The 72,089-nt window shown below is 38.6% G+C and overlaps 3 protein-coding genes across 3 annotated transcripts; 1 reads left to right on the forward strand and 2 right to left on the reverse strand.

Annotated features, from left to right (window-relative positions):
* Positions 1 to 2,759: 2,759 nt before the first annotated feature.
* On the reverse strand, positions 2,760 to 31,069 carry LOC139719775 (vesicular glutamate transporter 3-like). The gene is made up of 7 exons (XM_071631162.1): positions 30,979 to 31,069; positions 30,056 to 30,148; positions 27,855 to 27,985; positions 14,405 to 14,560; positions 7,579 to 7,660; positions 4,771 to 5,015; positions 2,760 to 2,984 (listed from the first exon to the last, which is right to left on the reverse strand). Exons 1-7 carry the CDS (start codon positions 31,067 to 31,069, stop codon positions 2,760 to 2,762), a joined length of 1,023 nt encoding a protein of 340 aa, XP_071487263.1.
* An 8,374-nt stretch (positions 31,070 to 39,443) lies between these two features.
* On the forward strand, positions 39,444 to 47,389 carry LOC139719398 (DENN domain-containing protein 10-like). The gene is made up of 7 exons (XM_071630819.1): positions 39,444 to 39,533; positions 40,254 to 40,450; positions 41,199 to 41,427; positions 43,046 to 43,157; positions 43,723 to 43,931; positions 44,155 to 44,249; positions 45,393 to 47,389. Exons 1-7 carry the CDS (start codon positions 39,494 to 39,496, stop codon positions 45,558 to 45,560), a joined length of 1,050 nt encoding a protein of 349 aa, XP_071486920.1. The 5' UTR covers positions 39,444 to 39,493; the 3' UTR covers positions 45,561 to 47,389.
* Positions 47,390 to 51,671: 4,282 nt separating this feature from the next.
* Positions 51,672 to 67,343, reverse strand: LOC139719407 (uncharacterized). Its single transcript, XM_071630827.1, has 8 exons — positions 67,242 to 67,343; positions 66,000 to 66,158; positions 63,577 to 65,075; positions 62,628 to 62,674; positions 61,543 to 61,786; positions 59,856 to 60,017; positions 58,039 to 58,184; positions 51,672 to 51,918 (listed from the first exon to the last, which is right to left on the reverse strand). Exons 2-8 carry the CDS (start codon positions 66,139 to 66,141, stop codon positions 51,672 to 51,674), a joined length of 2,487 nt encoding a protein of 828 aa, XP_071486928.1. The 5' UTR covers positions 66,142 to 66,158; positions 67,242 to 67,343.
* Between the last annotated feature and the right edge of the window lie 4,746 nt (positions 67,344 to 72,089).

Raw genomic sequence — 72,089 nt, forward strand, 5'->3', positions numbered from 1 at the left:
CAAGTTTCGTGAAAATGACATGGGTTTTGAATGTACAGCATAACTTTTATGAACCTTGTCCTTTTGCTCACCCCTAACAGAAAATGTCGATGAGAAGAATTTGAGAGATTTCGGTGTTTTCTGCCGCGTGAGGACGCTGCTTGCTCAAGAATGAGAGTGTAAACCCTAACTTTAAAACCTTTTCCTCGTTTTTGGTACCCTTTTCTGCAATTCTTGCAAATTTGGAGAAAATAACGTGGATTTTGAAAGAATTATGGGGATTTAAGTTTGTCATTGGGGATTTAAGTTTGTCATTGCAGATTTTGTTGCCAATCATCATGGTCTTGATCCTGTAACGCTATCATTTTGGTACAGGACGGCAGATTAGTCATATTCTTCAAAGTCCCGTAGAAGAAAAACAAGCACATGAACCTTTGGTTCTCTTTACATATTTGGGCTTCGGATGGGTCACAGTTACGGTGTGGAAAGTTTGAAGAAAATGCCATGGACTTCATTTTAACTGAGGAACGTCCTTAAATCTGCTCAATATTATGAATCCTTCATAAATTTTGCATTTTTTTGATATTCTGCAACCAATACAAACAATATTGTAATCATATGAACAACAAAAAATTAATGCTAAAATGAAAGGCAATCGTGCTAACAGTACCGAAAACATTACAATGAAATTAAAACAAAAAGTTTGATGAAAACTGTATAGTGCCAAAGCACAGAAATGAGTTACAAGGATTTGCTGGTTAAAGGATTAAAATCGCACAGACAGAATGGTGACGATGTCATCTAATTAAGCCTAACACACGAAAACTTTATGGAATTGTGTAACACACTATTTCTACGAAAATAGTGACAGAAAAAAAGACATGATTTCTTGACAGGAATATATACCAACGAGTATGAAATTTTTGAGTTGAGAACATCATTCCCCTCGGCTAATTGGCGCTTGCAGACGTTGGATGGTGTCGCTACGGCGTTGAAAACTTGTGAAGCTGAAAAAAATTGAGAACTCCATAGCCTTGTATGTTATTATGTGAACTTGCTTCTATATACCCTCGTGATTTTAGTCTTTTGACATTGTTTTTTATTCCATTCATCTGATTTTCGTTGTACATTTCAACTTAAATATGATACAAATACAAATCATATACAACAATCGAATCATATACAAAGAACAAATTGTAGTATAAAAGATAAAGATGTAACTATAACTTCAAAAGTGCAGAAAATTGAAGCAATAGTATTTCATATTCCTTTCGTTTTCACTAAAGAATGATATTCACCATTGTTAAAATTCAGTTATGTGTGATTGATGTAAGATTGTATATGGGTATAATGAACTGAAATGCACAGAACTGTCATCGTATATCAGCAGCCTCTCCAGTTCGATATCAACTTTCCTAAATGCGGTTGTTGAAGCTATTGTCAATATACTCAAGAACATTATGCAGGAAAGGTGCTACTTACTTCTCCTGGTGTTATCCAGGGAATAGCACCAGGCCCAGGATTTGGGGGTAGATTTGTCTCGGGGTTGAAACCCAGAGAATCCTGGCTTTTGATATAGGTTCATAAGTTGTTTTGTTTTCGATTAGTAAACTCCTCAAAATAAATTCTGCAATTATGTTGCAAAATAGAGCAAACGTGTTGTGTCAAACAGTATAATTCCCATTTGTTTTGTCGTTTCAGGGAAGGAATGTGCTTGAAAAGAATGCATTGTGGGATTATCATTAGATTCCACGTTTCATCCATGAATTAAAAACTGCAGTGGTTTCTGCAGATTAAAATTAAATATAACGGTTGACCAAACAGTCATCTAATGTCTAGGAAATGGGAGTTTTTGAAAGTGCTGTCATTTCAGCATTGCATATTCCAAGAACACCAAATCATAGCAAGTGAGGTGTCATTTTAAAGGTAATTAATCAGGCCGATGTCATATTTAATGAAGATAATGCGGGTATAAAAAAAAATATAATATATCAAACTTTAATTACAGAACTTATTTTGAGGAGTTCATATACATGATGCATGCTTTGCTCATTTTCTTTTTTTCCCCTTCTCTTTCAAGGTTGTCGTATCTTCAAGCTACATACTTATTTGACGACAGTCTTCTGCATTCACATTCCCAATACATGTGTCATAATTCAGTCAGATCATTTGCTTTGCTTTATCCCGAGTGGTTCCCAATTGACGTGTTCTCTTAGTCTTTTATTTAATCTGTACATGTATATCTCAGTTATGTTCGGATGTACACACTTTATGTTTCATTTTCTAGAAAACAAAAAGAAATGACTGCTTTTTATTTGTACTATATTATGTTCTATGCAGAAAATTCCCAATAAATTAATTTGAATTGAGTTTTTATCTCCCTCTGTTATATATTTTCTTAGGTAATTATCTGCAAATTCGGTAATATAAACAATATATTTTTGGAAATAGAATTAATGTAAATATTTACTTTATTTCCTTTGAATCATACACATTCTAATCTATACATTCATGTTTCCTAAGGTATTCTACTGAAAAGATTTTCTATTCATGCTTGAAATTATGTTGAAGAAATTTATTCACACAAACAAATATTGTGTGTGTCTCACGATCCCTCTCACCGCGGCTCATGTTATAAAAGAATTGCTTCATGAATGCTTTACGTATTCTTTTTCACTCTTTATGTTGGATGGAAAATAATTTGTATCAAATAAAAAAAATGCATTCTTCACTTAGATGGCATTTGCGAGATAATTGAAGTCATGTTGGAATACGCTGAATCACACCTCCCTCGAGTGAAAAGCTACAATCGTAGATTGCGCAATGGGTGCCTCTCGATCTCTGACGTCATGGTTTCTTTGCGTGACGTCATTCACGATCTCCTCCTCCGCCACGACTGCCCACTCTTGCACGTCCCCAGACCCGAAGGCGTGGAAGAACATAGCGCCAAAGATGTCTACCGCCACGATGCCATAGAACACAATGTGCCAGCCACGGGGGTCTGTCTGTGTGATGGAAGAGATTTTAAAGTGCATATACTACTTGGGTGTTACCAAACAAGAAAATAAATTTCCTAACTTTTTTTTTACCTAATTGGTAACCCCCCAGGGAGGTGGGAAACCACCTCCTTGGTACCCCCCTAGAATCTCTAAAATTGCACCACCTCCTTCCTCTCTGATATCTCTGCAGTATAATGTTGTACTTTATAAATAACTATATAAAATTTACGTGCATGGTGCCGTGTGGTGAGACATTGTTATAGGCGTACAAAGACAGTAGTATTCCATCCGGATGTAGCTTCTAGCTGCTTTCTGTTTCCTATAGGCACCTTCATCAGGATCTATACAAAGACACAACATGACGTACAGTGTGCCTATGACAGTTATACCCCCATCTCCTTAGACGGCGATTCCGCTACGATCATCAAAAATCGACAAAGCGCGGCGGATCGTCGGCCTGGAAATGCGGCAACAACGTCGCAGAGTCGTATTATCATCGTGACGCTATCGCCTACAGCGCAGATTGAGCGTGGAGAAACCGTAGTGTGATCGCCTCGGAGGCCAAAAATGGAGACGGATGGCGATCGCGCCACGATTTGTTAAATCGTCACAGATTGCGATGGTCGCCATGGTCGCCTTCCTATAGTGATATGAGGGCCTAAGCGATAACAAAAATTGACCATATCTACACAACAGGCACTATTTCTTATACAGAACAGACTAAGCCTATATAACCACTCACACGTCACGGAACGCCATGTTACCAATCATACAGGTCATCTCAACATTTATGTATAACTTTAATTTCATCCAAATGTGTGTTTGTTCTGTATATAGACTATAATAACTATATGATAGTGATGTAGATATTGCGTTCAATATCTTAATGCATTCACAATGATGGGCAAGCAAACAACGTTTGCTTCTTTTCCTTCACTCTGTTTGTCCTCTCTATCTCTCTTTAACAAGAGAGCTCACTTGTGTTTGTCTGTCTGTCTGTTCGTTTGCTGTTTGTTTGTATAAGTATGTATGTGTGTGTACTTTTCTCAAGCAACTTGCTTCCTTAGTGTTATTCAGTTATTTTGTCCACTAGGAGACTGCAGAATACAAGCTTGGCTTTTCAGCACGTCCCCTCCATTTCCTGCAACTTTAAAAGGGATCGTAAAGTTTTGGTTCAGACCTAATTCAGGTTTCTAACATTTTTTTTTGGAGATAATGAGAAATCTCTTATGACAGATGAAAGAGCATGTAATTTCATGAGGAATTCAACGTTTATTTGATTAAAATTGGTTTTGAAATGGCTGAGATATCCAAACCAGAGCTATTCTAATAAAGTGTGGGACCCACCTTTTATTACGATCGCTTTCTTTTACTCTGTTTTTGGATTATTCAGTCATTCCAAACCCAATTTTCATCAAATAAAGTTTGAATTCCTTTTAAGATTGTATGCTCTGTGCTATTTCATAAGTGGTTTTTTTTGGTATCTCGCAAAACTTTAAAAGCCCAATTCTCATCTCCACCAATACTGTACCATCCCTTTTGAATTCAATTTCATCTGCCTATGTGATTCGTATAGTATTGTTAATTTCACGTATTTTTCTTTGTTACTGTACATCGCATTGATATTGTGTTGTTTTGTGTATGTATATAAAATGTTTTGCATCGTTGGAAATGAAATAAATGAAATGAAATGAAATGAAATGAATTGAAATGAAATGAAATTTAATTAAAATAAATCAAATTAAACGTGCTGGAATTTTCTGTCAATGCTCTGTTCTTTGAACCTATGTACCTGGTCCTCCGTCAACGCTCCGACGGCAAGTGGGGCTATAAACCCGGCCGATACCGCGATGGAGTTTGCGATGCCCATGAGGGTACCCGAGAAACTCGGCGCGAGGTCGATGGCGTTGACGAACGCCGTGGAGAAGGAAACACCCATGCCGCCTGCTGCAATCGTCATCAGTATCACCGTGACATGAGGCCTGGCTGACACCCAGGTACAAACGAGAATCAGCCCTCCTGCAGTGATGACTGCGCCTGAGATGCCATTAAAGGAAACCTCTGGATAATTTTCAAATTTTTACATTTGAACAACGACAAATTATAGTTTATACTGAGTACAGAGTTTCAAGATTTATAATGATTAGGATGAAGAATAAGAATGTTTTTAAAATTTATAACAAATTGCAATGAACAAGGATGATGACAAGGCAGCCTGACCATAAGAATGCACGTGTTGGGGCTCAAGGAAGCAGAACAGAAGGAGAAGGTATATGCATAGATTATACAGAAGTGAACTTGCAAGCAAGCAGTATTGTAACTTAAATACACTGCTACTTTTCTGAAATATGTGCTCTTCCTATTTCGCCATCATCAATAATTGATCATTGTTCACTGTAATTTGTTTAAGGTCTTCCAAAGTATTGTTTCTCTGCTCAAGGACCACAATAGATAGACCAGTTCGTAATTCCACTTTGCGCATGAGAAGAAAATGGCCATCATGTACCAACCAATGCGTACATGAGCTAATTACGAACTGGCTTATTCCACAAATGTACACATGGGGCTGTCTGTACTACATGATGTGAAATTATGAAAATCGTCTGGAATGCCCCTTTAACAAGGAGTGACAGGTGGAACACGGCATCAGCGTAGAAATTATCTATAAATTTTGTGAATTCGGCGTGTTGCAGAGATGGGTACGATGGACAAATCGACTTCTTATCCAGGAGAATGAATATGACGCCAGAAAACCTTAGCACCGATCAGGCTGATTGGTTACAGTTACTATAATTTTATCTCAAGCTCCTTACAATAGCATTATGGTTTGTCGATACATAGTACAGATGAAATATTTTATCATGTACATAGCAGAACGCATATTGTAATCAGAAAAGAGCCAAAAAAATGTTGTGGAATTGGAAAAGGGAGAGTACTGTTATGGCCCGTTTACATTAACGGTTTAACGTTTACAGTAACGGCAGTGATCCGGGTTTTGTTTTGTTTGTTTGCTTGTTTGTTTTTTGTTGTTGTTGTTTTTTTTTTGCTGTTGTGAGCCAAAAGGAACTACAGTGTATGTGTGGCTCTGTTACTTCCCTGCTAATAATTTTGTTACAAAATTAATGTGCTACTGGAGATTTTGTTGCTCTTGGCTTTGACATAAGAATAAACATTTTGGATGATTTTGTACCGAATTCCTTTTTCTAACCCTCTGTGTGTCACATTAATTTCCCGTCCGTATGTATGCATTAAAAACTGGTGCACATTTGACTCATCGGCATGGAAAGGGTTAATAGAACCAGATATGATTCCTTTTTGGCGCACCATAGCAAAAACCCGGACCGTTGCCGTTACCGTGCTCTGTGTGAACGCGCCCTTTCACAGGCCTGCAACCAGAGCATATGCGGTTGTAGCTGATCATTCCCATTGCTGTCAATGTAACCATCAGTTTGACAGGTTCCTTGGAGGCTTGATTTCAAAATAGCCGCGGCACAGGTTAACAATACTCGTGTCCTTATTACATGTTATTATGTACATTGTTCTACTGATTTCATGACGTCATTAATATACCCGAACATTTCACTGTATTCTCAATTTGCTGGAGATGAAATTGAATTGAATTGAATTGAACTGAATAACTGAAACTGCACCGGTCTTACACTCGAGACACAGTAAACAGTTCCAGCATATTTTTTTCGTATTTCACTTGAGATACATTTCATCGAAATACACTAAAAAGAATACAAACCAAGCAAGATACAAAATATGTTATAAATCGGGTCATGTACAGAAAGTGTGTCAGCGTATATAATATACATAAGACAATTCTCTATAACTTGTGAAATATGATGGAACCGCAAAAGCAAAGCTTGTAAACGCAGGTTCCAAGAAAATATACCAGTGTAAATTTGATATGCATTCAATGGAGATAGGACACAAAGTAATAATGACGAAACTATATAAAAACTAAATTATCAAGGTACAAAGGAAAAAAGCAAATAAAAGAGATGAAAAAGAAAAGGAAAAAAAAAGAACCTAAGGAATAACAACAGGGTAAAAAAGTTAATATAGCATATAGATACACAAGTATATACACACACATATCTAGAATCAAATTCATAACGAGTTCAATATGTTACTACTGGTACGGATGCAGTGATTATATAATGGGAGCATAAACCAGAAGCAAACAATCATAAACTGCAGGTTGATTCATCTTACATTAAATAAGGATACTGCAGATAAAAACAGCGTTGACTTTAATTTGAACCTAGAGCATGAGATTGACTTAATACTATTTTTTTACCTATATCATGCAGTAACTACGTCCTTGAACCTGTTTTACTTGGATTTTCTATGGAAAATAACTGGGATACATGCAGTATACGTAACATAACAAACATAACGCATATTCACATATCAGCATTTAACGCATGCTACTTTATATCATTATGCAATAATTTAAAAAGAAAACTACAACAACACCAAAAACGGAAACATCGACAACACAAAACCGATAACCCGGTCTATTTCCGACCGAAGACCCAGGCACTGAGTGAATTCAATGTTTATTAAAGCATCAAAAGGCCTATCATCATACCGACATCTACCATTAGCTTCCGGGTCGCGGTTCTGCTGAGAAGTTTTCGTCCAATCAGAGAGTCGCTCACGTGGGATGATATCTGCAACATCAGCCAGTGACACAAATACGGGAGTGACGACAGAAAGCCCACCTATGTACCACACAGAGAATAGTCCGCAATGATTGATGTTAGAAATTTAGGAATCGCCCAACTTCATTTTTTCTGCGTACAGGAATAACGAATAATAGAATCAACGACAGCCCTGGGTACTATAGAGAATCCATATCATAGGAATGGGTACCTCTAACGTGAATACGCATGCAGTTTAATCACAAGGGAAGGGTTTTTTTATTTGCTCAGTTTGTTTGGTTTTTCTTTTTCAGTTGAGAGAGAGAGAGAGAGAGAGAGAGAGAGAGAGTAAAATATACCCGAATTCAAGACTTGTTAAAATAATAAAGTAATATGATACGTCACGTAATCCTGTATATTCCTCGTAATCCTCCCATCACGAGCTCGATACTCACGAGTCATACAGAGCACGAGCGTCACACAAAGAAAAAAAAAATATCAAAAGGTCCATGAGTCATACAGCCCTCGAGCTCAACACTTTATAGACAAAAATGCCCACTAGCTTGATACTAGGAAATTAAGACCCATGAGCTCGACACTGTAGGTAAATAAGGCTTATGAGACTAACACTGTGCAAAACAAGGTCCACAAACTTGATACAAATAAGGTACTAGCCAAAATAGGCTCATGAAACCGACACTGCGTACATTAAGCCCGTGATGTAACGTAGATCTCGCATGAGAATGATAAGTGTAAGTAGGAGAGGGGTTATACGCATTCCATAATATTATGGGATAAGGTCGTGTGTTACAAGATTGTCAGTGATTCGTAGGAACGATTAAGCAGACTATAAATCGACGAAGAACGTTAGATGGGTTGGCATGAAAAGAGAATGAAGTCAAATAAACAAAGCACATTTCCTGCCATGTCAATTCAATTCAATTCAATTCAATTCATTTATTTTCATTCTTCTTCTTTTTTCTTTTTCAACAAAAACACAACACAAGATAAATCAGGTTTTACATCATAAACAAAGAACATTTGTCTTAATTAATAAATGGTATCAATAAACATAGGAGCGCATACTGGCAAAAAAAAAATAATACAAAGTCATGCTTCAGTTGAAAAAAAAAGGAAGAAAGAATAGAGGTCCACTAAAAAGCAAAGCTTGTAGATTGTGAACCACTCATAAAACCTATAAATTACTTATTTACAAACACTTTTGACGAATATAATATACGACAGGACGGGACAAAACAGAAGAAACGCAACAACATGACACAACTTGCCAGAATAGATGAAAAGTATGGAAGGAAAGAAAGAAGAAAAGAGAGAATGAGAGAATACCTACACGCTGAATAAGGGAAATGGAACAGAGGATGGTAGAGAATGTGCTTCATAGAGTTGGTGCTGCATGCAGCTGAGCAAGGATTGTAATGGCTACTTCTTTACGTAATAATAAATTCAGTGTTTGAATGATTGGTGGGTGGATGATGAACTCTGAGGTTAACAAAAACTATAGCTGTTAATGGAAAAAAAAAACATGTCAGGGAGGATTTAGTAAAAAAAAGTTTCAACTTGCGCTTAAAAGAATACAAAGATGGGGAATTTTTTATTTCACAGCTCAGTGAGTTCCAAAATCTAGGACCAGTGTATATAAATGTATTCTGAGCCAATAAAGTTCTCAGGAGGGGTAAATGAAACTCATTAGATTGTCTAGTGGGATAATCATGAAAAGACTGGTTCCGTGGGAACATTGAATTAAAAATACTGGGAAGTGCATTTACATTGTAACTAAACATAAACTGACCAAGTTGAAAAAAATACAAATCTTTAATTTTCAAAATCTCATGTCTAATAAATAATGGCTCTGTATGGGAACGTGGTGGGACGCCACAAATAATACGAATAACCTTTTTTTGTAACAAAAGTAATTTATCTAGTAAGTTTTGATGGGCACTACCCCACGCTAGGAGTCCGTAATTAAGATAAGGTAAAATTAGAGAAAAATACAACGTCAACAAAGAGGACAATGGAATATGAAACTTGAGTCTATTAATAATACCAATATTGCGTGAAATTATTGTACTAATGTTAGTAATATGCGGCCTCCACGAAAGTTTATCATCCACTGTGATACCAAGGAATTTTACATGAGGAACTCGTTCTAACAAAGTGTTATCAAGAACAATACCTGTGTCTAAATCTTCTAAAGAATTACTAAAAAACATATACTTAGTTTTCTGAAGATTAAGAGATAATTTATTAGCTCTTATCCACTGAGTTACTTTTTTAAATTCGGAATTAACTATGCGTACAAGAGTATCTGGATTTTGGTGAGAAAAGAAAATATTTGAATCGTCAGCAAAAAGTATAAATGAGAGTATGTCAGATGATCTACAAAAGTCATTAATATAAATGATAAAAAGTAAAGGTCCTAATAAACTACCCTGTGGGACGCCACATTTAATGAATTCTAAACTCGAGCTGTACTTGTTCAGAGATACATATTGTTTTCGGTTTTGTAGGTAACTCCTGAACCACTCCAAGGCCTTCCCGCGTATTCCATAATGAGACAGTTTATAAAGTAATATTTCATGATTAATTGTATCGAAGGCCTTGGAGAAGTCCAGGAAGATACCAATAAGATGAGAATGATTATCAATAGTGTGCGCAGCGTGGTCAATAAACTTTAAAAGAGCATGAATGGTGCTATGTTTCTGACGGAACCCAAATTGAGAATTTGTAAAAACATTATGCAAATTCAAAAAATTAATTGTTCTTGTAAATATCAATTTTTCCAATATTTTAGATAAAGATGAAAGCAAAGAAATAGGTCTATAATTACATATATCAGAATCATCTCCTTTTTTAAATAAAGGGAAAACCTTAGCTATTTTCATAAAATCAGGAAAAACACCACTTGATAAGGATTTATTGAAAATATATGAAAGTGGGTCAGCAATTGAAGATATAATTCCCTTTAAAATAAAATTACTGATATCGTCATAACCGGCACTTCGCTTGTTATTCATTGCGGTAACAATATCTATTATTTCATATTTTGTTGTTGGAACAAAAAAAAAATAGAACTGGAATTGGATTGACCTAAAAATTCAGAAAAATGTATATTTGACTGCGGTATTTTTTCTGCCAAATTCTCTCCAATCATTGAAAAATAAGAGTTAAAAATATTGACTATATCATTAGGATCTTCAAAAACTTTATTATCATGTCTTACTTTTATAATTTCTGATTTCTTTTTTGATATATTCATAGCCTGCTTCAACACCTTCCATGTATTTTTCATATCATGTTTATATTTTTCTAACTGAATCATATAATATTTTCTCTTTTCCAACCGTATAATCTTCGGTAAAATATTTTTATACGAAGTGTATTTATATTTTAACTTCTCATTTTTTTTTCATTTTGAATTTATGATATAACCTATTTTTCCTATTTATTGAACGAAGAAGGGATTTTGTAATCCATGGTAATTTGGGGGACGTTTTATAATTAACTGACTTTTCTTTTAATCTGGGAATATATTCATCTAAATGTCTATTAATCATCCCTGAAAAATTCTCAAACGATACATTTATATCATCATTATCATAAACACTAGACCAATCAGCCCTGTCTAGGTTAGCACCAAGACTAGCCAAATTTTCTGGTGTAGCTCTACGTCTGGATGAAAAAGAATGAAACTTATTAACACAATGTTTAAGGTCAAAACATGCTATAATGGGGAAATGATCAGTAATATCAGATAAAATTATGGAAGAATTTAAAATCTGCACGGAATTAGTAAAAATATTATCAAGGAGGGTGGCGGAATGATTTGTAACACGAGTTGGCTTCGAAATTAATTGCAAAAAAGAAGCTGACAAAAACATTTCAAGAAATTCTTGAGATGTATTATCATCATTCTTAACCAAATCAATGTTAAAATCACCCATTATGAAAATATTTTTATTAATAAAATGGGGTTTTTAGGACTTGAACTTGGGGGTCTATAAACAATACCAATCATAATATTTTTACTTTGCGGAATGATTATTTCCACAAACAGGGACTCTAAAATATCATTCATGATATTGAATTCATCACAAACACCATATTCAAATTTTTGAGATAAATATAACGCAACTCCACCACCCGTCCTGTTCCCTCTGTTATTAACAATAAAATCATAACCATTTAATGCATACGGCAAATTATCATCAGATGATAACCATGTTTCAGATAAGCCTATCACTGAAATTTGATGTTTATTTTGGTTATCTAATAATATCTGTAATTCATCAAAATGTTTATTAATACTCCTTATATTCAGATGTAACATAGAAAAAGTGCATTGTGAAAAACTCTTTGTAAAATCTTTGAATTGATCAACAGTGACATACTTAGAAGGAATTGGAGCTAAGTCATGTTCAAAATCAAAAGCATTATATAAATCTTTTGAAGATGCGTTAACATTGTTGGCAATAAAATTATCAAAAAAAGCAGACGAATGTAACTGAGTACGACTTAATTCCGAAGGGAAGCATCTTAACAAATCAAAGAGTTCATCATCATCAAGGGAATCAAATGCTGCATTGAGTCGATTAGCCATAAGGAGAGTCATAAAGTATATGAAGGCATGTCAACTGACGAGTTTGTAAAGGAATGAAATATAATGGCACAAGGGAAGCACTAACAGCCCCGGGTTCACGGATAGTACAGCGAGTAGGCAAATTCACATGGAGATAGATTTCTGGCAACATAAACAAAAACATAAAATACATAAACAGCATAGGAAAAGAACATAAATTACATAAACAATATAGGTAGAAAGCGTACACACAATCAGTCAAAGTCTGTAGGAGAACTTTGACTGGACCAGTACAAAGCATGTAAACGGACGTAGAAATAGCTCCCGAATTTGAACAGATTTGCTGTTTGTAGGAAATAGTTATGAATATTGTCTAAAAAAATTATTGATTTGTAGGATGACAAAAAAAAAAAAACATCTGTAAATTCATTCTGTATATCTCACCCTCGCTCCCGATTCCACCCCCTCCCGGTGTTCAACGCACTGATTGCATGTGTACAAAAACTACAGTTTAATTTGTAATGATTGACAAGATGGGAAAAATAGTGGAATTAAACGCACTCGCGTGTAAAAGGAGCAAAAAATAATGAAACAAACAGAGTGTTTTGATGAGGAGGGTGAAGAAGGCGAAGGTGGGACAGACAAGTATTTCATAGGCATGTGTTGAAAAAATCAGCAAGAAAAATGCTAAGGCTGTTTAAGCACACATACAATTCAGTTTTTACTGGGTGGTTAAATTTTCGTGCAACCAAGGCAGGCTAACGACCGTCAAGTTACACCCGGCATTGACTTACAGAATAAGAGAGAAAACAAATGCGTCATGTTACATGACAGGCAGAAAAATGAGGAAAAAAATGTGAAAACAGTCCACGTGCACTGTTACAAAACAAGGAGGAGTATAACATACACAGGGATATACACGGGGGTATACAGGACTGGTCGGATCAGAATGTAGATTGAAATTGTAGCTAATCTGAAGGACTGGTAAGTAGCTGAGGTGACTGCCCTCGATTGGACATTGGACATTGTGAAAAAGAATACCACTGAAAACATTATGAGTATAACGACAAGTTGAATTCAAATTGGGATACACATGTACCTATATATCATTAAATATGTCCATTGACCATTTTGCGCAAGTCAACCAAGTTTACTATCACTACAACAACTTAGAAAATGATGATCTTCTCGCAATTCCTTCGCAGGGATGCCAAGTTCAAAAAAATTTGATGAGTGAGATTTTCATGACTCGGCATCTCGGCGAGCAAATGTGCGCGCGAGCGAGGGTGTGGGAGGGGTTTCCCCCCTGTGGCCTCCTACGGTAGGGAGCTTTTTCAATTTTTAGCTCTTGATGGTGCGATCAGGTGCATACTTAGGTGACTATTTTTTACTTATTTTGAACGACAAAAGGAAAATATACCTTCAATTGCAACTATCACTTTAATCTTTTGAGCTACGCTCCTTATTATAGGCCCAAGTTGCAGACTTTGCCCGATGCGTGAGAAAAATGGGTGCCATGCGTGAGATCGTGAGACAGACCCTAAATGCTTGAGTCTCACTCAGAATGCGTGAGACTTGGTAGCTCTGCCTTCGAGAATGATTATATGAATTATCAGGACTCCTGAATTACACATTTGAACATGATTAATGAATACGAGTCTAAGAAGGTCCAATCCCACAAGGATAACTTTCAAATATACGGTTGCTCTCTCTCTCTCTCGCCCTGCCTTCAGACAGAAGTTGACTGCCTCAACGTGATTTGCTGATTACAGCCTACTCGTGTTACTATGCGGTAATGATGCAATTCTTAGCCTTGTTATAGGTATTATCTGCATATCACAGTCGGACACTTGAAAAGGGGATAAATCCCCATTATATCAATTCATTCATCAATTATATGCTTACAAAGGATACTCACTGAATTGTGACTATGTGAAATCTATAATGGCGTTTTATGATGCATTGGCATAAAAGGTCCATCATCCTGATTTTTTTTTTTGTCGGAAAAGAGCAAGGTTCAGCTGAATTATAGTTTCACCCACCATCTCTTTCTATCTTTATCTTTTTATTCATTTTTTAATTTTAATTTTTAATTTTTGATTTTAAGGTAGCGAGGAATAGGCTAAAGTTTTGGATGCACCCGTCATAGTTGTAGAACACGCTGTGGGTATACTTACAGCCATGATGTCGAAACCAATGACGTGTTTCAGGTAGAGAGGCAGATTGGTATTGAGTCCCAAGTACACCACACCTGTGGCTGTGAACATGCAGACGAGCAACGCTACGACCGGAAGTGACGTCAACATCGAGCCGAAAGGAGGTCGGACACGATTCTGTCGACAGTGGCAGAGGGGAGATAAATGGCATTAGATTGTATGTTCAAAATTTAGGATATCACAGTATTGGTATATTTTGTTTCCGTATTAAACATAATGAACAAAACATAGACCTATTAATACCCATACATATAGCAAAATTACGGGAAGATTCCTTGATGATACTGAGTGAAATACGGATGGATGTCCATACTTAAAGATGACGACACGACAAAGATGCAGAGCTATACCAAGTCTCACGATCTCACGCATAACACCCATTTTTCTCACGCATTAGGAGCATAGCTTAAAGGATTAAAGTGAGAGTTGCAACTGAAGGCATATTTCCCTTTTGTCTTTCAAAATAAGTAAAAAATAATCATAGTACGGTCTGCTATGTCGAAATATTGGACTCCGTGAGATTTTCGTGCCAAAATTGATTTTTTTTAAGCTAACTTTGTCAATTTGGGGGTGCTGAATCCAAAAAACTTTGGTTCCATTTTTTTTCGACCACGTCTTCAGCCGCCATTTTGGATTTCAAAATGGCCGCCATAGCAAACTGTATTTTGACCCAGTTCTCATAATGTGAGCATCATAGAAGGTTCAAATTTGATGCAAAAAGCACGTTTATGATGTCAGACATTCTGATACACCATTTCCTGACATTATTCATTGTTTTAATACAATTTGAGGGCTGCCATCTTGAAATTCAAAATGGCCGCCATAGCTAAATGTATTTTTACCTGTGTCTCAGGTTGTAAGCATCATGGAAAGTATAAATTTGGGGCAAAAAGCATGCCTATGATTTATGATGTCAGACATGCTAATATATACTTCTTTGTTTTAAATGATGGATCATTTTGGTTGGCGGCCATCTTGAAATTCAAAATGGCCACCATAGCAAATGTAATTGGGCCTATATCTCATATCATATGCATTGTGTATAGGTTCTAATTTGGGGAAAAGAGCATGCATATGCTATCAGACTTTCTGAAACATCTTCTTCTGAAATAATGGTCAATTTTGATATTATAGGTGGCCATCTTGAAATTAAAAATGGCCACCATACCAGAATGTATATTTTGACCCATAGTTCATGTTGTAACCAATATAGAAAGTTCACATTTTTTGGCATAAACCGGGCTCATGATGTTGAACATTCAGATGAACTTTGATTCCCTCCCTAAAATTGCAGATCATTTTTGAGGCTGCCATTTTATCATTCAAAATGACTGCTTTTCAGCTAATGGCAAGCAACTTTTAGTCATATCAATCTTTATGATGGTGTACATTGAACATTCTTTTACAAGCACACACACACACACTTACACACACACACACATGATTATATATATTCTGTAATAATGGATTACTCGCATTGGCTGCCACTTTTGAAATTCAAGATAAATTTCGACCCATATTAGGTGCTGTGAGATCTTTACCCTGCAAAGTCAAGCATGCTGGAGCACTTTCACGTAGGACCTATGTGTAAGTCAATCACTTCAGTAAATAGTATCATTATTGCGTAAGCGGGACTAATTCCTGTAGGTACACTGCCATGTTGAAATGCAAAATGGCTGCCATGGGAAACATTCCTTTAAGAGCTTGCATTTGGGTAAAACTTGTGAATGGAAAAAAGTGCCTCAATAACTGTGTCTGAGTGACTAAATGCCACCATTTAGACGATATGGTTGTAGCGTTTAAATAAACAATATTAGCTGCATGAGTACTAAAAATTCATGGGATATTTACTTAGTTTATGTCTTCTAGGCTCATTCCCTGCATGTGCTTTTGAAGTCACAGCACTTGTATAGGGCTGTACAATGGGAAGAATTGGTTCTAAATTTTTCCAGAAACAATGGCTTTTGCATTTCGTGCCACATGAACATGATAATGAATTCTATGGCTACCGTTGGTGTATGAAGCTCAAAGCGTTTAATTGCACAGTTTATGCATATCCGCTGAAAATAACTACAATGTACGATATTATATTCCCCTGTAAGTAGAGGCACAAATTAGGTTGTGAAAGTTTACGAGGTTTGTTCTCTGGATGTGTTGTATCAAGACACTACGAGAGCAAAGCGGGAGATAGTCCAGGTTGAAATCATCCACGCCCAACTTCTGGTAGGCATGGACTGTGTCATTGCACATTCTGCATGATTCAAGGCTTAGAGAATTCTTGATCCATCTGCTCTTTGAGACATCCTCAAATTTTCAACTTCAGCCTGCACCATGAAAGGCATGACCAAGCAGACCTTTGTTCGCAACAATTTGCAGAACATAATCTCTCAACAATGTCAGTTGTACTTTTATCTCCTTTTCTAGTGATGGAGCAGACAACATGCGATGCAGTATTAAAAGTAAAGCAAAGATCTATTCAGGAGAATGAAAATGTCAGTGTCTATACGTAATAATCATCAATATCTCTGAAATTCCCTGTTGCTCTTGAAGTAGCATCTAATACATGCATTCCTCGTTGTGATGGGTGACAGCTCCCATGGCATCTTTGATGAACCCTTTGTTTCTTTTTTTTCCGTGATGTGGTATCTGTGTCAGATGGAATTGACTGATCAATATTTCAACTTTCAGGCTGATTATTTGGCTCAGTTTTGTGGGTTTCTAAGGCATGGGTATGAAAAATGAACCTTAGTTAGTGAGAATGAGGAGAAGGTCATAAAATTGTGATATGAAGAGTGATTGTGGAATTACTTAGAACAGTAGAGCTTATAACTTCCGATAATTGTATCGTCCAGCAATGACTGGATAATGACAGGTCTATCAGACTGTTGTACCGGTAGTAGTGTTATAAGAAGGTATTGGTCCTCTTAAGCTTAATGACTTTTGATCCAATCTTAAATGGTGTATTTCAATTGCAAGAGCTGATTGTCTGGCCTTTCTCATATTAGCCAAGATAGATTTTTTTTTAATTCTTTAAGATAAAAATTCTTAGTACAGAACATGAAAACTTCCCTTATCATCTCTTTCTAGAATATCCTCCTTGAATGTTTCCGATACCTGATTGCCAAACACCATATTCATCAGTTTCAATGCAGTGACAGTTTTTGAGATTACCCTCGTGTGATGGTGTTATAAATCATTGAGGAATTTTGCTGCATCCAAAGTGCCACAGATCTGAGCTATTATTGCTCCTTTGTAGTTTTAGAATCATTGGCGGTACAGCAGTAAGTATCTTGGAAGTCTTGATAATTGAGGATGACCCACACAGGGCAATCAGGAAAAAACCTAGTCATTGACATTCCTTATTCATTCTATGTTATTCCAGAAATACATCCAGCAATTATGAGCTTCCTGATGAGTTGTTTCATTTTGTGGTCAACAAACAAGCTTGTGAATGGGATACCTGGGGCCCGTTGCATAAAACTCCAACCGGATTTTTTTCTGGTTGAAATCACAAAATTCCGGTAGGAAGCTCCCAACCAGAGTTTTTATGCAACGGATTTTACATTCTTAGATTAGCAACCTTAGAAAATTCAGGTTGGGCAAATCCCAACCTGAATTTTCTAAGGTTGCTGAAAAAGTTTTATGCAACGGGACCCTGGTAGGGTGACCATGGCATTTCTTGCCATTGCGAGACTTTTCCTTGTTTGTCTTCATTCTCTCGAGGCAGAATCAAGCTTTTAAAGATCACCTTTAATCGTATCAATGTTTGCTTTTGTACAGATATTTAATAACTGGGATTGAATATAACTATCAACGAGGTTCCAAGACACCAAATAATGTATTGCCTGAGAGGCAAAAACAAATCACGTGTGTATTAAGCGCATAGCTGTAGCACACAGTACGCAAACCATATACCCGCCTGGCTATTATGGGACGTCAACACGGTCGTGGGATGTAACGCTTACACGCTTGCCCACACTTATGGGAAGTGGTATGGGACCCCTCCCCTCCCCCCCCCCCCCCCCCCCCCCCCCCCCCAATATGCAGTTTTTGCCCCTCAGGATGGCTTGATGACGTCATTGGAACCTCATCCTTACAGTCTGAATTTATGGTGGCCATTTTGAATTAAGAGCTGGCTGTCGTTCTGCGTGACCTGAAAATGAATTCGGTCTAACTAGGACAATTTTGGCAAATTCATCAAAGGCGCTTACCACAGTATTATATGTTTTTAAATGGCCATCATCTTGAATTTCAAGATGGTGGCCTATCTAATGATCCACAATAGGAAACAGCTGTACTGGAACGTTGGACACCACAAGCATGTACATTACTGAAAATTTGATGCTCCTACAATAATTGCAATATGAGATATGGGTAAAAACGCTATGGCGGCCATTTTGAATTTCAAATTGGCAGCTTACGAATTTTATCAAAACAATCCACAATATCAGAAAATGATATATCAGCGTGTCTGACATCACAACCATGCATTTTGCACCAGATTTGAAGCTTCTATAATGCTCATTGTATGAGATATGGTTTAACATATTGTTTGCTAAGGCGGCCATTTTGAAATTCAAGATGACAGCCTACATATTGTATCAAAACAACTCACAATATCAGAAAAAGATATACCAGAGTGTCTGACATCACAACCATGCACTTTGCCCCAAATTTGAAGCTTCTACAATGCTCACTTAATGAGATATGGATAAAAATACAGTTTGCTATGGCGGCCATTTTGAAATTCAAAATGGCGGCTGAAGACGTGGTCGGAAAAAATGGAACCGAAGTTTTTTGGATTCAGCGCCCCCAAATTGACAAAGCTAGCCAAAAAAAAAAAATCAATTTTTGCACAAAAATCTCACGGGATTACATAGTAGCCTCTATACTATCACTTTTTTAAGTATGCACCAACTTGCACCATTAAGAGCTAAAAATTGAAAAAGCTCCCTACCGTGGGAGGGCGGACACCCCCTCCCACACCCTCCCCTCGCTCACGCACATATGTGCGCGCGCTGAGATGCTGAGTCATGAAAATCTCACTCATAAATATTTTTTGAACTTGGCATCTATAGGGCTTTTTACACTTGTAAATTTTTGCTTAGCCCCGGACCAACGGTGGGGCTAAGGGGGGGGGGGGGGGGGGGGGGGCTTAGCCCCACCGTTGGTACGGGACTATCCTTAGCCCACTTTCTGTTTACACTCGTTTTTGCCAAAGTGGGCTAGCCCCACCGATAGTACGGTACTATCTGGCCCTGCAAAATAGCAGGGGTTAGCACCGCAATTGCGGTGCCAAGCAAGTGAGTGTAAACAGAACGAAAAAATCATCCTGGGCTAAGCGACGGAGACGAAGTCCGACCCTCACTGACCAATCAGAAACGAGGTAATCAAGTGCTGCCAGTGCGTGCGTGTGCGTGTACAGTACACAGCGTAATTATGAACATCATGTGGTTTGGAAAGTCCGGGGCTAAGAAATACGAGTGTAAAAAGGTCAGTTTTCTCCTTAGCCCCGGACAAGAGATAGTACGGGACTAATTGGCGAGTGTAAAAAGCTGAAAAAATTGGTACGGGACTAACGATAGTCCTGGGTCAGAGAAAGTCCGGGGTTAAGAAACGCAAGTGTAAAAAGCCCTTATGAAGATGCTTTCCATAGGCTCCACTTTGCGAAATACAAATACCCCACTATACACAATAAAAGTATGTGCAGAGACATCACCTGCGTACAGAAATGGTATTTAGGAACAAACTCACTAAATACAAGCTAAGACAAGAGAATATTATTGCAATCATAGAAATACATGGTATTACATTAAGAATCAACGAGTTCTTACAGATTCAAATTTTGTAATTGTTGGATACATAAGCCGAATTAAGGATTATATTTCCATAATCATTATGTAAAACTATTGCATTAGAAATCAATGTCAAATTATCTTCATTTCCATAGTGACGCAGTCGGGATATTAAGTATTTTATTAGCTTACTAACCTAGAGGTTATTATATTCAACAAAGTTTATTCCATTATAGACAGAGAGAGGGGTTCGCCAAAACCAGCTCAAAAGTTATCCAAGCATAGCTCACCGCACGACAATAATCAATACTATCGTATATACTAGACGTAATACTAACGGCATATTATCCGAGAACTGAGAAGAAATCAGGTCTCTAAAATTATCCCTTTCAAAAACTGGAATTGATGGAAACCATGGGTATGTGCAAATTCACTATCCAACCTGCATTTAACAACAAAGTAAGCATGATCATCCAGTGTCTGCAATTGGACCGCCTATAGGCCCTACATGCAGGGAAGGGGGGGGGGGGAGGGTGTGGGCATTGGGCTCTTTCAGTTTTGAAATTCAATTGTGTATGGACAGATCTACATACAGGTAAGGGGGTGGTGGACATTGGGCTCTCTGTTTTTAAATTAAATTGGGTATGGACAGATCTACAGATTAACTGATGTGAATCTCTTATTGAAATAATCCAAAATCAAAAACAAAAGAGTATTATCCTAGGTGTGATTAATAGACCAACCAGTAATCCCATCGATCACCTTTTTTTTGAATAAAAATTTAATGGTAACTTGTCTAAATCACATTTTATGAGAAATATATAAGCGTTTATGCAACATAACAGTGACGATAAGTCCGACGTATTGAAGCTGTATACATCACTGTGCCCGTCCTTCTCTAGCCATCACGCGGTAATTGGGAGCAAGGGCGTACCGAGGGGGGGGGGGGGGGGGGGGGGGTGTTTTGGGTGTTCAAACACCCCCCTTTGCCAAAAGGGGAGTGTTTAAGGTGTTCAAACACCCCCCTTGGGCAAAAGGGAGGTGTTTGAGCTATTCAACACCCCTCTTCAGCAATGCTTAGATGTTGACAAATGAAACAAAAGCTGTCTTTACTGCTTTTATTTCCGTTTTGAATTCCGCCTTTCCTTTCTTTTGCGTTCATTTTTTTCTCTCTCTCTCTCTTCCTTGTTTTAATGTTTGTGTGGATGATGATACATTATGGAGTTACATAATATCATACGCACTAAAGAACTCGTGTACAGTACGTGTTAACACTACGTTACTGCACCGCGCGCGAAGCTGAGCGCAAACAGAAAACCAAATCAAACAAGATAAAAACAAAACATGAATTCCATGTTTTGTAACGCTGAAATATAAAAATTTTCGTCTCGCTCGCTGCGCCCGCTCGCCAAAATTTATCAAAAAAAAAAAATAAGAAGAACAAAACGTAATGATGACGTGGAAATATAAAAATTTCGGCTCACTCACTTGTAGTAATTCAGAGTATTTTTCCAAGTCCTTAGTTTGTTGGCATAAATCGTTATCTATGAAGCCGTCACTATATATCTTGATTAGAATTGTAAGATTTAATAACCAAAAATTGACAAGAATTCCATGTTTTGTAAGGTGAAATACAAAAATTGTCGGCTCGCTCGCTGCGCTCGCTCGCCAAAATTTATCAAAATTTATCAGATTTTATATCACCCTCAAAAAACCTTTTAAGTGCTCGAAAAAGCATATCAAGTGGACTTTTTTTAAGTCCATATACCGGGATGGGATTGGGGTTGAACACTGTTGGTATTAATCGTTATCTATAAGACCGTCACTATATCTTGATTAGAATTGTCATTCGAAGATTTGATAACCCAAAATGACAAGAATTCCATGTTTTGTAAGCTGAAATACAAAAATTTTCGGCTCGCTCGCTGCACTCGCTCGCCAAAATTCTTCAATATCTATTACATTTAAAACACCCTCAAAAGACCCCTTCTATAAGTGCTTGAAAAAGCACATCATGTGGACTTTTTTTAAGTCCCTACCGGGATGGGGTTGGACACTGTTGGTACAAATCGTTATCTATAAGGCCGTCACTATGATTAGAATTGTAATTCGAAGATTTAATAACCAAAAATGACAAGAATTCCATGTTATGTATAAAGCTGAAATATAAAGATTTTCGGCTCGCTTGCTGCGCTCGCTCGCCAAAATATATCAAAATTTAGGGTTGCCTATTTATACATTTAAATCACCCTCAAAAGACCCCTCTTAAGTGCTTCAAAAAGCATATCATGAGGACTTTTTTAAAGTCCTTACTGGGATGGGGTTGGGGTTGAACACTTTCTCAGAAATTATGGGCGCAATTTTCGCGCTTGCCACGGGCGCCGTTTTCCCTAGATACGCCACTGACTACCAAGTACAGTCAGTATAGTAGCCTACTGGAAGCAGCAAGCTCTGGAAGCTCTGGGAGTAGCAAGTTACTTGCTACTCAATGTGATTAGTAATAGCACATGGACTTGGTAATCTTTAGTAATAGTAGATATGAATTTTTTCAATGACTGAAAGTTAAAACTGAAAGATAACTGAATGTGAGTCTACAAATTGTGGTTGGATGACTAAATATTGCGCCTAAAATTCATTAGATATCTAGGTCTAGGAACAGTGGCGTAACTACGGGGGCATGGGGGGGGGGGGGGGCAAGTGCCCCCCCCCCCCCCATCCGCTGATTTTAAAAAAAAAGGAAAAAAGAAAGAAAAAAACCTACGAAAATGGCAATTCAAGGGTTAGTAAACTGCTTTTGAAATCGACATGAAACGGTGATCAAGAAAAAAATATATATTTTTTTAGATTTCTTTTAACCATATAATCAAAGAGGTATAAGATTGTTCAAAAAGCCCGGATACGACAAAAGATTGTGATTCAGCGTGATTCCTGGTTGGCATTTTGAATACAAGCAGGATGTGCGCAGTGTACTCAGAATATCGGAATGGCAAAAAGAGTCGCTGCAATGTTGCGCAATGTTTGATAGGTTCTACACATTTGCTATCAAAGCTTGATCATTGATTTTGCAGTGTTGCTTTACATACTAGTCTATATTAAAATGCCTTGCATTGCCAATAATAAGACTTGACCTTGGCTATTTCCTAACTTTTCCATCTATATGAAACACACACACTCACAAACACAAACACATTAGGGGATGCTCTATATAAAGTGCAGAATTTGGACATCCTTCTCCCGCTTGGTTACTTCGACGCCCCCTCGCTGGTCATACCTCCCCCAATCATGAACATAAACCGACACCCTTGACTACCAGTGGCGGATCCAGGGGGCGCAGCGGGCACCCCCTCCCTCCAATGCGAAAAAAATATACATGTAGCTACAAACGACAGTTTTTGGATGGTAAAATGTCGAAATTTTCAAGCTCGCTCGCTTCGCTCGCTCGCATTTTACCGTTATATGCCATTCTCTTGATGTTACTGCCAGTAATTGCCAGCAGTTGCGCCCGGTGCGCCCCCCCCCCCCGAATTTGCAAAGCGAAAAAATATAGCTACAAACGGCAGTTTTGGGACTGTAAAATGTTAAAATTTTCAAGCTCGCTCGCTTCGCTCGCTTGCATTTAATCGTTATGCAATTCTCCTGATGTTGCTGTCAGTAATTACCTGCAGTTGCGCCCGGTGCGCCCCCTCCCCTTAATTTCTAAAGCGAAAGAATATAGCTGCCAACGGTAGTTTGGGGACTTAAAATGTCAAAATTTTCAAGCTCGCTCGCTTCGCTCGCTTGCATTTAATCGTTATGCAATTGTCCTGATGTTGCTGTCAGTAATTGCCAGCAGTTGCGCCCGGTGCGCCCCCTCCCCTTAATTTCCAAAGCGAAAAATATAGCTACAAACGGCAGTTTTGGGACTGTAAAATGTCAAAATTTTCAAGCTCGCTCGCTTCGCTCGCTTGCATTTAATCGTTATGCAATTCTCCTGATGTTGCTGTCAGTAATTACCAGCAGTTGCGCCCGGTGCGCCCCCTCCCCTTAATTTCTACAGCGAAAGAATATAGCTGCCAACGGTAGTTTGGGGACTTAAAATGTCACAATTTTCAGGCTCGCTCGCTTCGCTCGCTCGCATTTAATCGTTATGCCATTCTCCTGATGTTACTGCCAGCAACTGCCAGCTGTTGCACCCGGTGCAACCCCCTTAATTTCCAAAGCAAATATATATATATATATATATATATATATATATTACGGCAGTTTGGGGACTTAAAATGTAAAATGTCAAAATTTTCAAGCTCGCTCGCTTCTCTCGCTCGCATTTAATCGTTATGCAATTCTCCTGATGTTGCTGTCAGTAATTGCCAGCAGTTGCGCCCGGTGCGCCCCCTCCCCTTAATTTCTTAAGGCGAAAAAATATAGCTACAAACGGCAGTTTTTGGACTGTAAAATGTCAAAATTTTCAAGCTCGCTCGCTTCGCTCGCTCGCATTTGATCGTTTGGCAATTCTCCTGATGTTGCTGTCAGTAATTACCAGCAGTTGTGCCCGGTGCGCCCACTCCCCTTAATTTCTAAAGCGAAAAAATATAGCTGCCAACGGTAGTTTGGGGACTTAAAATATCAAAATTTTCAGCCTCGCTCGCTTCGCTCGCTCGCATTTAATCGTATGCACGACTGCCAGCAACTGCCAGCAGTTGCACCCGGTGCAACCCCCTTGATTTCCAAAGCATATATATATATATATATATATATATATACATATATTACGGCAGTTTGGGGACTTAAAATGTCAAAATTTTCAAGCTCGCTCGCTTCGATCGCTCGCATTTAATCGTTGTGGCAATTCTCCTGATGTTGCTGTCAGTAATTACCAGCAGTTGCGCCCGGTGCGCCCCCTCCCCTTAATTTCTAAAGCGAAAAAATATAGCTACAAACGGCAGTTTGGGGACTGTAAAATGTCAAAATTTTCAAGCTCGCTCGCATTTTATCGTTATGCAATTCTCCTGATGTTGCTGTCAGTAATCACCAGCAGTTGCGCCCGGTGCGCCCCCTCCCCTTAATTTCTAAGGCGAAAAAATATAGCTACAAACGGCAGTTTGGGGACTGTAAAATGTCAAAATTTTCAAGCTCGCTCGCATTTTATCGTTATGCAATTCTCCTGATGTTGCTGTCAGTAATTGCCAGCAGTTGCGCCCGGTGCGCCCCCTCCCCTTAATTTCTAAGGCGAAAAAATATAGCTACAAACGGCAGTTTTGGGACTGTAAAATGTCGAAATTTTCAAGCTCGCTCGCTTCGCTCGCTCGCATTTAATCGTTATGCAATTCTCCTGATGTTGCTGTCAGTAATTACCAGCAGTTGCGCCCGGTGCGCCCCCTCCCCTTAATTTCTATAGCGAAAAAATATAGCTGCCAACGGCATTTTAGGGACTTAAAACGTCAAAATTTTCAAGCTCGCTCGCTTCGCTCACTCGCATTTAATCGTTATGCCATTCTCCTGATGTTGCTGTCAGTAATTACCAGCAGTTGCGCCCGGTGCGCCCACTCCCCTTAATTTCTAAAGCGAAAAAATATAGCTGCCAACGGTAGTTTGGGGACTTAGAATATCAAAATTTTCAGCCTCGCTCGCTTCGCTCGCTAGCATTTAATCGTTATGCCATTCTCCTGATGTTACTGCCAGCAACTGCCAGCAGTTGCACCCGGTGCAACCCCCTTGATTTCCAAAGCATATATATATATATATATATATATATATATACATATATTACGGCAGTTTGGGGACTTAAAATGTCAAAATTTTCAAGCTCGCTCGCTTCGATCGCTCGCATTTAATCGTTGTGGCAATTCTCCTGATGTTGCTGTCAGTAATTACCAGCAGTTGCGCCCGGTGCGCCCCCTCCCCTTAATTTCTAAAGCGAAAAAATATAGCTACAGACGGCAGTTTGGGGACTGTAAAATGTCAAAATTTTCAAGCTCGCTCGCATTTTATCGTTATGCAATTCTCCTGATGTTGCTGTCAGTAATCACCAGCAGTTGCGCCCGGTGCGCCCCCTCCCCTTAATTTCTAAGGCGAAAAAATATAGCTACAAACGGCAGTTTGGGGACTGTAAAATGTCAAAATTTTCAAGCTCGCTCGCATTTAATCGTTATGCAATTCTCCTGATGTTGCTGTCAGTAATTGCCAGCAGTTGCGCCCGGTGCGCCCCCTCCCCTTAATTTCTAAGGCGAAAAAATATAGCTACAAACGGCAGTTTTGGGACTGTAAAATGTCGAAATTTTCAAGCTCGCTCGCTTCGCTCGCTCGCATTTAATCGTTATGCAATTCTCCTGATGTTGCTGTCAGTAATTACCAGCAGTTGCGCTCGGTGCGCCCCCTCCCCTTAATTTCTAAAGCGAAAAAATATAGCTGCCAACGGCAGTTTGGGGACTTAAAACGTCAAAATTTTCAAGCTCGCTCGCTTCGCTCACTCGCATTTAATCGTTATGCCATTCTCCTGATGGTACTGCCAGCAACTGCCAGCAGTTGCACCCGGTGCAACCCCCTTAATTTCCAAAGCAAATATATATATATATATATATATATATATATATTATTATACAGCTGTATATAGCTACAAACGGCAGTTTGGGGACTGTAAAATGTCAAAATTTTCAAGCTCGCTCGCTCCGCTCGCTCGCATTTAATTGTACAGTTATGCAATTCTGATGTTGCTTCCATGAGGTGCGCCCCCACCCAATGTCTTGACCCACGGTACGCCACTGAACACCCCCCTCTAAAAAATCCTGGGTACGCCTATGATTGGGAGAGTGCATGACAGTCGATTGTGGGCCTATCACTTCTAAATTTTACAGTTTACTGACTTCGACAGTTTAATACGTGCTCAAAGTTTTTAGTGGGAATTTCCCATCACCTCAAACAGAATTTAAGCATATAACAATTGTCATTGTAGATAGGGCAGATAGTTGTACACCCAATGTTGACCTTCCACTCTCATAACCTACCAGCAAACAATTTTGTTTAATTCTTTAATAGCAATTGACCAGGAAATTAAATCTTATTGTATCCGTTAGAATCATCATAAGTTGTCTATGAAGGCGAGTGTCCTATAAGAAGAAGACATTTCTATTTAAAGGAAACCACAATCCAAAGAGCTATGTGGATTGAGTGAACACATGCAGCAACATTTAATTTAGTAGAAGTTTATGACGTCTTCGGCGGACGATATAAAGAACATAAAAGAAAAAATCGACGAAACTTAATTTTTCGTGAAAATTACGCATTCCATCAACTTGTTACTGACATAATGACATAATAATATCATTACCCCTGCTTTCTGAGAGAGGTTAGTCATGACCAGTGCTCTTTTAATGAGCTGAGAAAAGTGAAAGTATGTTGATTTTTTTTTCAATTTTCTGTATTATGATTGTTGTCCACACATGTCACAAACTGAAGTAGTCTCTTTATCCAGTCATTACAACATTAAAACTTTAAAAATTCATATCATATTTAACTTTTGCATCGATTGTCCGATTTTCCTCAAACGTTCACTGATGTGTTCTACTAATTTGGCTGCTTTCACTCAATCCACGTTGCTCTTTGGGTTTTGGTTTTCTTTGTTGTGCGTTGCCTTCAATTACCGATACACCCATCACTGTGAATCTGTTCTTTTCAATGTAGTTCCGTTCTTCGCCCGATATACAAGGGTGTAAGCTGGGATCCTCATAAACTAGAACAATCCAGGACACCGCCCATACAAGACCAATCGAACCTGTCAAAGAAAAGAGGAGAATATCATCTAATTATATACTATAATATAATATCACATGGATCCCCATTTCGAACATTCGAAATAACAACTTATCCTTCGGATTTCCGGATTCACGAACATCTAAACGGAATCTGTGTATTTTGGAACAACGATTGAACGAACCTTAGTTCATTTTCGGATTAAGGAACCTTCTGCAAAACGAACAATCACTTCAATTCAATTCAATTCAATTCAATTCAATTCAATTCAATTCAATTCAATTCAATTCAATTCATTTATTTCATCTTTTTTTTTTACCAACAAAACATAACACAGAGTAAATCAGAAATCATATCACAGGCATATACACTATAGACTTTGCCAAAGATAAATGAAAGTTAACATCATCCCTTGAAAACATACCATGGATATAAAATGAGATGGGCCAACCATGATATCTGCAGATCACTCCGGATAATGACTGACCGATTGCATTTCCAAACCCAAGCGCTGAAACAATGAAAAACAAAACAAACAAGGAATGTGATGACTGTAATAATATGATAGAAATTAAAGTTATCAGTTGATTGCCTACAATTATCTGCATGCTTCACTTTAGATATTGTTGGTTTCATCAACATTAGAATTATATTCAGTATCAACGACATGAATGGTAGGTCCTATCATTGTCTATATATTACTGTCATTACGAATACTAGTTTCATTTCAATAATTCGAAAAACTTGTAGCTTTTAGCACTTGTTAAACTAACATCTTGACTAATGAACGAGAAGAAAAAAATATGAAGTTACAAGGAAAATCATGCACAAAGTTCAAGTGAATTGTTCAACCTGCAGTGATGAATGACATCAACCTTGTTCGCTCCTGGGTTGGAGACCATTTATTCACCATGGTAGCAATGCATGGGATGAAAACACCCTGTAAGCAAAACAAATGATAATTGTGTATACGTCATTCAATATGGCCTGTGAGAAAAACAACAACAAAGAAATCTTCGTGGATATTATACATTGTGCTCTAGCAGAGGGTTTATGGGCTTTTCTCTCTCTCTTTTTCCCTTTGCAAAGCAATTAAAAGTTGAAAACGTGAAATATGGAAGTTTGAATTGAATTTCTCTTCGCAGATACGTCATTATGGAGCCTTAGATTTTTGCAACGCGGACGTGCAGAGAAAGAAAAAGAAACCGTTCTGCTCATGCGCGAATTTCTCATCATTAAAAATCGAGTCTGAGTTTTCACGGTCGCTTCCAATGTTTTTGCGTCCGCTCAAAACACCCCAGAGCTATCAGATGAATGATCCTATATGGGGCGCCAGATTACCGCTAGTGATTAAAAGCTACAGTACTTTGCAAAACATGACGCGGGGAGAGGAGAGAACGGCCAACGCAATCGTCATCTACGTCTGCGTTGTAAGTCTAAAGCTCCCTATTCAGCCAACATACTTTACTTTACTTAACTTTTCCGGAATGATGGTGTATAGGTTAGAGCCTGTTCATCGATCAGAATTGTATCCTTGGTTGCTCTAGATTGAAATACATACCCTGCAAGTACTCTCATTCAAATAAGCAACGTACTAATTTTAGAAAATATGAATAAAATTCAAAATATTTTCACTTTCCTCGCATAATAAAAGAGCACATGACTTGCCTCTTCCTGAAGGCAAGGGGAGTAATTCTTGATATTATATGCCATGCAGTTACAAGTTGAGGATGTGTTGTTGTTTTTTTTCAAATCATGTAATTTTGTGGAATTCACTTTATACTTATTTTTCTTATATCGTTCTACACATGTTACATCAATATACTGTATAGTTTTCTCATCCAGCATTGACTGCACAGAAACTTTATAACCTTTGAATGGATTGTCCAAATTTCCCCCAAACTTGCACGGATGTGTTCCACTTATATTGCAGCTTTATCTCAATCCATACATTTATAGATAAAATGAGAGTGAACTTGTTTGTTTAACGGTTTTTTTTTTTTTTAAATTTACACCTCTTTGACAGAACGCCGGATTACCTCCCCGAGTCCAGAACAGCATCGCGTAAGGAAGAAAAGGGCGACCCCATTACGTGCCGCAATGGGACCCAGGAGGTTGAAAATGCCGGAGAGGGAGACCCCGCAGGCGATCAACCACTTCCCGCCAAGTCTGTCGGCCAGGTAACCTGCAGGGATTTGTATAGTTGTAAACCCTATCCAGAAGGCGGCAATCAACAGTTCCTGGGTTTTTGAATTCCAACCGAACTCCATGAAAAAAAAAAGAGATATTGGAAAAATACAATGTAAGAAAAGACAAATAAAGGGTTGAACGTTTTGTGAGCTTTCATTTTCTTCTCTCTTATACTTGTTAGTCTTTATATAGATAATTACACATGTGCAGGGGCTGGATACATTATTTCTAACCAGCACTGACAATGCTCCCTCTCCACTCCCTGTAGGCGCGCACCTGCTGATCAGCCAATATAAACTTTCTCAGCCTACCGGGTAACCCATTTATACTCCTTATGGGTGGATATAGCAATATAAGATATTGCTGAAGGGCAAACGTGTCAGGCTTCGCACGGGCTCGAACCCACGAACCACACAGCGCTCATGAATGTCATTCAACTCAGCCACGACATCTCCATAATAGTGCATTAATAAAAGAAGTGTTATTCAGGCACAGGATCGATTTATCAAAAATTGATATTTCTCGAGATGTACTATTTGGACATAATGGTAGCATGCCTTGAAGCGAGAAAATTTTCCCTCTCTTTATTGATATCGCATTTTACAAGAATACTGTATAGGTGTTCCTTTTTTTTTGGGGGGGGGGAGGGCATTGCGAAGTTTTTTTGGGGGTCAATATTCCTCTTTTTTGTATTGTAATTATGGCTATATTCATAATATTGCACAATCCTTGTGATTTATTTTATATATAGACAACGTTTGAGAAGATTAGAGACAAATATCTAGAGGAAGAAACATACCTCGGTTTCAGTGGTCGTTAAGTTACCGTTGTCATGTGCCGTTGCTTCGGAAGAATTTGGCGTAGCGTGACTGGCTTTTGCCATGATCGTCATGGCAACACTGATGTTAATCCTCATCATGGAACACACAGTAACACCGAGGAAACTTACGAAGGCAAAGAACCAACGCATTGAAAGGCCTGCACAGATAGACGACACAATACTTACATTCAACATATTATTATGCGCCTTCATTTTCAGCTTTAGTTACTGTAGGGAATCTTGAGCACGAAAACGAGTGTATAGGCCCTATTAAAGTCGTGCGGGATTGGCATACGGCGGTTTCAAAACGTTTAATCGTAATAATGTCAGCATTAGAAAACTATTTAGTAAAGTTTTCTTATTCAGTTCTGGAGGATTGACAGTATGAGGGTAATTCCTCACAGTCTCATTTTGTAAATAAGGAGGACGGGTTAGTAATGCTGAAAAAAAAGAAAGAAAAGTAAATGCATTTTAGTATTATTAAGGATGTGTACCGTATATACGGTAACCAATACGGTTGGATTTCATTCTCTTTTTCTGTGATATCAGACAATATGAATGTATACGAATATAATCCTAATTATCATAACGTTACATCTTACGTCTCAAGAGTTTTGGCATGGTCTTCCCCGTTGATATTTAACCTTTAAAATCCTCCTTTCTTCTACCTATCTCTACGCAAGCCATCCCTCCCCTATAATATTTCCGACTAATGCATTATGTAATACGAGGGCTGCATGAAAATCAAGCTATACGCCTAAGCTGTAGCCCTTCTGTATTATTTATACTATCGCTGATACGTTAAAAAGGCAACGATGAAAACAACTTTGTTAACAACTATGTTTATGTATATGCATGACACCAACAATATATAAATGTATAATATACATGTACTATGTGTCTGCATGTACCATGTATCTGCATGCACAATGATAACGCAGGAACCAATAATTCAAATCAAATCAAAATCAAATCAAGCACATTTGCCGTAGATTTACAAACGAGCAATCATGTGGCACGTACAATAATATTCAAGTGACTTTCGAATAGACAGACGTGACTGTCTTTGGTCAAACTAATGTTTTTTTGTTTCATAAACCACTACCCAATAACAAATGCATTTCGTCAAACTCCGCCAGCGTACTTGTTCAATGTCTTGAAACTTGAAAGTCTATGAGCTACTGAATGCTGAACTACTAAGAGCTGGCGTGGGGTTGGAGAGTTATAGCTCTGCATGCGATTTGAGGCATTTGCTAAAATGCACAGGTTATCATGGGAATTTTTCCCCTTTGAGAACGACTACGACGCTCATAGGAAATTCCAATGTATTTGAAATCACGCATATACTCTGCTCCCCTGGCTCTGTTTTGTCCCAACCTCAGTAAGAAATCGAAACAAAAACAAAACATATATCAAAAGTAACGATCTCATAATGAATGATAGGGGATTAGAAAAAGAAAGAAATGTCGATACTACCGCTATGAGAAAACCAACCCTTCATTGTCACACAGAGCTGTTTCCCTTCAACGCCACAAACGCTAACTAGTGCGAGATATTCAGAGTCAACGCGACGAAACGAAGGAGAGACGAGTTACAGCCGAAATCCAGCCCGGTGGAAACGTTAGACTGCACAATTTTGAAACACTGCTGCAGCTTGGACGACCTGTTTCAAAATAATTTAAAGCATTACTAAAGCGATGTTACAGCAGCAATCATAACTTGTTTTGATTTCAGACGAAAGCAAATTAGAACAAATAGAAAGAGATATGTAACTATATTGTTACTTACCGTTTTCATACTCTGCGCCATCTTACCTCTGTTTTACCTCACTTTTTGGTTTTTCTTTCTTTTTTTAACTATTCCTCTTATAGCACTGCTGTAGATGAATTAAAAAAGGTGATTAATCCTTTTACGATTGACTGTAATCACACAGCGTCCTTTCGAACACAAACTTGATGATTATAATGTTCCCCTAACAGCACGTAGTATTACTACTGCACGTTATGTTGCATTCACTCATTCGTTCTTTACTATACCCCCTTATTATTCTCGCAGCGCGCTTCTCATTGTAGTTCAAAACGATGTAATACACGCCACGATCCACATGAAAGAGCACTGAGAATGCGATAACGATATAAAAACTAATACACTATCGTGCATAATTTCATTTGGAAAAAAATCGTAGTATTACTACTGCACGTTATGTTGCATTCACTCATTCGTTCTTTTCTACCCCCTTATTCTCACAGCGCGCTTCGCATTGTAGTTCAAAACGATGCACGCCACGATCCACATGAAAGAGCACTGAGAATGTGATAACGATATAAAAACTAATACACGATGGTGCATAATTTCATTTGGAAAACAAAAATCTTTAAAGAGGAAGTCAAGTGGTTAGCTGACAGAATCTTGCAAAGTGAGATAAATCGGTATATGTTATAGATCATGATTATCTTGCTGCATCAGACATCTAGGCTTGATGAGGATTTTGACATCATGGCAATTGATTTCAAGATACACTGTACTTGATAAGACAAACTTAATTTTCACATTGATGTTGTTTTGGACATTATTCATGATTTAATCTTGTTCTGAAACCATTGGTGTTGTATCATATTCGTATATAAGATAGGGCTCATCCGCGTCAAGCTCTGCTTTCGATGACGGTACCCTGCTGTATTGATTTCTCCTTTGTTCACACATGAATACGGTACGCCTGTATTGCTTTGATTTATTATGTTATCATAAGAGATTGATGTTATGAAATTGACAATTCTTGTATTGATTTGTATGTTGCCCTCTCTTTTTGTTGTTGTTGCATACTCTGTATTACTTTGTTTTCATTTGTTATTGTGTATATCTGGAGAGAGAAAATGCAGAAATAAAACCAAACCAAACCAAACCAAACCAAACCAAACCAAACCAAACTAAACTAAACTAAACCAAACCAAACCAAACCAAACCAAACCAAACCAAACCAAACCAAACCAAACCAAACCAAACCAAACCTAACCAAACCAAACCGAACTTTATTTGAGCTCATTTACTGTTCAAAAATACAGGTCTCAATCAAAATCCAATTAAGGCCAGTCAAAATTAAAGGTACAGTTTACCTTTGGGGGCAGTGATTTAAAAATGTTTGAGACATCACTTTTGATGCGTATGTTCAGGTTAGTTGAATCACGAAACATCCGATATACCATATAAAAATTTCGTAATACAAAATAATGTAAAGCCTATACACTCTTAAAACATCCGAGTCAGAACTGACCCGGAACTGGGTCCATTGGGGTCATACACCGTTCCGAGTAAAACTGACTTGGAATTTGGTCATGAAAACCCCGAATGGGGTCACTCTGACCCAATTCATGACTCTGAATGGGTCATATCTGACCACATTCCTTGTCATTTCTGATCCGGAACGGTGTATGACCCCAACGGACCCAGTTCTGACTCGGATGTTTTAAGAGTGTAAAAGATAAGGAGATATCACTGTTTGCACACTAAACCATAACTGTTGAAAGACGGTTTAGTCTAAAATATTTTTATTATAACTATTCTGCATATTTTGTACATTCAACAATACTTTACATTGATCATGCTGATTCAAATTTTTACATTGCTTGTTTCTATCCCTAACTCACATTTTAGAACTATTTTGAAGCGCTAAAGTTGGGTTATTGTTTCATCTGCAAATGGAAAATAATGCCTTTACAATTTTGAAGAGGTTTGGGTCAGGACAACGCCGTGGCCTTGACGAGGTTAGGCATTCATATAGATGCAACTTTACTGTCTTGTCACTGTCACATTGACAATTTTTAAAACTTCGAATGCCGTTAATCGAATATAATGCAAAAAAAAAATAATTACTTTCATGAATGCAATAATTACGCCGTTATCGTTATTATTGGTACTCTTTTATAGACAGGATGGGAGAGCCTTTGCTTTCCGCCACCATACAAATTGAAAGACCAATTAATCATAAATACATACACTGCTTCTTTCACCATTGTACTTTGTACCTTCATTTTTTTTTGTCTTTCTGAACACAATGCATGTCTACGTGTATTTGTTATAGTAGAGCGTGGGTAATCCCGCTGCATTCTGTTACACAACACTAACAGACAAACAAAAACCTCACCCTGAAATTGAATGCTCACCTTCTACAAAATGATAGGTGATGCTCATTATTCCGAAGGTTCGTTTATCCGAAAGTGTATAGGTTCGATATTTCGAAGGTTGGTTATTCCGAAACACAAAAATTCCCTATACCCATAGTAACTGTTCGTTAATCCGAAAATAAAAAAAGGGTTTCCCAATCCAAACTTTTTTGTTCTACTTTTGTTTGTTTGTTTTTATTCTGTTCCGAAGTTTCTTACTTCCAAAGACAAGGTCGTTATTCCGAAGGTTCCTTAATCCGGAAATGAAATGAGGGTGCGTACTAACGAACCTTCGGAATAAAGAACCGTGTTAACCGAATGATGGGTGATTATCGAAATAAAAGGATTCGTAAAGATGATTACATGTATCAGTTTGTCTGTCCATTACGTTCTACCAGGATTTGAACGGTGCCAGAATGAATATTTAAATGCTAATTGTATCACTTTTTGTATCTTAATTCTGCAAAAATCACAATTCCATCAAGTAAACGATATAAAGATAACACAAAATTTCAGTGGAATATAGTTTGCACAAAGCTGTAACAGGAAGATACAAACTGTCCTATCACTAGGATAGTATCATGAACACGATCACAGTGGCGGATCCAGATGGGGGCGCATTTTTGTTAAAACAAAAGAAATGAAAAGAAAAATGGGGACGCGTGCCTCTCCCCCCTCATTTCAATTCAATTCAATTCAACTTTATTTCCATTTCCATTTACCCTAACTAGGCGGGGGGGGGGGGGGGGGGGGTTGGGGCTCCGAGGCCCCCCCCCCCCTTGACGTTTCGCGCGATGTATCGCTATCGCGAGAAGCTATCGCCGCGACGTTTCATGACTTTTTTCTTTCGAGTCTCCCGCATCTTTTGACACCAAATTTGCGATGCCCGGGTGCGCGGTTCCGAAGTTGCGCATAAATATGCACGTACATGTCAGACCAAAAATTGCTCAAAAACGTGAATTTGTGTACAATTTCAATGCAAACTGTGTTTACAGGCAAATTTCATAAAAGCATGATTACTTTGGGGGTTTATTCATTAAAATCAATTAATAACGCATTTTCTTGTTCGGAACAATGTCACCGAAAAATTTCATCGAAAAAAACAATGAAAAACATAAAGTCGAAAAAACAAGGAAATACATAAGAATTCAAAAAACAATAAAATACTTAGGAAATTTTTTCTGATTGTGCAATTTTTTCCCTTACATTTGGTAAGGACACTAACAAGAATATTTATACAAAAAAATGTGCCTGTTTTGAGCTTTATTTAGTGATTGATACCAAATTGTCTGATTGCATGCATCATTATGCATAAATTAGCATAATTTAGTGTAAACGATAATTTTTGAAAAAATTAACTTCATGGCACTTTAGATTACATCATAGGCAATGCGTGTGCCAATTTTCGTCGCAATCGCGCGGTCGACGGCCGAGATCCGCCCCCCCCCCCCGGCTCTATCATCTACCTAAATAGCCCGGCCTAGTTAGGGTTGAATAAACAGGGAAATTATATACAATGCATTAATAGAACATATCATTATAATTTCAAAAACGCAAATTAACAAAATACATGTGATCATGAATGACAACATAATTGCACTTTTTTTGGCAACTGATTGACAAATTGCCCTACATCGACGGAAGAATTTTCATGAATTTGAATACTTGCACTTTTAAGATATATATATATATATATATATATATATATATATATATATATATATATATGCATAGTGCAAGGATGGGAATGGAAATGGAGGGTCCCACTAAAACTCAAAGTTTGCACGATATGGGACCCTCAGAAAAATACATAAGAGAACGAATAATGACTTAATGAAACTACAAGTAGATATTTGAAACAAAATCAAAGAAAACATTGTCAATTGACATGACATCAAATTAGGAAGGGAAAAAAAGGGAAAAAGAAGAAAGAAAAAAGAAAAAAAAGTCGTAAATGTACCTCCCCTTGAGGTTTTTTTTTTGTGTGTGTGTGTGTGTAAAGGCGCCTCCCCCTACGGAATTCCTGGATCCGCCCCTGCGCTCATACGTTTGCATGGAAACTACAACAAGAATTGAGATTTACTGAAGAAACACATTCCTCCCTCCACCCCCCCCCAAAAAAATATTTCTAACTATACCTATTTACCTTCCCTGTCTCTCAACCCCTATTTTGCTGTCAACCCTCCAAAGAGAAGACAAATGTAAATTATGAGGTATGAGACTAACGGATGGCTATTTGAATAGTCTAATTTGTTCTGCACGCACATGCAGCAATCTCGAAGAGGGCAAACAACAACAACAACAACACAACAACAAGCTTGATCAATTGATGCTTTTTAACCACCACAAAACTTCCGCTAGCCAATTGAAATCATCATCTTTAAAGCTATCTTGTCCATAAACTGAATCATTATCTTAGTATATACGTACGATATATGCTTTCTTATGTTCACCCCTTCATAAGAAAGATACAACAACGTGTCTCTTGAACAATCACTTAAAGCGGTCCTTGTGTATCGTACAAATGATGCCAACAAATAATTGACTTTAGAAATAATACGCACCTTCAAAATTGTTACTTCGCTTTTCAAATCAAATTCTATTTCTTTGTTTCCAGGTCTAACAATTTCTATCATTTTGCTTCTCCTTTACACAGCTTCATTTATAGAAAAGGGAAAACCATTGCATGATAAAAAAACACTCCTAGAGTAAGAATAGATTTAATGCTGACTATCTTTATCATAAACCAAACGAAAAAAGTAGAGTCATATAAAACAACGACAAGCGCTAGCAGAATACTCGGTATGACGTAATTTCTAGTTTTCTGCATGTTCATTGACCAGAAAGTTTCTCAAATTTAGCAAACACCAGTTGTGCCCTTCTAAAATAATTCTTTGTTAAGATCCAAAATTATTATTCTGCATACACACATTCAATTCAATTCAATTCAAATATATATTTATTCCAGTCAGGTCGCAAATACCGAAATGCAATTACAGATAACATGACAGCTTTATTACAGTGATCTGATAAGGAGGGCATGTCCCCGGAAGTTACACCAACAGGTTTATAACTTGTGTGTTGGGATGCCCTGTGAACAGTGTGAATAAAATTGATACAAGAATTATGTTGGATACGTACACACAAACATACACTAAAGAAGAAATTGAAAAAGAAGAAGAAAAGAAAATAAGCAAGGTACACTGGTCCACAAACTCACTCCCCTCCCCTCCAACAAAAAAGTATATCCTCCAAACAAATGTATTTGTTATGAATCATAGGACCTAATTGTTGTAGGCCGCATCTGTAGGGCCTACCAAGAATAAATAGGTTGGAAGAAAGTTGGTCTCCCTGCCTCTGCTGTTTTTTTGTTTTGATCGTTTATTTTCTTATCTCATTTCCCCCTAAAATCAAACACAACTTTAACAGAGACTCCAACCCTCCCGTTTCCGACGGCAGATCTCCCGCCGAAAACCCATTTTTGCAAAATCTCCCGTTCTCCCGGTTGAGATTTAATTTCTCCCGCCCTGGCTCTGTGTCTCCTGTTGGAAAGGATTTCCTACTTATTGCTATCGGATGTTGAAAAACTAAGCCTTAGATAGCACCAGAGAGCATCTAGAACCCTAGGAATTTCGCGCTTCGCACACATCAACTTGGAGTCTCCCGTTTGCTAGGGGTTTAAGGCGGGAGAATCTCCTGATCAGAAGGTGCTTTGGGTTGGAGTCTCCGAACTTATCGTCGAGAAAATAATACCAAACATGCAATTACATTGAAATACCTTCCATATAACTTTTGACTAAGATAGCAAGATAGAACAAGACAGCAAAAGAGGCATGTACTTGTATACATGATGTACAAAATCTTCATGAAAACTGGAACAAAGAACTACGGTAATAGGATTTTTTTTTAAAGAAAAGTTTTCCTCCCGCCTTCCCTCCTCAACTCCCACCCCCCTCCCCCGCAAAAGAAAAGAAGAAAAATGAATCCCCCCCCCCCCCCAGCTATATATAGGCCTATATAGTTGGGATGTGTTAGGTCTCCTGTTCTGGAGGTGCCTTCTTGAAACGTCGTCGACCCGTTGATCGTAGCCGAGCGAGATGGGCGGATCGGAGCTCAAACGCTGGATGGGGCTAGCTAGAGGGGGCGGGTGCAACCACAGAAGATCTGTGGGTGCAACGCATCATCGGTCATGTGTATGCATGTGATACAATCATGTGTACGTACTGCTAGCTATAAGGTACGTGCATAGTATCCGTGGCCCATGGGCCCATCCATTTGGGCCCATCCCAGTGCAGCGCACGCAGTGCTGTAGATGAATCTGCGGAGTTGTTGAGTCAACGAAGCCACTGGAAGTTTGAAAATGGCAGCGCTCATCTCTCTTTCTGCTGCTGGGCTAATAGGTACACTTTGATGAATTATGTATTTCTCTCTTCTTGTCTCCTCTCATTTTAGTTTAAGACATGATTGTGATGTGACTAAAATGGCATTCTGACTCGCTTCACTTCGGGAACGAAGAGCAAACTATGTGTCCCACATATTGAATTATGTGTTAGTGTGCGAATGATAGCAAATTAGAGCGAATTAATGAATGTGTCCCATATATGACTTTACTAGAAGTTAGGCGTATATGCATTAAATGTTGGTGTGGCAGGGCCCAAGAAAGTGATATGACAAAAAAGAAAAAGATTATTGTCTCTTCCTTGTTTTCACCTGGCCTGGTGGCCTGGTGACTGGGTGTGGTGGTTGATAAAATGCAAATGGTGATGGAGCACCGGAGTGAGTGTGTGAGGCGAGCTACTGTGTTTTGAAGTCAAGATAAATTTACATGTATTCCAATTTCTTCTATTCAATCAAATCTAGTCTACCCTACTCTACACATCATATGAATTTATATGAGTATTCGGAATGAATAGAACAGTTTTCTCATGTTGCATTTGTAAGCTGAAAATGATAAAGACATAATTTTATGTGATAAAGATTTAGATGGATTTGTAATATTCATTTGTTATTCACTCTCAGTGGAGGGTACAACAAAAAGGAAGTCTTCCCAAGAACTGTTCTATTATATATGCTTCAGTAAAGAGTAACTACCTCCGTCGCTCTTTCCAAATGCATTTCAGAGAAAGACAGAAATGGAGATGTGCTGTGGACCTGGTCGTACCCTGCTGTGTCAAGTGCCCAAAGGAAGCTGCTGACAAGGAAATGTTGTCTGTCCCAGGAAAACGGCATTGTTGTGCTATTTGTGTATGGCCAGTTCCATAGAGAGTGGTTTTATATTGCCACCGTGCCGGTGGAAAATGGTACAGCTCTTAAAAAGGTATTGGGGGACATATTCCTTTCCGGCAAAAAATAACCATGTGTTGAAGTGGAAACATTAATGTAATAATATTATCAAGATGTAGCTGGAAAAAAACAAACAAACAGAAGTGGACAAAGAGTCTAGTGATGTGGAAGATAATACTACTAGTCGTGTAAATTTTATTCAAGCATAATGTCTGTGTGTGACCAAAACTGAGTTGTGTACACTTCTACCCAATGGTGCATTTCCATAGCTTAGAAGATATGTAAAGAATGCAGTTGTGAACATTATTGTACATAATGATTCCCCAAACAGCCAATCATCTAAATCAGATGAACTCTTTTGATATGATATGATGTGTTATTGTCATTTTTATCAAGTGTGAAAAAAATAATGTAGATGTAAATGAAATCTAATCTTTGTACATCCTCTGTGTTTCATCACAGATTCTGTGGCTTTACAAATTTGAGTAGAAACTAACACTACGTGACTATGTAACACGTTAGTGCTATGCTGACGTTAGTAGTGTTATTATGTCTTATTAGCCAACTTTTGACAGGTACTACTTGACATTAGCTGGAAAAGGCAACAAAAAGCAACATAAAGCATTGAAATATATTGTGAAGGCTGTGTCGACTTGTGTAATTCCCTAAACCCAGTCATAGTATATCATCACTTTTTATCAGCACATGTGTACTGCAAATTCTGAAAACAGGCAGTCAAACACCCTCTAAATCATTTTCCTATTTTGTTCTTTATTTCACAGGTCAAGCACTTCTCTCTCATTCTTCTTGCCAAAGACTTTAACCCTGAGAAATACCAGACCCTGGGCAAGATTTTGTGCCGGATCTACGCAAGCACAGGAAATGCCGCAGTCATCCTTCAAAGCTACCTTGCTGTCATCACCAAGGGCATGTGTCCTAGTGAAGATAACGGGACCTTTGTTGTCCAAGACTTTGAGGCGAAGAAGGCATATGCAGCTGGTTCTGTTAAAGGTGACCTTCATTTTAACAGGGAGGTGCTAGAGAAGGAGAGACAACTACTGCTCTCCTTTGAAGTCATGCGCAGCACTGCCGAGAAGTTATGCGCTTAACTACAGGTGGAAACCAGGTGCTTTGACAAAAGAGAGCATCAATAGTCGGGACTAGCGCTCTCACATCTAGAAATACTTGCCCCTACTGCAATTCGCTCTCTCTTTCAATGTGATGGCAACAATGAATTTGTGTACCTTGAATTGGAGCAACGAATCAAAATGCAGTGTAAAATTGACAATTTTAACAGCAAATAGTTTAAAAGCACGCTGGAACACGCTTTAGCGGAGTACTTTATTTGAAAGATCAAAATATCCCAGATTAAAAGATAGAAAACTAACATGTGGAAATGTGCGCATTATAGAAAAATATTAGGTTTTTAAGAGGGCCTAATTTTCATTTCATTTCGATATGCGCATTACGAAGAAACTAGAAATACATGTTTATAATATTGAATTCTTTCCTAAACTATTCTAAATCAATATGAGTATTTCATTGAAAATTTTACAGTGAAATAAAGCTTGTAATTCAACGAAAGGTGATATGCTTACTTCCTCTCCAAACTTCGTCTTGCATTTAGAGCGGTGCCGAGCATGACTTCAAAGAGTAATGGAATGCAAGACATCCCATTGTAACGCCTTGAACCCAAACATGTGTTTGCATGAATTACGAAGAGTTGCCACTCCATCTCTGTAACACCTCCCTGAAGTTGTGGGCTATATATGTTGCATGTCTTTGAGTATGAATCCTGCATAACTTCAGATGTTGATAAGATACAGTCTTAAATGCATTTGGTCATCACAGTGCCTTGAATTCGTTTATTAAACAAATGTAAAATGTAAATCACAGGTGAGCTAAAGAAATTAAAGGGGGTGGTGTAACAATACAATTTGAACTGCGTCATGTGCTCTGTACAAATGGAACTGGAGAGTGTTTTGGGTCACCTTTATAAACTTGTGATTGCTAATTTCTCCAAAATTGTATTGCTGGAATCATTTACTGCTTGAGGGTATCATGAACATACTTGATATCTACAACATGGGCAGGCAAAGTAAGAAGAAAATAGTGTGTGTAGTGGCTATATAGATGACAAAGTTTATTGTACTTTTTAGATGATACAATTTAAAATCTAGCTCCCACACATTAGAAAAACAGCCAAAGTACAGATTGTGGAACCTAGACTTATGGTTATCATTGCCAAAACTCTTCAGAAATGCAACAAAGGTAAGTGTTATCAATTCTTGCTCATCATAAAAAGACATACAGTGTATTGTTGATGGGGGTAACAAGACCATGTATCTCAATTTTTAATGAAAATCACCTTTTTTGTATTATTTGTCAGAAAATCAGTTAAAAGATGTCTTACCTAAATCCTAGCCGTCTTACCCCCCAAAAGGAAGCCACCATGGTATGTCAAAGCAAATACATACCATTTATTGTCGTGCCTTTTCTGCCATGTTTTTTACACTCTCTTGAATATTTAACATTTTTTTGAGAAACAAGGTTTTGTTGCCCCTACTTGGTTGTATTTTCTTTGAAGAAACTCTCACTTTTAACTGTCCTGCTATGACCACACTTTCAGATGTCATCAATATGTTTGGGTTGCAAGCGATCCTCATCTACACAGCCTTGGTACTAAAGAAGAAAGTGGTGGTATTTCACTCCCGAGTAGAAGAGGTCATCAAGTTCACAAGGTTTGTCATTCTTTTCTCTTAGATAATTTGGATTTACAAAAAGAGGATTCGTAAAATTGACTACTGTTTCACTCAAAAAAGGATGCATGCAAAATACTTTCCTGTCAGAAGAGTGAAAAGTGACTGGGAGTAAGTGGGACATTATGAAATGGAATACAATTCCTCAGAATGAATGGCATCAAAGGAAAGTGTGTACAGTGCACTCCCATTACAACAAATGTGGTTACTTGGGTTTAACAAAATTTCATTACAATGAAGGTCCAAAAATTATCATCTGTATATCTTTATATACTTTATATGGTTGGCTATAGCTGAATTGTGATATAACAACAACAACAACAGAGCGATAAGTCCCGAGGGCTTTGTTATAATGGGAGTCACCTGTAGTCCCAAGGCAAGTGTAAATTAATAGACCTGTGTTTTCCATGTATTGCAGATATAGACCGACACATTGAAAGATTAGTTTGTGATGAAGAGTGCAAGAATATTATCATCCCACAAGAAAAGTATCCCTTGTAGAGTGCTGCTGCAGGAAATGACTGGCTCCTCCTTCTCTTCCCTTCAGAGCTTTGCCAAGTTTTGTCTGGCATCGGCAGAACTGGTCAATTGTCCACCCCTTTGTCCACTTGGAGGAGGAGGAGCTGGAGGATCTGAGGTCTGGACCTGCCTACGTGGCAGGATTCGTTGATGCTGCCGTCGAGAGCAAGACTGATCTGTATGATGTGTTTGTCAACTTGTCAACTGAAGAAATTACTGTTGGAACTCATGCAAAAGGTAAATGTATATGATGCATTACTCACATGATATAATGTGCAGTATAAAGGTGTTATATTTTTGTATACTAGAATGCATAGTGTGTGTGTGTGTGTGTGTGTGTGTGTGTGTGTTTGGGCGTGTGATAGCTTGCAGGATATAACACTCATTCACGTTGTGTGATATCATTGATTTCTCGTGTTTACATCTTCATTGTCAAAGTGATCTTTCCTTCATCCTACAGAAACATTCGCAATGAGCAGACTTCATAAAGACATAGCACAGCTGATGGTCAAGTGTGCTGCCGATGATGACCTCTCAAATCAGCAAGTCATCAAGGTGAGATCTGACTATTCTCTGCCTTTCCTTTCAACTTCACTTGTCACCAGTAGCTTTTCAACTGTGTAAATACACTGAGGAGTACAAAACAATAATCACCATCAGTTCCCATGGTAACAGATGCCATTGTTATATGAGTAAATTGTATGTGGAACTGGTGGTATATTTGTTAAGAGCTTTCATGCCGTATGCTTGACTGCCATCCCCACACTGGCATGTGCATGGATATTTGAGTGAAAATTGGATTCAGTCTTCTGGGAAAGGATTCTCACCTATTAACCAATGCTAGCTGAGATGAATCAGTTACCTTTACTTGGATGGGAATTGGGATCTGAGGCTCATGAGTACAATATGCAAGCTGGCAATGTACCCTATCACCAAGGGTATAATATTTGATCCTTAGAGGTGTCTGGAAGGGGGGGGGGGGGGGAGGAAAGCCAACCGTAAACACCCCTGTATTTAGCTCTTTCTCTTCTGTGCTACATGAATGACCTCTGCAATGGCTTTACTTCAGAAGAAATGGAGTACTGTAAAGTAAGATGTTTTTGCAGCATGAAATTTTCGTGAATTGTCGCTGGCATTCAGTGCATAGCATAGACAAGAACTTTTGCATGCATTAATATTTATAATTTTGTGAATCTTGGCTCGTACGAAATTCGTAAAATTAAAATGCATGCAAACATTCCTGGTTTCCCCGTACATTGTATGCATACAGTCTGAATTGTCTTACAGCAAAACTGGAAAAATTTACACAATTACTTTTTAACCTTTTTTTTTTTTTTTGAGTGGGGGCACTGGGCCAATGTCAGTGCTAAATGCAAGCATGTTTCACAGAATAGAGTTTCTTTGTGCAAAATGTATTAATGATAAAAGAATAATCACTTAACATTATTTTAGTACTAGCTCAGTCAAGCAAAACATTCATGAAAGTGTCCACACTGTGAAATATTCAGTCATTTATACAGTACATTGTAATTTTAAGTAAGGAGTCATACAACGTCTATGTTTTGCGAATGAGAGTATTCATGGGTACAGTGTAACACCTGTTCTATGTAATGTATTCTATGATTAGAATGTACTGTATAAAGTTCCAATATGGTGTCATACAATGTCCATATTTTCTTTACTATGTCTTCCATCCAGGAAATTTCCAAGAAAACTACCGAGCTGCTCAACAATCTGAAATCGCTGGCGGGAGACCAGGATGACCCCAAAATCACGCTGGAGATGCTGCAGGAACGGAAGATGCCTCCCGCCACCGAGAGATTCCTCTTCGGTGTCGCCACCGCAGAAGGACTGGTCCAGATGTAGTCTGAGGGGACTTTCCAACCACAAGAACTTCCAACAATATCCATTGCCACAAGATTATTACTTACATATCAGAATACTGCTATATTCATGCGTAACTGCATTGATGCAATTGCTTTTATTTTTGTTTTTACTTTGTACTGATATTGGTGTTTTTTTTTTTTTTTTGCTTTTTTTGTTGGTATGTGGTGATTAGTTTTCTTTCCACAGCCAAAGATACACAATATGGAAAATTCTTTTGTCCATTAAAGAGACCTACCAGTAACTTTTGGTTTAGATTACAATTAATTGCTCATCCCAGACATTTACTGGCAGACCATTAAGTATTATGCATGGATCATAATTTTTGTGGTATACTGTATACATTCAAAATGAACAACTACCAGAATTTTTTTTTTTTCACATTACGCATTTTGTTTTTGTCTTGCCTCACACCATTGGCAGCTAAACAGATAGAATGCTCATCCCACATGCTGCCACAACAATGGTTCCACCTGCTTTGGGAATGTATTGCATTTGCAGCCGTATTAGTGTGTGTTATTGTATTTGGACACTTGCATTATCAATGATGTAATCTGTTGGCAGACAGGTATGAGAAAGTACAGTCTTTAAGATATGGGGTGCACTTATCAAAACTTTGTGTGGAAACAAAGGCAGCGTATCAGGACAATTACCCAGGCTAAATACCAGTTAGTGATAGGGTTAGAGTAAAGATTAGCAGTAGACTTAGGTTTAGGAGTAGACATTTGGTTAGGGTTAGGATTAGGTTCAGGATTAGGATTAGGATTAGGGTCAGGAGAAGGGTCTGGGGTAATTGTCCAGGGGGTAATTGTCCTAGAACCAATGGCAGCATTTTCCCTACATGAAGGCAGTGCTTTGAGACTCCTATGCAGTAAGCACGTTTAGATTTATCTATAACCTTTAATCCTCCATTACCAGTAGCATGGATCTTATTGTTTGTAGTTCTAGTGTTCTAATTCAGCATTTTTTTTTTCTGCTGTGTCACTTGCTTCTCATCTAAGTTATGTGATTATGGAGAGGTGAAAGAATTGAAATACACTGTACTTGGTCACTTCATTTGGATGAGTCAGCTTGCATAAAAAAGGGATGAGCAGTAAGTTGATCCTTTTGTGTATTGCAGTATAAGAGAAGCCATTCTTCAAAAGGATTTCAGACATTTCAGCAAAGGTGGTCAATTCATATACTGTAAAAGTGGAAATTTTCGCGCATTTCGCGCAACCAGAAACTAGCGCGAAAATAAAAGCACGCGAATACTTTTGCTTGCCATATGTTCCAATAGTTGATGTCTTGATTCCGTGGAATTAAAAACACGCAAAACTCTTCTTACCCGGCCTAGCGCGAAAAATTAGTTGCGCGAAAATATCCACTTTTACAGTACACAAATATTTTGTACGTCATAATCTGCAGTGAACATATGGAATGGTGGATATTGATTCAGTTTAATTTGCAACTGACTGAAAAGTTGATTTCTTGTGACCCACATCTGGATTTAATACATAACTGTCACTTTCTTGGATTTGTTGCTGGGTCTCTACCTATATCTGTATGTCATGTCTGTTTTTGTTTTTTTCTCTCCCTCCCTCTCTCTCTCTCTCTCTCTTACACACACACACACACACACACACACACACACAGTCACAGTAGGTCATAAATATCCCATGTGTACTTGAAATACAACTTAGTTGAAAACAAAGGTCTGCCAAGTATGTAGTTCAATGATGCTTAGAGGATTTCTACCCAAATGTTATGCATTTGTATTACACACCCAATTGAAATGCAGTCAACTCTGTGAGAATGAAAAGCAGGCATGCACAAGTGAAATTATGGATTTTTTTTTTATTACCGGTAATTAAAATACCGGTATCTATTTTTGTGCTTCCAGCTTCAGCTTGATCTAAGATTGCTAAATTATAAAAGTGACTATACTTTGTGCACAAAATCCAGTTCATTATATTAGTACAATAAGACTGTAGAAATTAAGCATTCTCCATAATACAGTATGAAGACTATACAATTACTGAGTACACCCTAACATGGAAAGATGTGTGACAGATACACATGCCTAATGCACACTGTATATTCAGTTCCCAAATCAAAGGAGAGTATGATTGTTATTTAATGGGACTTCTTTCAGATCTTGTGACAAGCAAAATGGCAATGTAAACACCCAGGAACTATCGGAATGAAAAAGTCTAAATTCGGCCAATTGAGTTGCAGATATAGAGCCAAAATGGAGTTTTTCCTCCATTTACGGTAGCAGAATCAGGGAAAGATGTTTGATGTATGGTACCTTGTACGCACGGTTGTTATAATGATATAGAATTATACCTTGATATTAAAAAAGACACACACAATGGAGGCATTGAAATATAAGGAAATGCAACTTCTGGCCATGATGTGTATTGTACATTCCTTTTCATTACCTATGAGACAGCACTATAATACTGTATACATGCTTTCTTCTCTTGTGTGTGTGTGTGTGTGTGTGCTGAAACGTGTACTTTTTATAAGGCTACCATTTATGTCCTTTAGTAGAATCAAATGGCAGCTAAAACATCAAATTGTAAGAAGTAATCCCAAGAGTTCTATATCAGCACAGGATGAGTGTATGAGATGGGCAGATATATCAAGACCCAGTTAGGTATGTAGTACACGTACAATTCTAATAACTTGTGCAATTTCTTCTTTCATAATAATTTCAAAGTGATCAACTTTATGTCTGAGATTGATTTGTGAAGCGAGAGGTCAAAAGTCAGGCCTATACCATAACTTTCATGAGATTATTTCAGGTGACAAAGAACTGATCAGGCTAAGACTTAAGGACAGAAGGTAGCATGAGAAGCAAGTAATTACATTTTAGACTTTAGTGTCTGCAAGGTCAGAATCATGCAGTGGACAAAAATTTGCATTGGCAAAAAACTGAACATTATTTCAGACAGGGCAATTGTGTGAAATCAAAAGATGAATGTGGAGAGGTGTGTCTGGCAGTACACAGATGTCAAAGTTCCCTGTGATCATATGTGTTTAAAAAGTAATATTGTGACCCCTGACCCCTGACCCAATGTCGAGCTCAGTATCAGTTGCAACCTGTTGATGTGCGAAGTCATTTGGACTGCTTGAGGTGATAGGCCAGGAAGGGTTATGTGTAAGAGAGGATATACCCTGCACACAAAGGTGTTATTAGTGTAAGGGCAGTTATGCAACAGCAACAGATCAGTGAGACAGACAAATGTCGGACAAATAATCATGAAAATTATGATCAATTGTTATGACTATTTGTTGATACATACACTTGTGTGAAAAGACCAGATTGTGCAAACAGCTCTCATAAATTACAGGGGTATGACAATATCAGCAGTCAAAGATTTATTTCAGTTTGTTCATTGTGTGTGCACAGAAGTTGAAGAAAGTATCACACATCATTGTATGTATTATCAGTGTTTCTAACAAAGAGCAATTGTCTTAAATTAAAAATAAACAACTCATGAAATCACCATTTATAGTATACAGTCACATTATGCATACTGACATATAATTTCTCTACTATGTAGCCCTGAAGAAGTACTGTTGTATGTATGATTAAACCACACTATTCACTGTAGTTTTGGCATCTATATTTATTCCATTTCTGTTATGGGGGGGGGGGGGGGGGGGAGGGGGGTTAGCAACATTTGTTTCGTATATTGTACTCTCGGTGCCAGATTTTCTATTCTTTGTATGGTTGTACATGTAGAACTGCTCCTGACAACTGTTTCATGATGTACACTATTGTAACATAGTAAATTACCCAACAAAGTGGATGATTCAAAGATGTACTTGTTTGTTTTGGAAACATGCTTTGTTCATTGCGTACTTACTGTTTACGAGCAAGGAATTCATTTAATGCAAGGTGCGTTCCGTAGAATTTTTCAAGTCCTATTATATTTCACTGCATGTCTGTTGAAGTTACACCACAAGCTTCTAAATTGCCTTATTTTTTTAGGAAGGGGGGAGGGGGTGGGTGGTTTGGTTTAAGAATTAATAGACTGTTGTCATGGTGTCAAATTATACCCATTCATTTGACCACTTCTTGTCGTTGAGTAGCAGTTTATACTTAGTCTGACTGAAAGAAGATTAGACATGTATATATTTTAGTGTTCTCTATGCCTTCCAACACAACCCAAACCTAAGATGACAAAATGAGAGTTGTTCAATTACGTCTATCCATTTAAATCAATCTGTCCAAGCTCTTTCTTTCTCTCATAATGTTAATTAGAACTGTATGTCTCACCATATTTATTCATTTACTAAAGGGGACAAGTTTATTGTCACATCGCATCTCTGTAATACTCCAAGCAATGTAGTGTTTCTGTTGATGTACTGTACATATCAAATTTATACAACAGTATGTAAATAAAATAGATTTCATATGAAACAGTAAAAACACTATCTAAATTATATTTGTCTTCAGTAGTTGCATTGCTTTCTTTTCAAATTGTAAGGTATGTGTGTTAATGATGTGAAGAGGAAACTTTAGTGATCATTTATTGTACATCTATTTCCTTCAATGCATTAGCAAAGTCATAAATTTCTTTTCAGAAATAGCATTTCTCCTCTCCAATTGTTCTTGGTGCTCAAAGTAATTTGAAAAACCATTCAGCCACTCAAAAACCTCAAAATCATTCTTGTTAGCACTCTCAATTCATCAATTAAATTACTGGAGACACTGTATACTGCTTACATGGGCACATAATTATTAAATTTCTTCACTGTACATTGAACCTGTCAAATCTCAATAGCTTTTACACACATATATCAGACTATGAATTATTTTGATCAACCAATGTAAACATGTTGTGATAGTTATCGGCAAAGGTTCTGTTACTGGTCAATTGAGGTAATGGCAATTCCTGAATACATCACTGGAAATATGAATTGACTCTTTCTTTTGGAGAAGGGAGAAACCCCCATCAAAATTAGCCACTGAAAACTGACAGGTGGTGGACTTTCTGAATACTTATGTACTGCCTATATCCACTTAGGCTATCAAGTGGACAAACTGTGTGGATGATCTGAAGTGAATTTAGCGGGATTTCCAAAATGTGCAATTATCAGTGTTGATATCCAAGGCCTATCTGATTTCTACACCTGCAGCTAATTGCAATCTTTAGGTTTTGTTCTTATTTTGTTTTGTTTCTTTGACATGATCCTGCAGCAAAAAATACAAAATTCTCTTACTACAAGACACATTCATTGAAGTACATCAAGTTTGATGGGCATGTGATGACACTTTACACATGTTCAAATAAATGGTGATCGTGATAAACAAGGGGAAAGTACACTTCTCAAAAAACAAAAGAGGTCCACAATTGCTATCACTTGGGAAGACGTTATACATGTACGTGAATCACACCTGAGTACATGTATTTGAATTGGTAAAATTCTTGAATAAAAACTTTTCTCTATAAATATTGATGATCAGCTGTCTGACATATTGGACATCAAAAGAGATCCTTAAGTGCATGTAGCAGATTGAAATGAATACATTGCTTTGTGTGCCCACATATGAAACTTTACATATCATAGTAACATCAAACTACATGTATTGGTCTTGAATGGATATCACAGTGACTGATAGAACATCTATTGCACTATTAGAAGTTGGCTAGCTTGCACACACACACAGACACAGAAGAGCACAATGTCAACACTAAAAAGTTAACATCCAGAAAAATCATTTCATATGTACACAAGAATACCCTGAATTCACTTAAAGGAACAGTTTATAATGTATCTTTAATGCCGCCATAGGAAACAGAAGTCTACACAGGATATTGAGTAGGTGAAATTGGAGATGAAGACTTTTGTCTGCTAATAACCACATATCGTCCTCTAGGCTGCTAAGTATCATACAGTATTTCCTTTTTTTGTCTTTTTTTATTTCTCACACAAAATGAAGACTGACGGACAGAATTTCCCATATCTGCATTTCAACTCTACCGTACCAGGATGCTTTCATTGAAATGAAGCTGCTGCATTGTAGATTTAGGACAGTCCATCTCTTTTCCAAAATCAAAGTTCTCAACTAAAGTGAGAGCTCTGATTCACTGTCCATCACCTACCAGCTGGTATGGTTCTACCGCAAGGCTTGAAGGGCGTGGTCGCGATGGGCTGAGAGTTCCTCATCCTCCTCTTCTCCCTCTCTCTCCTTCTCTGGAGGTTTTCCTCCCAGTTGTCGTACGCCGTCAGACTCTCCCGCTCCTTTTCTCTCTTCTCCCTCTGCTCGATCTCCTTCTGGAGTTTCTCGTCTCTCCTCTTCCTCCTCGCCTCGTCCTTGATCTCGTCATCTTTGACGGATTTCCTGTGATAGGAATAATTGGAAGGCATCAAACTAGTAGTAAAACTATCCACTCCTCAGAGTGCCATATGATATGACCCTATGATTTGAATGGAACAATCAACATCATACAGGTCACAATACAAAAAGAAATCGATGAAAATGCAGAGACACCTATTTTTTTCCTACTGACAGAATGATTATGCTTGCAAAGAAACTAGTTTCATATCTGACACAAATCAGACAGATTTATGGTTGGGATGTATAAACATCGACAATAGTGATACGCATATTATCTATTGAACTAAGCAAACAAGATATTATTCAGGCTTTCAAGTGGAATAATGTAAAAAAGTAGGTCCGGAATAAAGTAGTAACAGAATCTCTGAAAGCAGGACATGAGAGGGAAAAAATACGACATGAGAGAAAAAAAGTAGGAATGAATTAGGATATGGGTCCTAATACGGAAAATCAAAGTTGGGCAAGTGTTTAGGAACAATGGGAAAATGTGCTTGCCCGAATTGCAGCACCAACACTCAATTGAACCAAGTTTGCAGTTGAGTGTGTAAATAAACGTAAGCTGTTTATTCAAATGATTGTGTTTTGTCAAGCCCTTGACATACAAGTAATTCTCTATATCATTTCTTACATTTTTGGACTTTCTTTTTGGGCAAGTAAAATTCATATTTCGGCAAGTGTTCTGCAACAATTTGAAAATCTGCTTGCCTGACCAGGCAAATGGTACAAAAAAACTAGAAATGTCGCTACGGCGACTGGTATGCCTCCGCCATAATGCATGATTCTCCTACTAGGTGTATAGTACATGTGGACAATGTGTGATTACATTTTCATAAAATTGGCAAAATATTAAAATGACAAGTTTGTCACAAATGTGTTGAATGTTCACCTTCCTTGACCTAGGTTTAATTCGATGAATAGGAGAGCATGTATTTGGGGATTTAAGGACTTTAACTTGACTTGGAACCATTCATAAGTTTATGCATTGAGTAATTTTCAAGATAGGGAGAAAAAGTAAAATTTCAGTATTAACCCTAAAAAGGCCGGGGGGGGGGGGGGGTTGAATCAACCCCCCCTCGACATTTTTCGCGACTACTCCGCCACGCGAAATTTTTTGACCGCGCCGTTCACTGACTTTTTACTTTCAAGTCTCGCGCATCTTTTGACACCATTTTCGCGAAAATCGTGAATACCGTTACAACGCTGCATAACGTTTTATACATGCCTGTCAGACCGAAAATGGCTCAAAAACGTGATTTTGTGTGTAAAGTCTATGCAAATGGAGTTTTCTCTTCTTATTCATAAAGATATGATTATTTTCACTTTCATAGGCTGAAACTAATTAATTTTAGCATGATTATGCTTGAAATAGGTTCTTTCATAAATTTTGTGGAAAAAAAAGGATAAAACAAAAGGTCGAAAAAACAATGAAATACATAAGAAATTCATACAACAATACAATACATAAGAAATTGATGTTGATACCAAATTTTTTTTTCAAGTACATTATTAGGAATGCTACAAAGAATGTTTTCACAAAAAATTAGGATTCTAGGAGCTTTAATTTCTGATATAGAGCAAAATGTATTATTTTATGCATATATTAGCATAATTAATTATTATGACAAAAATTTCCATTTCTTTTTGTATAGCTTGGTAGATTACGCCACAGGTAATGCACGTGCCAAATTTCATGGCGATTGCGCGATCGACGGCCGAGAAGGGGGGGGGGGGTTGAATCAACCCCTCCCCGGCCACAGAACACCCAAAAAAGCCCGGCCTGATTAGGGTTAAATAGTAAATTGTTACCATTTTCATCTGGCCTTTGACCCTAAGATTCATACGGTAATCACTGTCAGGCAGAACATGCATACATATGTAGTAAGTTACAAGATAACTTGAGCCACTTCCGAGATATGGCGGAAAAAGTTAGTTCAGCACTTTCACTTGATCTTTGACCTTTTGACCTTTGAGGCAAAAAAAAAAAAAGGAAAAGAAAGGAACTTTCCAGAGAATCTCTATTAGGTTATACATGCACACACTAAGTGTAAACAAAATAATCCTGCTGGCATTGCATAAATATGAGGGAAATAGGAAATTTTTAAGTGTTGCCTTTGACCTTTGACCCCTGACCTTTGACCCCCATGAACCCTAAATTCTCTAGATCACTGCCAGGCAGTACATGTATTTATACTATGTTCCATGAAGATACCTTGAACAATTTCCAAGGTACGGTGAAATAAGTGAAGTTTTAATATTTTTACTTGACCTTTTGACCTTTGACCTCATGACCCCAAACTTTCACCAAAGAATCTGAATCGGGTAATACATGTATACACTAAGTTTCAAGAAAATATCTTCGGGCATTGCATAGATATGGTGGAAATAGTGAAATTTCACATATTTGACCTTGACCTTTTGACCTTTGACCTTGATCATGTGCACCCAAAAGTTGATAGGCACAACTTCACCCCCTAATACACATACATGCCAAGTTTCATTAGGATACCTCAAAAGGTTTATAAGTTACGCTGTCCACAAAATTCATTACAGACGGAAGGACGGACGGACGGACGGACAACCCGAAAACATAATGCCTCCAGCACCACTTTGTGGCGGAGGCATAAAAATATGTACACCGTGACAGAGAAGTCAAGAAAAACAGCGAATGAATGACAGAACATTACTTTAGCACTCACATGAGCCCCATATAATCTGAAAACGAGTGTCTCAGACCATTAGCAAGTAAACTCATGGGTTTCCTGTAATAATAACTTGACCTAGATATAAATATGACAAGAATGAGAATAGAATCAGATACTACTGACTTGTCAACTGTCTCTGTTCCAGTTCCAATACTGTTTCACACTGCATGTGTTTGTGAGGATGTGTATTTACTCATGTCTGTCTCAGAGACTCCAACCCAAAGCACCTTCTGATCTGGAGATTCTCCCGCCTGAAACCCCTAGCAAACGGGAGACTCCAAGTTGATGTGTGCGAAGTTCCTAGGGTTCTAGATGCTCTCTGGTGCTATATAAGGCTTATTTTTTGCAACATACAATAGCAATAAGTAAGAAATCCTTTCGAACGGGAGACACAGAACTAGGGCGGGAGAAATTCAATCTCAAACGGGAGAACGGGAGATTTTGCAAAAATGGGTTTTCGGCGGGAGATCTCCCGTCGAAAACGGGAGAGTTGGAGTCTCTGCTGTCTTTGTGTTTGAGTACCTATTAGTGTGTGGGTGTGTGTGCGTTCATGTGTGTGCTTGTGTATGTCTGAGTCCTGATGTCTGTATGTGTATGTGTGTGTGTGTCTGTCCGTGTCTGTTTATGTACAGTCAAACTCGGATACCTCGAATTCGTCGGGACTGAAGAAAATGGTTCGACGTACGCGAATTTCGAGGTACGCGTACGTCGAATTTTCTTCGACTTATCCGATGTTTATCGATGTTCAACATGGTGTCTGTTATAGTGCCTACTGATTGTTTGCATGCTTGTCAATTTGAATTGAATCAACTTTTATATGAATGAATTGAGTGAAAATAGGAAATGAAATCAAAATTTCAGAAATAAAGATTTTGGCGGCCACCAAAAAAAAAAAAAAAAAAGTCGGATGTTTGCCTTTACTTTTCAAAATGAACAGCGGTAACAATCGGCTACGTAAGATGCTAAAATAAATGTCAGAGTTTTGCGTTTAATTGTGGAAATGAATGACGGTAATATTCGACTCGGTATGATACTAAAATAAATGTCGGATGTTTGCTCATATTTTTGGAGATGAATAACGATAAGACTCAGCTCCGTATGGTGCTAAAACTAATGTTAGATATTTGATTTTGCGTTCGGAAATGAATAAGGATAACATTCGGCTCCGGAAGACGCTGAAATAAATGTCGAATTTTTGCTATGACGTTCGGAAATGAAAAGCAATAACATTCAACTCCGTACGATGGTTAAATAAATGTCGGATGTTTCCTTATACTTTTGAAAGTAAATAGCAATAGCATTCGGCTCCGGAAGATGCTAAAATAGATGTCAGATGATCGTTTTTATGTTCGGAAGAAAATAGCAGTAATATTCTGCTCCATCATGTCCATATGATGCTAAATAACTGTCTGATGTTTGCTTTTAAATTTCGAAATGAATAACAGTAACATCCAGCTGCGTTTAATGGTAAAATCAATGTTTGATGTTTGCTTTGACGTTCGGAAAAGAGTAACAATAATATTCAACTCCTGACAATGATGAAATAAATGCTGGATGTTTGATTTTATGTTCGAAAGTAAATTGCAATAACATTTAGCTCCGGAAAATGCTAAAATAAATGTCGAATGTTTGCTTTGATGTTCTGAAGTGAATAACAATAATATTCAACTCCGTACGCTGATAAAATAAATGCCAGATGTGTGCTTTTACGTTCGAAAGTTAATGTCAATAGCATTCAGCTCCGGAAGATGCTAAAATACATGTCGAATGATTGCTTTTACGTTTGGCATGTTTGGAAGTGAACAGCAGTAACATTCTGCCCCATACGATGATAAAAAAAATATTGGATATTTGCTACGGTACATTTCAAAATAAATATCAGTAACATTCAGCTATACGTTTCATAGTCCAAAATGTCTGATGTCTGCCTTGACGTTCAAAAATGAAAAACAGTAACATTCGGCTCCGTGCGATGATAAAAACTGTCAGATGATTCATTTCACTTTCGGAAGTGGACAGCAGTAACATTCGGCTCCGTTCGATAATGAAATAAATGTTGGATGTTCGAAATGAATAACGGTAATATTCTGCTCCGTACGATGCAAAATTAATAACAGAGTGTTGCTTTAAATTTTGGAAATGATTAATGGTATTAATCCGCTCAGTTAGATGCTAAAACAAATAGCGGATGTTTGCTTTCACGTTTGGAAATGGATTAGGATAGTATTCAGCTCCGTAAGATTCTAAAATGAATGTCGGTTGTTTGCTTTTACATTTAAAAATGAATAACGGTAACTTTCGGCTTTTTACAATGCTAAAACAAATGTCGGATGCTAACAAATGTCAGCAAATGCTCCCATTTTCTCATTTCAAACGTAAGTTTTGACCTCCTCAATATATGGGCATTAACTTTTATAAGAATATCTACGCCTATTTGTCAAATCTTTAAACACAGAGTAAGATGATTGAATTTTCTATTCATTTGTTTTAGATATGGACATCTGTATCACTTCAATAATGCTTAATATTAATTTGTCTATGTTTAGTAGGACCGATTTAGTTTTTCTAATGTTTTTCCTGATTTTTTTTTTTTGTCACCAGATTTTACTTTCGACCACCAGAAAATAAAAATCAATGATATTGGTGGCCCGATAAAACTTAGTGCGGAGCCCTGTGTATTCTATTCTTCATTGTGATCGGCCTATACTTCCAGATTTTCATAATCACATTGTTGGAAAAAAAAAAGTTTCAGTGCTTGCGTTCTCGGGGAAGTAAACTTCGTGAAAGGCAAAAAAAAAAGTTTAAAAAAAGGCGCTACGAGGTAGATTGATGTTTTGACAGTGGAGCGTGATTAATGGCAAAGATATAACTGTCAACGTAAGCAGGTGCGTAGATTGAGAAATCTACGCGCACGGTATGACTGTCTCGATCAAAAATAAAAACACAGTGGTTAAAGAAAAGAAAATGATGGGGCAGCGCGTAGTGCTATATCGTAAAGCACTCCATTGGCACGGGTGCTATGTGCATACCACGTACGTGTGTTGGGGTGTTGGGGATTTTCCTTGTCAGCTGTGTATCGGGTATTTCTTCTTGGGCGCGCGATTGTTCGGTCTCAGAATATTTACAATCAATCGAGCGTGAAAACATGTCTTCGCTGTCCACGCACGCTTAATCGGAGATGCTGAGTGATGTTTACAATTTCGATTCGAGCAACATGCTGGGAAAAACAATAAGTTAATTAAGATCGGGACATTAGATTTCCCTTCGAGGTAACCGAACTTCGAGTTATCTTTTTCGAGCTACGCGAATTTTAATACACGGAAACTCCATAGGAACAATCGGGACTTTCATTTTGCCCCCGAGGTAAGTGATATTCGGCTTATCCGACGTCGAGGTATCCGAGTTTGACTGTATGTCTTACCATTTCTTATAAGCACTGCTGGCGTCATCATGTTGGCGCTCCTTCTCATAAACCGATGTCTCCTCAAGTTTCTTCTTCTCCTTCCTCTCCTTTCGATATTTATCCACCAGTTTCTCATCCTTGTCAGCCTTCCACAACTCAAATGCCTGAAAAAAAAAAATGCAAAGAGCAGAGGTAAAATCTTTCAAATGTGTTAATGGTAAGACAAATTTTGCTCAACGTGTCAAGACAATTAGAAGTTGACGCGCCTGTATGTACCACAGCAGCACGGCTAGTGGTCTTATCATGTGATTGTGGAAAGTGTTTCACCACTTTGGCGAGGAGATTTTCAAGTTTGTCTAGATGAGAACTAACATCCCGGAGCTAGTAGACGCCCGATCCTCGGAAGGGGCTTTCAATACCGTATGTGGTGCTTTTTGGGGAATTTTCTTCATCGGCTTCTTCCCTGAATCTCGAGCCTTAGCCTTACCGATGCTCACATTCTTCTGTATGTGCGCCGTACCGGCATCGCCGGAGGGAGGCGCAGGAGCTGGGGACTCTGACTTCATGGCACAGACCTCCTGTCCACGTGTAGCACGTAAAGTAAAGGATGGATCGTGCTGCTCTTTCAAGCTCATCTTTATTGAACCACAGTATACTTAAGGCTCGAAAGATGCGTCAAAACACTTCTTAGTTAGTTCCCGATGACCGGCGAAGAAAAATTACCTTGCCAGAAGGTAAAATCCGGCGATGAATTTATGAAAAGAAATCAAACTGTGTTGGCTGCCCTCAACCCTGTAAAAGGCAAAATATTGGGGGCAGCATCAACAAAAATTATAAGGGTTCAGATTTGTCTGTAATAAACTTCTGTACAAAAAATTCTGCAAGAGCCAAGATACGTGAAATAAAAATGCATGCAAAAGTCTACACGGTATGCATTGAATGCCAGTGGCTTTTCATAAAAATGTCATGTTGTGAAAAAGGCCACCAGTTCCAATTTGCAAAAATTTCAATTCTTGGTATAGCCAATACATAGGTGCTGTGCACAGAGTAGCATTCAGATGCATTATGGGATATCTCACATGACAAAATTGCCCACGGTTTTGGCTGCATATGCACTCAGGTCACATTCCACCTTTATCCAGGGGTATTTTTTTGTTGAAGATTTCTTGGGTTTTCATTATGTGTCCAGCACATTGAAGCTTACCAGTAGTGAATCATGACTGTAGTGTCCGCAAATGAACAAAACTTTGAAATTATAAACTCTTTTTCTTTTAAAGTTGAATTTTAAGCAAAGAAAAAAAGCAGCAACGAAAGAAAAGGAGATAAAAATTGCATTGAATTGCATGGGAACTAAGACATGCGCAAGACAACCGGGAGCAACAATGGCACAGAGGAATCCCACAGTGCATCTGTGACTGGGCTTTTTAGCATGCGCAGAAGTTTTCTGCGCATTGGCGATACCGAGAATTATTTTACAGTACACAACGACAGAAGTCCCTCTGTAGTAGTTTTGAGTTCATGTCATCAAGTCTTCTGATCATACTTGACCTCTCATCCTGGAAAGGGTATGTTGCTGGAAGAAATCTGAGCTAAATATGCACATCGTCTAAACCATAAATGATCTTGAATCTAATATCAAATACCATGAATGTATTTGACCCTGGACTCACACTAAGGCAAGTATAACTCAACTAGAGAAAGTTTTCACAATAATTTGTACAGGCAAGAGACGACAGTAACACATACTTGGAATAATATATAAAACTTGCAGATACAAACAGTTTGCTTTGAGATTCTTAAACATGGTTCGATTTCTTCCATCAATTTCAACTCACCTTCTTGGCATCGTACTTCTTGGACTCCTCTTCCTCTTTCTTCTCTCGCTCTTCGCGCTGCTTCCTGAGAGCTTCTTTCCTCTGCTTTGTGAGATGCGATTTCTTGGACTCCTCCCACGCCTTGAACGAAGCCATGTTATCCAGCTTCTTTTCCTCTAGCTCCTGGATAAGGGAAAAGAAAAGGAAAAGAAAAAAACCACAACATCATTAAACACAAAACAAGTACTACTGCTTCACTAGGAGTAGGTTGCAGATATACAGTGACTGAACTACACAATCTTTTATAGTCATTATACCAGTTAGGTACACCATGCAGCATCACAACAACAGCAACAACAAAAAAAAAGGCAATGGTATCTGTCAGCAATTTTGATGGTTGACAAATTTCCTAATTTCCATCAACACCCTAACTGCAAGATCACCCACACACCCAAATGCAATGATATCTGAATGAACTTTGGCCAAAGAGTATTTTGTAGTTGAAAATTGCTGTTGGGAAATTGAAAGAATACATGTCACTGAGCCTGTAATTGCTTCCTACGCTGTTTAACAAATTCATATCTTGATTATTCAGTATTGATGTAAAAAAGCTATCATACATGGAACTGCTCTGAGAGAAAAATGGCGACACATATGTAGGGATGTATACTCCAGAATCTGGCACATGGAAGAATGCCCTTGTGGTTTGCTTCATTGCCGAGATTTGGCTTCTGCAGCACTGCTATGCCATCGTTGGCTTTAGTATTCAATTGTAATACATTTGTATTACGGCGCCAGTGTTATGACCGTACAGGTCCAATATGTAAGGTCTGATATCTAATTGGTTGAAGGTAAGGTTGTGCATCTCAAGTACGATCAAGCAACAGAGCTAAGGAACATATGTGACCCGCTACAACAAAAGGATCCTAAAGTCACTGACGGGTGAGCTGAGAAAATCGAGTTTGAAGCCAGATCATCAAAATCCGTCAAAACTTTCGGATTTCTGTTTTTGACACAATTTTGTAGTCTAATGTATCTTCTATCATCTGCAGAAATTTTGAAGCTAAATGATCAAAGGAGAGGCAAGAAAATAGCATTTTTCTGGGCCATGATTTTCTGACTTTCAACAGAACAAAACGTGTCCGAACATCTGGATTTAGCGCCGCAGCTAGACTCCGCCCCTAGCAACGAGGGAGTGATCTCATTGGTCAGTGCATGGCATCATGGTTATTGATTGGTCGTGCGTAGACCACTGGTGCTAAGCTTGAATGAACATCGCGGAGGTTGATAGGAGCGTACCTTCTATTGTCAGACGGTGAAAACCGTCTTGCTTCCCCTTGATCATGATAGCGTCGGAAGGGAAACTTTGAAGGCAGTTTTCTCGAAACGCTGTTTTCTTAAACCACTCGACATGCGCTAATCAAATCACTGATATCTCCGCAACCGAGTACTTTTATGAGTCATGTTTTATATGACATTACAGTGGAAGAGTAAGGGAATAAGGTCATGTCATTTTCAGAAAATTGTCCTCCCACGACTTTTGGATCCTTTTGTTGCAGCGGGTCACATATGATGTATCTCTTGGATAAGTCTAAAACTAATTTACTTGAATATTGCATCCATTCTTCACTATTTCAAATCTGAATGACATATTTCTACCTATCTGATGTACACTGGTACTATTTGATCTCAGCTGATGGTATCCTACCTTCGCCTTCTTTTTCTCCTCTTCCTTCTCCTTTTTCTTGGCCTCTCGCTTTTGTTTCTTCAGTCTCTCAGTTTTCTCCGCCCTCCACTGGGCGTAGATGGCCTCCCGCATCGTGGAGGAATCTTGCAGACCTCCGGGGGACTTGAGCGACGCCATCAGGTCTGCCGTGGAGTTCAGGCTCGAGTTGAGGGAGCCTGGTGTGGAAGACTTAGGTCTTGTCGGAGTTGGCTTGATGACATTTGACCTGAACGAATTTGGATACAGCAAATGAGATTAAACAAACTCATCATATAATGCCAGATGAGTGTTGGTGGGTAAATTTACAGTAAGTTAGATGAAAAGAAAGAACAATCATCAAAATCAAAAGAATCCTATAAATCGGTAAAACCAAGGACAGAGTTGAACAGTTCGATGGCTAGAGAATTACTGAAGGCAAAACAATAAATTCTGTAAAATTAATGTTATAGATCAGAACCCATACTTATGACAACACTGACATACTTTTGAGAACTGCAAAAACTGGTCCTGGACAAATCATGAAGTAAAATTAAGTCTTCCTACTGTATAAAATTTGAGCATGCCTCACATATATAGAACCATAAATGTTGCTAAAAACTGGAGTAAGACAAGTTCTAACTGTAAAGGATGATAAAAAAATAACATAAAGCTGATCAACTTTTTTTTTCTTTTAGTGTAGGCTGTGGGGTTTGAAACTAAGAGTATGCTACAATTAGACCTCTCTTGAGACTTTTTGAAAACAAAGATCTTGAATTAAGCCTTATTCAAACCTTAACAAATGCTTTGATTTGTAATCAAAGCTTTGTGGGCCAAGTACCTATTTCACTTAACCCTTCGATGAGATGGTACATGTATGTATTTGCTGCTGAAAAAGGCATTATTCATGGGTTGGAATACCGAACTATGAATGCTACATTTCAAATCCCCAAATTAATGCAATGGCAATTCTAATCTAACAATGACTTGAAACATACATTTGTAGTCCGCCACTATTGATTAATTCAGAGTAGTACTAAATAGGTTTGACTTCATTTGGATGATTCATGGGGCAAATGATCATGATTTACTTTCTCTTCTTCTCTTCCTCATCTGATCCCTCACTCTGGTAGCCCTCCTGAAATAAAAAGAGAGACAAATGAAAAAAACAACAACAACAACAACAACCAGAAACAAAAGATCACACTCAATCTTGGTATTAAAGAGGTTCATCTCATTGGCAAATTTCTATTGGAAGCAAATTTCTTTGGTTCACAATCAGAGCTTGATTTTACCTTCATGAGCTTTTGCCTCCTGGGGGGTGTTTCATCAATGTTTGTCAGCGCTGACAAGTTGTTAGCACTGACAATCACCACAGTAACAGTCAGTGACCAGAGCATCTCATCCAATCAAAACCTAGGATTTTGCTGAAATTGTCCGCGCTGACAACTTGTCAGCGCTGACAAACATTGATGAAACCCCCTCCCCTAATTTTCATAACCTTCTTCAGACTGGCATTGACTCGCTGTAGATGGGGTGTTGGCAGTCTTACAGTCCGAAAGGGGAGTAAGATCTTGTCCGAAGATAGCAACAGATTTAAAAGATAGATCAAGGACTCAGGGAGGCCATTCACAACCAGTTGGGGAGAGAGTGCTCCATGAATCGCTACATGGGGCAATAAAAATGATCTCCCACATATATTCCCATTCTCTCAGAATGCAAGACTGCCAAAACCCCATCTATGATGAATCAATGCTCCTGCTATACAATGATCTTTTTCTGCAAATGATACAATGTCCCATACAAACAATGGCAAACACGCAACTAAGTAAAATACCCAAGCATCCACTGCCTACTAGGCATTTCATCAAAATTGTGTGCAATATTTGCAATGATGACCTCAACAACTCAAATGATCAAAGTTTATCAATTCTGGCAACTTGCAATATAAACTGAGTACCTTTCAAAAAAAAAATAAATAAAAATGCTAGGTCCAGCTTTCATCCACACCACACACTAAAAAATGAACTTAGCCCTTACCTTTGGTCTCCTGTTGGTAAGTTTTGGAGGCTTACTGACTTCATCACTGTCATCATCATCACTATCTCCCAGGAGTGTCCTGGACTTTTTCTTGTCTTTCTTCTTCTTCTGTGAGTCTGCTGGTTTGTCATCCATGATATCCAGAAGTGACTGCTTTTGCTTGCCTTTGCTCTTGGCACCAGACCCAAGTAAGCCAACAACCCCATCATCGTCTGACTCATCATCAGAGTCTGAATTGAGACCTGGCACCAAGTTTTTCCTTGACTTGGTCTTCTTATCCTGTGTGCTCTGAGGAGCTGACTTGCTGGTATCCTTGTCTTTAGATGCATGTGGTGCCCTTGGTTTGGGCTTTGGTGGCGGCCCACTAGGTGAGGGAGACCTTCTTCTACTCTCGGCAGTTTCTTTCTTTACCTTACTTGTATTTTCTTCATCATCAGGATCTGCCAAGGCATCAAGTAGACCTCTGGGCTTTGGAGATGGAGATTTCTGCTTACGTCCAACAGGACTCACACTCTCTTTTTTATTTTGATTGAGCTTCATGGCACTGAGCCTCCTGTTGACCTTGGCTACTTCCTCGTCTTCGTCCTCAGATGAGGAAGAATCCAGCAAGCCTTTTTTCTTTCTAGACTTTGCCACATCTTTGCCACCTTTCCCTTCAAGGAGGTCATCAAGTTCAGACCGACGCCCCCTCCCACTGCCCCTCTCTGGAGAAGGGCTGTGGTCCTTCCTGCTCTTGATTCCCAACAGGTCATCCACATCTGGCGACTTTCCTCGCCTCCCCTGTCCTTCTTGGGATCGACTGGCCTTCCTCTCTGGAGATGGGCTCCTGTTTGGCTTTGTTCTTGGCTGTGGTGCCTCTCTGACAGGCTTCTTCTTGGTGAGGCCCAATAAATCATCAAGGTCGGGAGACTTTCTCTCCGGTGAGTTGCTCCTAGATTTTGGCTTCTTACCAGGCCCAGACAAGTCCATGAGTGGAGATTTGGATCTCTGCTTGGGCTCAGGTGATCTCTTGCCACCCTGCTTTGTTCTCTCCTTTTCTGCATAGTCATCTAAGAGTGATGACTTCTTTCTCCTTTCTAGCTCCGGTGATGAAGCAATCCCGAGGAGCTTGTCAATGTCTGACTGGCCACCTTTGTTCCGCGGCCTTGGCTGAGGCCTCGGTGAGTCGTCCTCAGATCTTGGAGACGAGTCGAGTGTTCCTGACCTTAGCCTTGGACTGGGCTTTGGCGGGGATTTCCCCTTGTCACTTTTCTTGTCATCACCACCCTTCAAGAGGGCCATGATAGGATCTGGTGAACCTGTAGATGTCCTTGATTTGGGGCTCTCTCTGCCAACTTGGGATCTTCCCCTAGGTGCTGGGTTTGGAAAGCTGCTGCTGGTCTGGGACAAGGATCGTGGAGACGGAGAGGGCGATGACCTTGGCTTAGCAGAGGGTGGCTCCCACTGTTTAGATGAAGTAGGTTGACTCTTCTTATTTGACGAAAACTGTGCCAGGAAGTCTGTACATAATCACAAGATGAACGGATATAATGTCAAAACTTTTGTGCAGGAGCCAATAACTACCTTTACCAGTATACTGGATTTATTGACAGTGCAATTTCCTCCTCAGGCAGGAAGTAATTATGTTACATCGATGGAGTGTTAAATATTCTGTCTATATCAATGTTAATAAACAACCAGTTTTAACTTGATTCCAAAACTGCCAGGTCCTGTTTACAAACTAGAGGACTAAACTCAAAATTCTGAAACTAAAATGAATCAAAATGGATGAAATGAAGTACTGACAACTCTACAGATTGCCTATTTTATACACTACCAGTAATACTGCACTTGTAGCATCTTTGATGCTGTCTAAAATGCTTGTAGTTACCTCACCAAAGAGGCAGACTCTGCATTATTCAACCTATCAGTATGCACAATGTCTGACACCTGGGGCAAAATTGTACATTTCACAAGAGCTACTCAGGGTGCCTCATCAGCTTGCATGTGTAGGCTATCAGATATGAACATGCACCAGATATTTCATATGATCACTGCACAGAATCCATCTGACAACATATCCTAGGTTTGCTGCTTATGTCTTATTCTCTTCAAAAGAAGCAGAGAGCATCTCTTTTTTCTTTCTCATTTGTGGAAAGTTCTTTCTTCGTCTGATATCAAACTTGATCAGAACAAAAGTACAAAGATATGAATTTGATAATAACATCATCCCCTAATCCTTCAAGATCATCATCTACTTTTACACTTTGTACTTTTTGGAGTTTTTCATACTTGTTTTGTTTTGTTTTGTTTTTAGAGAGAGAGAGAGAGAGAGAGAGAGAGAGAGGCTACATCTTCAAATCCATGATATGGCACCTGTTTTCTCTATCTTATAAGTATCATTTTTGGAAAATCACACGGAATATGAATTTGATATCAATTACCATCATCCCCCAGTCCTCCAAGATCAGCGTCATCGCTGTCTTCAGATGATGACGTGAATCCTGTGCTCAGGCCACGCCTCTTTCTGTCCTTCAGTTTGGAGGTCAGTTCCTCTTGAAAGGATGGATTGCGCTTTACTGCCATTCTAGAGTGGTGTCAATCTGTCAGTCAAACAGAAAAGTGTCACTAATTATGCCATGGGGTGATAACTCATGATCTTGAGTATTGTAGTGAAGGTGGTATGCATGGCATTATATGCATAAAATTCAAATTTGGTGTCTGATCATTGGCCCTACCTTTCAGGTAATGTATGGTAAGGGCACTACGTATCAGCAGGGTAAATGTACCTTAACATCGGCACCCTGCGTATCATCATAGCTACACTGAATTGACTGCCAGCGCATGCGCACACATCACATGCGCACAAACCCAAATCCATTGACTGGATAAGATGTCTGTGTGCGCATGTGCTGGCCGTCAATTCAGTGTAGTTCTCCCAGGTTCCTCTGGATCGAGTCACATTAAGTCATCAATTTGAATGGCCTGACCAGACACCACTGTTACTATACTAAGCTATGCGAATCTACGTACAGCGACTGGGCTGTGTATAGTTACAATTTGAACAGAAAGGGACTATTGGCAGAACTATAGTTGCACGAACCCTGTTGTCAATACTTCAACTTCACTGGTAAGTCTTCAAATTGAAGAAACTTTTAGATTTTAAGTTGATATTTGTCCGCTACACTCATCTGTGTTTAGCTGTCATGATCCTGAATGCTACAGTGCGCAGCCCCATTACTGGCATTACGCTATGCGTATGGGGCTGCTGGCCATAGTTGCTGCAGAGCCAGGGCCGGAGGGGAAGGGGATGAGGGGGAGGGGGGACACCCTTTCCTTGGGCTTGACTCAAAACAAAGCAAACAAACAAATAAACACCCCTCCCCCTCAAAAAAAAAAAAATGATGAGACAAATTATACCGCAAAAAGTGCGTTCAGGTCACTAACAACGTTACATAGAAATCAATTCAGGGAGAGAATAAACAATGGGCCTGGCGTTATGACTTTTACTGTGGGTAGTATAAGCGCAGGCAAGGAGCGCCCGGGATTACGGGCCACCGGACGTAGCGGACGAGATTGCATACCGCGCCGTTACCGTTCGGCGTTTGCATGCATTCGGACTTGTGATTACACACGTATTGCTTTAATTTGTAAAGTGTGTATGCTTCCCTACCACCCTCACTCACCGCGGACGATTTATGACGAAAGTCTGGTAGGTATGGCTGATAATTTCCCGTCCGTACCTATCCCACCTCTAGCTGGGAGAAGCTGTTTTGACGAAAGTGTTCTCCGTGTCGAAATAAACGTGTAGACTACACAAAAAGCACAGGTAGGTCTACAATATTTCCACTGTCGTTGTGGAACTCGCTATGCAGTGGTTTTAAGTTGTATACACTGGCAACGATCAATGAACCGACGTTGCGAGCTACGCGTCGTGCTATTGGTCCATTGCCTCTGGGTAGTCATTTATTTGTTTGATAATTGTCACCAATCACAATCCATGACTTAAGCAGTAATTGTGGAACGCTCATGATTGCGTGAGTCAACTGGCCGTTCCTCGAGTCAATAAATTGAAAAATAACAGGGGTTGACTCATTCATTCATTCATTCATTCATTGAACAACATGTGCATCGTTTATTATTGTTTATCAAATTCATATTGACCCAGCATCGGCTTCCAAAACAGATTACTAGCACTTAGATTGCAAGTCCTATGAAGATAATGAGCTCGTAGTCGTATAATCATATCAAGGAGCTTATTACAGCCATAAAAAAACAATTTTGCTCACATTGGATGGTGGCATATCGAGTTGGGGAAAACATTCGTTGTTCTTATTCTGATGTTCTAAAAAGACGTGAAAAGGGAAGAAATTGAATTAACATGATATGTTAGGTATACACTACCTGGTAGCTTCACTATCTGTGCTATAAACGGCTTCAAGTCTAAGCTCAATGATAACTGGAAACAGAAACATAACAAATTTAATCCAGATTGCATAAACTGACCACCCCGTGGATACATCACATGGAACTCCTCAGGATTGGATTCTTGAATGGCCCTCAACAAGCCTTTGACTTACTGGGCGTGCAGGTAATAATCAATTTTGACAGTTTCATTTTAGTAAATATCATGACACAGAGTTATGTTGAAAAAGCAGCGCTGTCCTATAAAAGCAGGGATGTCATGTGCAAAAGCAAATAAAAGCCAGTTTAGTTACCCATGCACAGCAGAGTTCCAAATTAAGTTATTCAAATGGTTTGCTGCTGCTCAGACAAATAAATTCTAGAAAAGCACAGGGAATAGATTATCTTTTGTCGGGATCAAGCCTTGATTGCACTGAACAAAGCAATTGTTTCGTTGAAAATTTGTCTTGTGCCATTCTGAATTTAAGGAGAGTTTTACAATACAAATGAGATCTCCTTGAATCATAGGTGTAATGGCATGTGAGGTTTAAGTGGAAAGTCTAAAAAAAAAATTGACACAGAGTACATAATTGATCTACATAGCCCGACCGGAGAAATCATGTATAGAACTTAATAGTAAATGGAGGGCAAGTAGGCCTATTTTTGTTTCTTATAAGAATAAACGGTTGTCAAACATTTGTAGCTTAAACAATAAATAGTGTAATTCCGACAGCACAAATTAGTTTAAATTTTCCATATTTGGGAATTGTAGGAATATTTTACCAAAACTTTGTGACATCTAGCTTTTGAAAAGCTCTATTTAGTGGAGTTTCCTCATACTTTCACTGCTGAGTGTTTCACTGAATCTTCCTGTCTCTACTGAATCCACATAATTATGATATTTGCAGGTTTCTCTTATCATTCTCATTTGAAATAGCCGGTTTTCATCGGTCGGAGATCAAGTGAAAATGAACACTCCATCACAAGTTCGGACAAAAAGATTCAATCAGCGGGCATTTGATAGATCAACATCCTAGAGAAGCTTCGATCGATCATTCATTCCTGCCTTCCTTCCTTCCTTCCTTCAGCCTTCCTTCATTCATTCTTTCTTTCATTCATTCATTCATTCAATCATACATACATACATTCATTCATTCATTCATTCATTCACTCATTCATTCATTCACTCATTCATTCATTCATTCATTCATTCATTCACTCATTCATTCATTCATTCATTCATTCATTCATTCATTCATCTATTTATCTATTTATCTATCTATTAATTTCCATCTCCAAGAAAGCATGAACATACAATTTTTTTCAAAAGATATAAATGCATATATCGATATTACAAATTACAAAAGGTGAAATGAATGGTGGGGGCTGGGGGGGGGGGGGGAGGGGGGGGGGGCACCGCAAAGAGAATGGAATCCACCCAGCACCCACCCCTTGTTGACCCAGGTTGTGTGTAGACAAGCGTTGTGTGTATGTGGCGTATACCTGCTGTAAACGGGCACAACGTCGACTTGATTGTGTACATGGTGTGCGTGGTGGTGTGTGCGCTGGATGGTGGTATGCTGTGCCCGCGTGTCACATGCACACCTCGTACTACTAGTAGCGCTAGCGTAGTGTGGATATTGCCGAAAAGCAGGTAATTTCTGAGATGTAAATCTTCGATTTTGTAACGTATTCGAGCTGTTGCACCTAAAAATACTTAGGCAATTGTGCACTTTACGGCCCTATATTATCGGTGCGAGATTTTACCCTAATCGAGCAGTGCGGGCCAATTCGAGTACCCATCAGGCACCGCGGGTCGACAGCGGGTCTTCCGGCACTGTACTGTGTTCATGTGTGTGAGATTTCGCGTTGGGATGCATGCAGTGTGTGTGAATGTGTCAACGTGCGTGTGCGTGATAAAAGCTCTTACGGTACGCCACATTGTTGCTCTTACGCCCTTCCCCGTGCGGCGCGGCGTGATCGAGTGCGAGCAGACCCTAGACAATCAGGGTGCTGTGCACTGGCACACAACGGAACACAACGAGTGGTAAACTTCCGTGCTTCAATCATGATTTTAAATGAATGAATTTTGTGTTATATCTTAAGCAGGAAATCGCTAATTAACCTGTTGCAGAGAACATATGTCCACTCGTGGCCTTGGTGAAATTATTCTGCGAAATGATAATAAAAAAATCAAAATCTAACCCCGATTCGTCAGTCTGTTAGTGTTAATTTCGTCTACACAGTTACCGTTTAACGAGCCTGACCAGACGCTGTGCTAAGTGTGTATAGCAACCGATTTACGGGCACACACAAGCCTCGCCCGTGTGGTTGGTTTGTGCGATTTGTGATAGGGTCGGATCGGGATGCGAGGGATCGGGATGGATGAAGAGGCATGAAAATATTCACGTAACTGTTGTGGTGAGCTGGCGGGAGCTAGGATGTTCAAAAATGGAATCTATCATATCACAGACTACTGCCAACTTTCTCACACTTTGCGCCACGATCATGGCAATTTTCTGCGATGCAATATGTAATAATGTATAGCACGATAATCCTGCTCTCAGCTGCAGCAGAGCAAAGGGTACTCCTGAGTTTAGGGGCACAAGACAATTGTGACCCTATAACGACATCATTTGATCATATAAATTGTTTAACGGTATTCTTACATGTTTCAGCTTCTGAGTGCCATTATTACAGATCGAATGCAGCGTTCAAAATTGAATTTACAACCACAAACATTGCCAGATGCACTAGAAAATAGCGATGTACCGAGACTCGTTCGTCGATCGCTGAGCATCATCGGCGCGCGCACGCATTCGCCTGGTATACAAAAAGTTAAATGTACTTGCACTCCCTACTGAAGTGAGCGCACAATCCGCCGACATCGCCTATGTATGGTGGCTTTAAGCGGCCAAGAACCACAGGAAAATGGCGGCTGTTTTGATCATGGCCGATCGTAATGGTAATTGTGAAGAATTTTCACCACACTTCCAGGGTTTGTTCTCAACGAAGTAAGAAAAAATATCACTTTGGGGACAAAGGTCGATGGGATCCTAAAATGATTAGGGCCTAACCCTATTAAGCCCAAGCTATTTTGACCCCTCGCAGGCCCAAGGGGGGGGGGGGGCACATTGTGCCCCCCAGTATATAACTTTTTTATTATTTGATGTATCATCGTCATATTTGGCACGTGGGTAGAGTAACTCATACTCTACATGACCGTACATTTGAATTTTCACAAGGTCACCCATGGAGGGCGCTATTTACCAAAATATAAAGAAATACATAGGAAATACGCTAAAAACATGATTTTTCTGTATAATTTCTTCATCCCCATTATATATGTCATATTATACACCAATCATTTTCATATTTGCCACAAATGATAAGCAAGTGGAATTGTATTATTTGTTATGGTTGAAATTTCTCAAGGTCACCATATGGGGGCGCTATTCATATCAACATAGTGATACATTATGAGACCTGAGATGAAATGTTTGGGATGGGTACATGTATAGTTATGACATTTCATATGGGTTTGCATAATACTGGAATTTTGAGATTGCACATTGATAATATGATAAACTAATGATATTAGAGGCATACATTGGGTGAAGGAATTAAAATAACTCAAAATATAAGGCAATCTTTAGAAAATATCATTGTTTTCAATTATTTCTCTTATATCTATTGTTTTATGCCTTTGTCACATAAAAACAAAGGAAATAATAAGAAAAACTTTCCAGGATCATAACTACTTCGAACTTTGCTCCTTCAGCAAATTTCAGCCTAGAAATACCTATTTCATACACTGTATTGCTGTTAAATGAAATGGGAACAGAAAAAAGACGTAAAATCTGACTGACATGGTTGTCAGTTTATGGTTGCCATAGCAACCAGCAACATCAAATATAGCTAAATTATATATCAAAATGTTTGCAATAAGATTTTAGGAAAAGTCACCAAATTTGGTTGAAATCGGATGAAGGGCGAAGGAGTGGCAAACGAAAATCTGGTAGGGGGGCTTTATAGGGTTAAGAAAGATAAATCTCTCAGTGTAATAACTTAAAGGTAGGGGTTACCTTTTACAGACCTCCCAAAATGCAGCAAAACATTAAATACGAACC

This window comes from Diadema antillarum, unplaced genomic scaffold, assembly GCF_040938485.1.
Source record: "Diadema antillarum isolate AM-2024a unplaced genomic scaffold, OU_Dant_1.0 scf00000009, whole genome shotgun sequence".
NCBI classification, from domain to species: domain Eukaryota; kingdom Metazoa; phylum Echinodermata; class Echinoidea; order Diadematoida; family Diadematidae; genus Diadema; species Diadema antillarum.

What these genes read in the sequence shown, in the direction of transcription:
- LOC139719775 (XM_071631162.1), bottom strand. Translation starts at nt 31,069, where the DNA reads ATGAGGATTAACATCAGTGTTGCCATGACGATCATGGCAAAAGCCAGT. An exon ending in TCACAGTGATGGGTGTATCG is followed by an intron (nt 14,561 to 27,854) that starts GTAATTGAAGGC and finishes CACTGTCGACAG; the next exon opens with AATCGTGTCCGACCTCCTTT. An exon ending in GAAGCTAATGGTAGATGTCG is followed by an intron (nt 5,016 to 7,578) that starts GTATGATGATAG and finishes ATGGCATCTCAG; the next exon opens with GCGCAGTCATCACTGCAGGA.
- LOC139719398 (XM_071630819.1), top strand. Translation starts at nt 39,494, where the DNA reads ATGGCAGCGCTCATCTCTCTTTCTGCTGCTGGGCTAATAG. An exon ending in ATGGTACAGCTCTTAAAAAG is followed by an intron (nt 40,451 to 41,198) that starts GTATTGGGGGAC and finishes TTTATTTCACAG; the next exon opens with GTCAAGCACTTCTCTCTCAT. An exon ending in CAAATCAGCAAGTCATCAAG is followed by an intron (nt 44,250 to 45,392) that starts GTGAGATCTGAC and finishes TCTTCCATCCAG; the next exon opens with GAAATTTCCAAGAAAACTAC.
- LOC139719407 (XM_071630827.1), bottom strand. Translation starts at nt 66,141, where the DNA reads ATGGCAGTAAAGCGCAATCCATCCTTTCAAGAGGAACTGACCTCCAAA. An exon ending in GAGGAAGAGAAGAAGAGAAA is followed by an intron (nt 61,787 to 62,627) that starts GTAAATCATGAT and finishes AAATTCGTTCAG; the next exon opens with GTCAAATGTCATCAAGCCAA. An exon ending in AGCAGTGCTTATAAGAAATG is followed by an intron (nt 51,919 to 58,038) that starts GTAAGACATACA and finishes TTCCTATCACAG; the next exon opens with GAAATCCGTCAAAGATGACG.